General features: G+C 38.2%; 3 protein-coding genes across 4 annotated transcripts; 2 read left to right on the top strand and 1 right to left on the bottom strand.

Annotated features, from left to right (window-relative positions):
• The first annotated feature begins 22,791 nt into the window (after positions 1-22,791).
• mpp1 (MAGUK p55 scaffold protein 1) lies at positions 22,792-49,676 on the top strand. Its single transcript, XM_084387766.1, has 12 exons — positions 22,792-23,257; positions 36,061-36,189; positions 36,492-36,570; positions 39,954-40,039; positions 40,484-40,552; positions 41,616-41,812; positions 41,926-42,032; positions 42,511-42,591; positions 45,521-45,601; positions 47,388-47,590; positions 47,785-47,859; positions 48,961-49,676. Exons 1-12 carry the CDS (start codon positions 23,135-23,137, stop codon positions 49,135-49,137), a joined length of 1,407 nt encoding a protein of 468 aa, XP_084243892.1. The 5' UTR covers positions 22,792-23,134; the 3' UTR covers positions 49,138-49,676.
• A 5,885-nt stretch (positions 49,677-55,561) lies between these two features.
• LOC311277502 (uncharacterized protein) lies at positions 55,562-57,909 on the bottom strand. The gene is made up of 2 exons (XM_084387833.1): positions 57,614-57,909; positions 55,562-56,876 (listed from the first exon to the last, which is right to left on the bottom strand). The coding sequence occupies exons 1-2, from the start codon at positions 57,810-57,812 to the stop codon at positions 55,654-55,656; spliced, it is 1,422 nt and encodes a 473-aa protein (XP_084243959.1). The 5' UTR covers positions 57,813-57,909; the 3' UTR covers positions 55,562-55,653.
• A 1,028-nt stretch (positions 57,910-58,937) lies between these two features.
• On the top strand, positions 58,938-71,838 carry ndfip1l (Nedd4 family interacting protein 1, like). Of its 2 annotated transcripts, XM_084386262.1 has the most exons (8): positions 58,949-59,130; positions 61,605-61,692; positions 63,426-63,556; positions 63,692-63,742; positions 67,449-67,536; positions 69,675-69,799; positions 71,139-71,205; positions 71,449-71,778. In XM_084386262.1, exons 1-8 carry the CDS (start codon positions 59,101-59,103, stop codon positions 71,547-71,549), a joined length of 681 nt encoding a protein of 226 aa, XP_084242388.1. In that variant the 5' UTR covers positions 58,949-59,100; the 3' UTR covers positions 71,550-71,778. The 2 variants fall into 2 exon arrangements, with proteins under 2 accessions (XP_084242389.1, XP_084242388.1); XM_084386263.1 differs by lacking the exon at positions 63,692-63,742 and having other exon boundaries at positions 58,938-59,130; positions 71,449-71,838.
• The last annotated feature ends 251 nt before the right edge of the window (positions 71,839-72,089 follow it).

Raw genomic sequence — 72,089 nt, 5'->3', positions numbered from 1 at the left:
GCTGGCTACTGTATACAGGCCACCAGGGCACCATAAAGATTTTATCAAAGAATTTGCGGACTTTCTATCAGAATTGATATTGACTGCAGTGGCGGATACAGAACGTCATTAATGGGTGGGCCTGGTGAATATACGGAGGGGCCTCGGTTTTTTAAGCTTATATACACGAGTCCAGTGGCGTAACTTTGCGCGAGCCACACGAGAAAACACTGTATCCGCGCCACTGATCGCAGCGGCAACGAGCACTTTGATCACTTGATTTAAAAAAACACATTTCAGCGCTAGATCGTCTCTTATTTAAAAAACGAACGAAATGAATGCTCTGCCAGTTAACTGGAGATGTTTTATTTATTTGTAGAATTGGTACATTCGTGCTGCGAGATGTTTTAAAAAGTGGTGGGGACAATATCGACCCTGGCAAATTACGCCTGTACACGCCTGATAAATATGTCAACTATAGAAGCAGATCGGTGCTTCGGTAGTGAATTTAAATAGGCCTATGCCTTGTACTCATGTCAGTCAGCCCCCGGCTGCTTTAAACCTCATCTGTCTGTTACGCGACTCGCATGTAGACTATCACAACGTTAAATCAATGCGCGCACGGAGAGCGGTGTTGCGTGATAGCATCACTGGACTGACAGGTGATATGCCGACATAATATTTTTCTTTTGTAGCTATTTTTCGTAGCTACTGTACATAAATGTCCTCAGAAAAACCATTGAAATGAAATTATTTATTAATTAATTATTATTATTAAAATTAAAAATGTAATTTGTTTTTATTAATCTGATTGGGTGGGCCACCGGTCAATCTGGGTGGGCACGTGCCCACGTGCCCACGTATCACATGGAATAGATGTTGATGCCGTTGAAATTCTGCAGCAGAGCAATGACATCTCAGATCATTATCTAGTCTCATGTAAATTACATTTAGCCAAGGCTGCAAAGCCGACTCCGTTTTATAAATATGTTAGACCTATCACTTCTGCCACTAAAGATTGCTTTATCAATAATCGTCCTAATCAGTTTCATCATCTCAGCATCCCAGATAGCTTAGAAGAACTTGATATTGCAACAGAAACTTTTAACTCTCTCTTTTCCAGCACTTTAGACACAGTTGCTCCGTTGCGCTTAAAGAAGATTAAAGAAAATAGTCCAATGCCGTGGTACAATGAGCACACTTAAAAGAGCAGCCAGAAAAATGGAGCGCAACTGGAAGAAAACAAAATTAGAGGTATTTCGGATTTCATGGAAGGAGAGCTCGATTACTTACAGAGAGGCTTTAAAAGCTGCTAGATCTGCTTATTTGTCAACCCTATTAGAAGAAAATAAACATAGTACATAATAAACATAATCCTAGGTATTTATTTGAAACAGTGGCTAAACTAACTAAAAAGAAAGCTTCAAGCCCAGAAGTTTCCAAGCAACACAGCAGTAATGACTTTATGAACTTCTTCACTTATAAGATTGATAATATCAGGGACAAAATTATAACTATGCAACCGTCTACTACAGTATCGCATCAGGCAGTGCATTTTAGTCTCCCTGAGGAAATTTTTTATTTATTTATTGCTATAGGAGAGGAAGAATTTTGCAAACTCTTAATTCATCTAAATTCGACAACATGTATGTTAGACCCTATACCGACTAAGCTACTGAAAGAGATGCTCCCAGAGGTCATAGATCCTCTTCTTACTATCATTAATTCGTCTTTGTCTCTAGGATACGTACCAAAACCTTTAAGCTGGCTATGATTAAACCGCTTGTTAAAAAAACGCAACTTGATCCTACAGAATTAGTCAATTACAGGCCGATCTCGAATCTGCCTTTTCTGTCAAAGATATTAGAAAAAATAGTATCCTCACAACTGTGTTCTTTTCTTGAAAGAAATTATATCTGCGAGGATTTTCTGTCTGGATTTAGACCATACCATTAGCTCTTGTTAGAGTCACAAATGATTTGCTCTTATCATCCGATCGTGGTTGTATCTCTCTATTAGTGTTACTCGATCTTAGTGCTGCATTTGACACCATTGACCACAACATTTTTTTAAATAGACTCGAACATTATGTTGGCATTAGTGGAATTGCATTAGCATGGTTTAAATCATACTTATCTGACCATTATCAGTTTGTAGCAGTAAATGAAGAGATGTCTTATCGATCACAAGTTCAGTATGGTGTACCACAAGGCTCAGTACTAGGACCGTTGCTGTTCACTCTGTACATGTTACCCTTAGGAGATATCATTAGGAAACATGGAATTAGCTTCCACTGTTATGCTGACGATACTCAGCTGTATATTTCTTCAAAACCTAACGAAACTTACCAATTCACAAAATTAACGAAATGCATAGCTGATATAAAAAATTGGATGACTAGTAATTTACTACTTCTAAATTCTGAAAAAACAGAGATTCTAATTATTGGACAAAAAACGTCCTCACGTAATAACCTAGAATACTGTCTAACACTTGATGGCTGCTCTGTTAAGTCTTCATCGTCGGGTAGGATCCTGGGTGTGCTCTTTGATACCAATCTTTCATTTGAAAGTCACGTGTCTAGTATCTGTAAAACCGCATTTTTCCATCTTAAATATATATATAAATTACGCCATATGCTCTCATTGACAAATGCGGAACAATTAGTTCATGCGTTTATGACATCAAGGCTAGATTATTGTAATGCTATTATGGGTGGTTGCCCTGCACGCTTAACAAACAAACTACAGCTAGTTCAAAAGCAGCAGCTCGAGTTCTTACCAGAACCAGGAAGTATGACCATATTAGCCCGATTCTGTTAACACTGCACTGGCTCCCTATTAAACATTGTATAAATTTTAAAATATTGCTGCTTACTTACAAAGCACTTAATGGTTTAGCTCCGCAGTACTTGAGCGATCTCTTAACGCATTATAGTCCTTCACATCTATTGCGATCTCAAAATTCCGGCCAGTTGATAATACCTAGAATATCAAAATCGACTGCTGGCAGTAGATCCTTTTCCTATTTAGCACCAAAACTTTGGAAAAGTCTTCCTACCATTGTCTGGGAAGCAGACACACTCTGTCAGTTCAAAGCTAGATTAAAGACGCATCTCTTTGACCTAGAATTCACATAATACATTATAGATTTCTATAATTCAATGTTAAGGGCCCTACACACCGGGACGAATATCGGCACGCGTTATTCGCCAGCGTTTTTCAACGCGTTTTTTGTGTTCACACCCAAGCGATTTTCGCTGACGATGTGCCGAGTGAACATGCAAATTCATTCCCTGACATTAGATGGCGCTTAATGTAAAACAGAAACCACTCCATAACAGTTCTCTTTTATCAAGATTTTTGTAGTCGCTGCTAGTAGTCGCCGAGACCAGCAGCTCTACATTCATCTTGCCTTGCATCTTCCTCGTCTTATTTCTTCCCGGCAGTGTAGACGCTACTTGGTGTATATCTTCTTCGCCGTTACGTATGTGTGCTCGGCAAGACCGTTTTGTGTTTGAGCACCCTCAAGTTGTGTTTTACTGTAACTTCAGAAGCTCCAGACACGTGAACAAAAGTGCCAATCTCATTGGTCAGATAGTTTTTGACGCGGCGCGTCAAACCAAAAAAACGAACCCGAGGCGTTTTTAAAAAAATGACGCTTTTACGCGTGCCGTTTTTCGCGCCGGTGTGCACACTCACATTGGCGCCCTTTGTTTAGTCACGAGACGTTAAACGTCGGCGAATATCGCACGCGAAATTCGTCCCGGTGTGAACAGGCCTTTAGGCTGCATAGATTAGGTCAGCCGGAACCGGGAACACTTCCCATAAATCCTGATGTACTCGTTACATCATAAGAAGAATGGCATCTACGCTAATTTTAGTGTCTTTGTTTATCCCGAGGTTTTCCCGCAGCCTAATAAAAACCGCTATAAAGCCAAAACAATCTCTGTTACCTTAAATTATACGCTTATCTCTGTAAAGCTGCTGTGAAACAACCTACATTGTTAAAAGCGCTATATGAAGATGACTTGACTTGACTTGACTTTTTGACAGCACGTATATATGTGAGCAAACCTTTTCACGCATGAAACTGATGAAAAATCAAGACTCACTGATAAACATTTGCATCATTCTTTGAGACTGGCTGTGACAGAAATGGAACCTGACATTGGACTTCTCACCAGCCAGAAACAAGCCCACAGTTCACACTGATCAGCATAAAACGCATAAGTACTGTAAGTAAATGTTTTGATTTCAATTGCAATGAATATGAAAAAAATGTCATTACGATAGTAATAATGCAATTTTAATAGGCTATATATCCCTTGATATGTACGGATGTAGGGTGAGTAACAAAATTATAAACTAATCTAGCATTAGGGGGCATAATAAATACATTTAAAATCATAATAAAATATCCACAATAATAAGTCACTCTGGCCCATGTAATTTTCTGTTACAGACTGACCCGACCTGACCCGACCCCCCATTATAGAAAGGAAAAATTATGTAGCCCTCACAAAAAAAAAAAGTTTGAGGACTCCTGTGTTTTTTTTATTTTATAAAAATGTATTAACTGTGTTTTTATTATTTATTTGATTCCAAATGTATTCACAAAATCTTTTTTTTAATTCCTTACCCTCTTAAAACAACTCAAAGACATTAAAAGAGATGACAAGCAGTAATAATTTGTGTATATGATGTTTAAGATAGGGTAAAGGCAACTATGTGATAAATTCCTCACCATCACATTGCAAGCCTAGATGAACAAATAGCAAAATAGCAAACTGATATGAAAAATCTTGTGAGATGTAAAGTGGTTTGACCTGGATAGTGCTATTCACTTTCTGTACAAAAGTAAAAACATTGTTTATAGTGTTTATAATGTTTATAATGTACTATAATTCAACTTATTTTTGGAGTATTTTGTCCTGTCCAGACATTTAATTTATTCATAAACCATGAGAAACAACTCAATTCTTATACATTTACTGTACTGCTGCACAAGCTCATAACTGCTATCATTGCTCTCACAGGAAGTGACAAAAGAGCCAGTATCAAAACTCATGCATGCCAGACAAACCACAAACACAGCTATAAGAAGCCTTGAACTTTCTAACTGTTAAATCTGCTGGTTAGTGCAGAAAATGATGAACAGGTCACCAAAACATTTCCAACCCACGCTGCAAAAACTCCCCCAGTTTCACTTACGACATCAGAAGGAAAGTCATTCTGGTAACACACATCAAATGTAGTGTTACACATAACCTAGGAATTTCATTTTCTACTCTGAATATTTTAAAATTCAAATATCCACATACAGCAAACCATTAGATTGAGTAAATAATTAATACTTATTTAATCAATCTAAAATTAATATGTTGAAGTACAACATCTCAAATTGTGATATTTTTCTGTGTTTGGGATCTTCGAATTAGGACAGCCTTCGCCGCACCGCGGTGACGCAATCGGCTAAACCCCTTTAAATGAGTCTCAGTACGTCCTTCGAGGGCTGCGTCGGCCGCACACTTCGAAGGATGCTGCCTTCAAAGGATGCAGCCCCTGAATTGGGATACAGCTAGAGTGACAAGGGTGCTGTTTACACCTGGCCACTTCATGTGTTTTCTCAGATCGGATAGCTATCTGATTTATCAAAACAATTCCATTTACACCTGGTCACATAATTGTGTTTTTGCAAAACGGATATAAATCCAATCTTCAATTCCTGCACTATATGCAGATTTAATGGAGTGCACGTCACCGAAAGCAACAGATATGAGCTGCATTTTATTGATCATCAGCTAAAATTTCTAAATCAAAGACCGCAATAAGAGAAAGCGGCAACAGCCCTGGTAAGATCATTTCGTTTCTTTACTTTTAATGAAGATGATTGTGTTTTAAGCGTCTGCAACTTACTTTCACTTTGATTGAAAACAAAGTGACTTTTCACTTTGAAAACTTTCACTAGTTTGCACGTTGGCTTGATGAATAGATGCTCAGATGCTCAGCTGCTCACCTGCGGTGATGCGTGTTGCAGCAGCATCGTCATATCTGGCTATAACATGACATATAGCGGGTGACTTCCGGTTTGGGTGAGCATGTGAAAGCAGCGTTGTCTCAGGCTCCCGCAACGGTAACTTTGAAAACTTACTTTATCCTCAAAACCCCAACCAACTGAGAGTGGAAGAATTAGCATTAGAACCTTGAACACCCTAGAGAATTGTCAAAAGCATCAAAAGCATCTAAAAAGACTGAAGCAGACGCCTCTCCTACGGGCAGCAGCACAGCGCTAGCTAGCATAGCTAGAAGACCACAGAGCTAGTATTGCAGCCGACTTCAAAGCAACATTCGCTGCTCTGGAATTGAGACTCGACAAAATGCAGACAACGATAACAGAACATGGTCAGCGAATGGACTTATTGGAATCCCACGCTGAGCTGCAAGCCCAACGAATTCAAGCACTGGAGGAGAGGTGTGTCGCATTAGCAGATAACAACGCTAAGCTAACAGTGAAGACTATCGATCTTGAGAGCCGCAGCCGCAGAAATAATATTAGAATAATCGGCCTCCCAGAATCAATCGAGGGACCCAGGCCCACAAGCTTCTTCGCCGAACTCTTGGCTGAAGTACTGGGCGACCAGATCCTTCAGTCTCCTCCTTAATTGGACCGAGCGCATAGAATGCTCACCGCTAAACCACAACCCGGCTCATGGCCCAGACCGGTTATACTTCGCCTTCATCGCTATCAGACCAAGGAGCTGATCATTCGTGAGGCTCGTAAGAGACGTGGGAAACTTCAGTACCACGGGACACCAATCCAGATCTTTGAGGATTACACACCAGAAGTCGCGGGGGAATGAGCTAAATATCGAGCGGTGATGGCCGATCTTTACAACCTCACTCTTCGGCCAGCGCTTCTCTTCCCGGCCCGTTTACAGATTACTCTGGAGAGCGGAGCGAAGATTCTCATCTCCCGAGGAAGCCACCACCTTCGCGGCCAAATATCAACAGGCCCCGATGCCCGACTAGCTTGACTGCTATTTTACCCGCGGCTAATGTGGACCATGCTAACCTATCTGGCTCCCTTACGGTAGGAGCTGTTTTCGTATTGGTAAGTCTTAAGATTAAAGCGAGACACGGCAGGCAAAAACATCGATTTTCATGCAGTGGTCAGTTTTGAGATTTTGGGCTAGTTTACTCCTTACGTGTTCTTTCAAGCTGCTATAAAGAAAACATTGAAAATATGCATTAAGTTGTTTATTTTATTACATTTTGTTTACTTGCGGCAGTAAGTTTCTCCCGAATTTACCAGGAAGTTAGCATTCCAACGCGACACGCCGAGATCCGTCTGTTTACTGAAGTCTGTCATGACCGGTATCGCTGTAAAGCTCTGAGTCTCCTGCACAACGCTTTGTAACCCAAATATGGGCATTTCCTTTCTATCAGTAACCAATCGTGAATGTCCAAAGGGGGGTTTAAAGCTAACAACAATTTCTCATTTAGAGCTATTTAAATCTTTAACTGCTGTTTTCTCAAAATGAGTTTTTTGTCATTCTCCAGTACAAACAACTCAGCCTATGTAGTACCTATGTACACCAAACTTTCCAGTTATACACTTAGCAGTATTCTGAAGATATTTTCAGAGGGATTTGTTAATAAATCATTCCTGGCCTGATTTATGTGACATTTTAATCAAAAAAATATGGCGAAAATCTATTTTTTTATGGCTATGGACAGTATATTTGGATTCCCTAGGTAATGAAACATATATCCTTAAATCCCTATGAGTTTTTATTTTCATCTTGTGTGTAAACAAAATGAAAAAATAATTTTACACCTGGCTTTATCATATGTTCAGATCTATCTACCGAAAATATATGCAAAATTGTGCATATTTAATGAGATATTGCCTAATTTGCATAATTAAACATACAAATTTCTAAAACTTGTAATATATTTTTTATATATATACTTGTGTAAGTAATCAACTGAGGAAGTTTCATGGTGATATCTATTATTTTAAAATTTTACCCTATTCACCTGTAGTGTCTCGCCTTAAGACGGGAACCTGCTGAGCCTTAGCGCCCATCATTTTTACAAGGATGATATACTAAGTGAGTTATTGTGTTTATCTCAAAGAGATTTAAGGGCTGGTTGGACTCTGTGGGGCCTAAGCTTGATGTTTACCATTTAACTGCTATGCTGGACTAGCCCTGTATCTAGTTCAGCGGGTTCAGAAGCTGGTGTTGTGTATTACACTCCACTTAATTCTAATTTGAAGTTAATTAAAGAAAATAATAGCTTGTATTATTTTATTTCATATTTAAGTTAGAAGGTTGTCAAGCTAATATAGGGTTATGAACGATTATTATGATGGAAGTTGAACTAAATCTGCAGTTAACTCGATGTTTAATCCTAAGTGATTAATACCCTGTATTTTATTTTTACTCTACATTTACCTTTACCTTTACCTTTTTTTTTTCACTTTGTTACTTCTGAATCACTTTTTGGTATTCAGCGGGCTTAGAAGCTGGTGTTGTGTATTACACTCCATTTAATTCTAATTTGAAGTTAATTAAAGAAAATAATAGCTTGTATTATTTTGTTTCATATTTAAGTTAGAAGGTTGTCAAGCTAATATATGGTTATAAATGATTATTATGATGGAAGGAGTACTAAATCTGCAGTTCACTCGATTTTTAATCTTAAGTGATTAATACCCTGTATTTTATTTTTACTCTACATTTACCTTTACCTTTAAAAACAATTTTTTTATCACTTTGTTACTTCTGAATCACTTTTTGGTATTCAGACTATCTTGATATCTACTCACACTATATAAGCGTTATGAAAAATGTGTTTAAGATTCACGTTCATTACTTTAGGGTTTGGACAACTGGCTCTTTAAAGCTGCAGGAGCTGGGACAAATAAAGGAAAAGAGGAAAGACGACGCAGAAAGGGAAGTATGACTACTTGGGTTTAGTTTTGATGAATGGGACAGGGGAGAAGGGATGGGGAAGGATGTATTCACTTGACTTTGTTTATTTTGAGTTCTGTGCTATGTGTGTATTCATTTTACATTGGGCTGTTTCTGTACAGAAGATCCCACTCGCTGTTCATGTCGTGAGGCCTGAAGTAAAATATGAGGAGGACTCAAATGCAGTGAGGAGAAGTGAAAAGTTTATTAGAAAACTTTGTGAACAATATAATAAATTCCGTGACACAGTGAGTAATCGTGAAGCCTCCCCGATCTGCGGTTCCAGAGAGAACAGGCCGCAATCCTGCGGACATGAAGAGAAGCAGAGACCAACGTCAGACAGAGAGAACCCAGGAATGTCCAGCAATAGACGAGGACAAGAACCAGCAGGTGAACTGCCCTGCACCAATCTTCACGTCTAGGAATCCTGAACACAGATCACTGGTAAGTAGCACAGTTAACACCAACAGACCAGAAGCACACACGTGACATAAAACAATCCACTGACAAACACTGGTAGACACAGCTGGGGATATAAATGGTAGAGGAAACGAGCGACAGGTGGGGAAGATCAGCTCGTGATTGTGCTAATTGCCACCCTCACGAGCTGCAGAAATGACAGGACCAAAACAAACAACAGAGAGGGACCGGTGACACACCCTGACCCGTGACAGTTCGCTGCTTACTCCTTGAGACTGACCTGACAATCTTACCACGGGACGCTGAACCATGGCTAGTGTAACCAAGGGGGGTGCCGCTGGCGGATGGGCTGTGAGGATCAGCTCACTAAACACTGGTGGGCTAAACGCTGCAATCAAACGCATAAAAGTTATGACACATATCAAAAACCTAAATGTGGACATAATGTTTCTTCAGGAGATGCATTTATGCAACTCTGACCATAGAAAATTAAATAGACCTTGGATTGACCAAACTTTTCACTCACAATTCAATGTAAAAACAAGGGGCACGGCTATATTAATCCGGAAAAATTTCCATTTCACCTCAGATAAAGTAATGACAGATTCAAACGGTTGCTATGTTATTGTTACCGGTATGTTATATGACAAGCAGGTAATCCTGGTATCCGTCTATGCTCCCAATTGGGACGACCATAACTTTGTTAGTTCATTGTTTGCTACCATTCCAAATTTTGATTAGCACCTTCTGATAATGGGAGGAGACATGAACTGTGTGATCGATGCAACATTGGACAGGTCTAGTCTACGATCAACCACGGCCATGAAAATGTCCCAGGCTTTTTCCACGTTTATGAGTCAATATGGATTGGTGGACCCATGGTGATTTTCACATCCTTCTGTAAGACAATACTCCTTTTTTTTCCCCATGCACATCGTTCATTCTCGCGCACAGACTATTTCTTGATAGATAAAAAGCTTATTCCAGCGATCGTCCCCACCCAGTACTTACCCATAACAGTGATCATGCCACGGTGGTCTTGGACCTTCACTTTAGTATGAAGCCAAAGAGATTAAGACATTGGAGGCTAGACCCTCTCTCGCTGGCAGATGCCAACTTTTGCAAACATATTTCTGAATTGATCACTTTCTTCTGTGAAACTAATAAGAATGATGAAACCTCCCCGTCCACATTATGGGACACTCTCAAAGCCTACATAAGGGGTAAAATGATCTCTTTCATGTCACATATGAATAAATTGTGCAGATCTCGGCAGAAGGAGCTGGAGGAAGCTATTGCAGATCTAGATAACTCACTCTCGTCCGCAAATTCACCGGATTTATATAAAGAAAGAATAAGACTCCAAACGGAACTTGATCTCCTTCTCGCTTCTGAGACTGAACAGCTTCTCCTTCGCTCTCGGGGGTTGGTGTACGAACATGGTGACAAAGCTGGATGCCTTTTGGCTCATCAGCTGAACGACAAAAGCAGCATCAAATCAAATTACTCAGATAACCGATGAGTCAGACTCAATAACCTCTAACCCGGACAGAATAAATGACACTTTTAGATCATTCTTTTCCCAACTAATGCACCAGAGTCCCTCACAGATGAACCAACTAAATAACTTTTTTGAAAAATTGTTCTTACCTAAAGTGTCACCCGAGGACAATCTGAGACTAGACGCCGCTCTCACTCTCTCAAAAATTAAAGAAGCGATACAGTCAATGAACAGTGGCAAATCCCCAGGCCCCGACGGATACCCGGTCGAGGTCTATAAAAAAAAGATGCTTCCATCTCCCTTATTTATAAGGAAGGGTAAGGACCCACTGAGCTGCGCTTCTTATCGGCCAATATCACTCCTCCCTGTAGATGTTAAAATACTCGAAAAATCTTAGCTCAGCGATTGGAATCTGTCATGCCCAAGATCATTTCAGAGGACCAGATGGGATTTATAGGGGGAAGACACTCATACTCCATCATAAGACGGCTTCTCGCCGTCATCCTCTCTCCATCTTCCTCTAACGTCCCAGAGGTAATAATATCTCTTGATGCCGAGAAGGCCTTCGACAGGGTGGAGTGGGCCTATCTCCTCTTTTCCCTGAGACAGTTTGGTTTTAATACTAACTTAATTTCATGGGTCAGATTACTCTACTCCTTGCGCCTCAGTGTGCACAAACAACCAACGTTCTACTCCGTTTCCACTCTGCCCGCTATCCCCGTTATTATTTGCACTATGCGATTGAACCATTATCAGCTGCTCTAAAAATGGAGGAGGGACTTGGGGGGATTGAAAGATGGGGCATAAAACATCAAGTTTTGTTATATGCAGATGATCTGCTTCTCTATGTAAGTGACCCTTTGGCAAGCATCCCACGTATCCTGATTTTGTTGAATTCTTTCGGTCATCTGTCGGGATATAAGCTAAATATCTCTAAAAGCAAATACTTCCCAATAGCCAATTAGCTGTAGCCATTTCGCCATCAACTATACCCTTTAAAATAGCCAACACAGGATTTAAATACCTTGGCATTACATTTACACGATCCTTGCGAACAATGCGAGATCAAAATCTTACTTCATTAACAACGACGGTCAAGTCCGATTTACAGAGATGGAAATACCTTCCGTTGTCCTTGGCCGGTTGGATACAAATTATAAAAATGAATGTGTTACCAAGATACTTGTATGTTTTTCAATGTCTGCCCATCTTCCTTCCCAAATCCTTTTTCACAGCTATAAATGACATTATTTTATCATTCATCTGGGCCGGTAAACGGCCAAGGGCAAGTCATACACTGCTTTGTAGGGATAGATCGGCTGGGGGACTGGGTCTACCCAATCTAATTGGCTACTACTGGGCAGCCAACGTGCATACGATAATATCTTGGTTTACTTCCCCTCAATCCAGTTGGTGCCAGAGTGACTCAGCCTCCTGCTCCTCGTCACTGCTAGCTTTAACATGTAGCACCTTGCCCTTCTCTCCGTCAAGCTTTTCCAATCCGGTTGTTGTTGGAACTCTAAAAATTTGGAAGCAAATAAGACGCCACTTCGGATGGCTCACCCCCCCTCTAGCAACTCCTATTTGCAACAATCACCTGTTCATTCCAGCAAAGACTGACTCACGATTCTCAGTTTTAGAAAACAAAGGGCTGCGTAGTTTGGGAGACCTGTACATTGATGGTATATTTGCAAGCTTCAACCAATTAATTTCTACCTTCAATCTACATAAATCAGACTTTTTCCGGTACTTCCAGTTGCGGGACTTTGCGAAAACACATGCCACGTCATTCCCACAGAAACCAACACCCAGCGGGATGGACCTGGCTCTTAAGGCTAAAACCCAGTCAAAGGGCCATATCTCCTTTTATTATAATTTATTGTCCTCAGCCAGTGAATCTATTTTACATAAGATCAAGATGAACTGGGAGTCAGAACTCCAATTGAATCTCTCTGAAAACTTCTGGGAGGGAGCCATGGGGGTTGTTAACTTGTCATCCAGCTGCGCTAGACGGTCACTAATACAATTTAAAGTCTTCCACAGGTTACACTATAGTAAGGACAAACTATCAAAGCTCTATCCAGACAAATTTGATGAGAATTGTAGTAGTTGCTCGCAGGCTCCATGCAATCTTACCCACATGTTTTGGGCATGCCCCAAGTTGTCTGAATTCTGGCGACTATTCTTTAAAACAATTTCAGATATATTAGGCATAACTTTAACTCCAACCCCACATATCGCTATTTTCGGCAAGCCCCCAGATGGCCTCAGTACCACAACCATTCAAAATAACGTAATTGGCTTCGCCTCTCTTATTGCTCGCAAGAGAATTTTGTTATTGGGGAAGTTATCCTCAACCACCATTAATCAAAGTCTGGCTACACGACATTTTAGGTCTTCCGAAACTGGAGAAGATCAAATTCTCACTTAGGGGGTCATCTGGCAGGTTCTATACTCAGTGGAGACCACTACTTAACTATCTAGATAAGCTGCCAGCTCGGGAAGTCTCTTTGTAGAGTCCCACTGTATGGTTATATATGTACTATTCCCTCTGATCCGGTCCGATAGCGCAGATTTATGTCTGTCTCTTGCACTTGATAAATAAAAGTTATAAAAAAATTTAACGAATCTTAGCTCAAATGATATAGGGAATCAATAAGAATGAATCAGAGGTATGATTCATTTATCGCATATACAGTTACATTAAATTATCGAAGCTGAAAATAGATCGATTGTATATATGAATAATCAATCACAACGAATTATAATTCATCATTCATATATCAATAGTCCTATTACAGATCGATTATATGAGATAACCCTTAATGGAATTAATTTAGTTATCAAACAGACTGTTTGTCCCACAAACTGGCCGTAAGATCCCATTATCAATTCTCAGGAAAAGTTATCCTTTTATAGACTCTCACGAAGAGGCTATTTTTCTGGCCACGAAAAATAACTTCTCTGTTCTATAAAAACTAATTAAATTATCAACAAAGGTAAAGCTTGTAGCTTAGATCTAACATTTAAGGGACTTCGCAATGTGAGCAGCAGACAGAAGCAATCATGAGTATAATGGGTTTTAATACATGAAACTACAAATACATAGGATTACAGTTAAACCCGGAATATATATATCTATATATATATACAACAGAAATAATGGCAGTAAACTATGAAAGAGAATGAGAATGAGAGAGTGAGAGGAATAGGGAGAGATCACAGAATGATCACAGTATGGCAAAATCACAGACAAGGTAACCTTTGAGAGACAACAAGAAATCAAATTACATTAGAAACTCGATAAAGCATATGGTTCTCTTTGTATTGCTGAGGAAAGGCGGCACGCTTGTGTTTGTCCTTCGGCGCTAGGCGTGTTCTCTCATGTCTTCTGGGGCGAGCAGACTCGCAGGGAGTTTAAGGGTTCATCGAACGTGAAGTTCCCAAAGAAACAAAGTTCATTTCACTCTTAGGTGGAAATGAACAAAGGAGAATATGAAAAACAAAGACAAAAGACTAAAACTAAAGCTAAAAAGAAAACCGAAGTGAAGAAAACTAAAGATGAAGAACTGAAGTGAAAACTGAAGTGGGGAGGAACTGGATGTCCCACTCTCTTAAGGAAATCCTCTTAAGGGCAAATCACCTTCAGAGATTTTCGAGCGGTAAGAAGTTCCTTTGTCCTGTCGGGACGGCTCATCTGCATAGTTTATGACGGCGTTTAGAATTCGTCATTTCTACTCCATAAAGATGGTACACACAGAATAATACATTTTACTGTAATCTCCTATATATGAGTAGCTCAGTCAGGCCTAGACGATTACAGAGACACCACAAATGACATTTTTGTGAGACAGTGACACAGAGATACACGATTATTCATGATTACAATCATTTAGAGTTTGATTAACACACGATAAAATTGTATGTACCCCAATATGACATGGGCATATAAAATGCAACACAGAAATATATCATATACATTTGGTAATGTCCAGGGCCGGACTGGGACACAATTTTAGGCCGGGAAATCCTATACCCACCCAGGCCATCCTATGCACCCAAATAAAATTTAGAAACACGGACAACCCTATTTTTTCCTAAATTACATTTATTGGTCTAAATCCTTAGGCTGGGGCCGTGCAAAATAATTAAAGGCTTTCTCTTGAACGGTATCCTCACTTCCCTTTTCCTTCTCTTCATTTGCCCTAATATCTCTCTGTCTCTCCCTTCCACCAGTACCTGAAGAAGAGACAGGTACAAGAAAAATACGCACACTTCATATATACATTGGAATTCTTTTGAAGCTCGCAAAGCCAGGAGAAGATCCTGTGTCGTGTTGTCTGTTAACACTCAAGGTGCCATAAAAGTTGTCACGAAGACCATCTAGTGTAGACTGGCTGGAACCTAACGCATAATTTGCATTCATGAGTTCAGAGGCTAAAAAGCTTTGGATTTCAAAAGGAATGTGCATTATTTGCTATAACGAACAAATCATGATTTCTTAGTCCATAGTCAATACGCTAAAAAAAAACATGACGTATAGCCTATAACACGCTCTTGCACGTTTATTTTTTTTTCATTTTTGGGGAGAGTAAAATTTACATATGTGGTTTTAACAACCAGATGCATTTACACTTCATCCAGTTTCATCTGGAATGTGTCCCAGACCACCTCCTGAAGTGGTTTGAGTGATCGGATTCAAATCCGTCTCGAATGCGTTTTGGAGGGCATTTACACCTGGTCTTTTCACGATCGCATAGCTATCCAATCACAGAAAATGCATGAAGTGGCCAGGTGTACACAGCCCCTATGTTATTACGTGCGGAGGTTTTTGAATAAACTGCTTTTGTGGGAAAAGAGCTCATCATTTCATGAATCGACAGCCTATCGGATATTCTTCAACATGTTTGCCATTAAGCATTAGTCTTGGATTGATTGATTGATTGTTAGAGTTTACACCCAAAAATTGCTGTTTTCTAAGAGAAGTCACGGACAATTTTACAACAGGTAGAATTCGATTTATGGCACTTCTCATCTGGTTCTATGGTATCTGTAAACAGTGATTGACAGTTACACAACTCTGAAAGAAATTCAATGACATCAAGGCTGTAATGTGATTGGTTATCAAGGCACAGATTATCCAAGTTGGCTGTTACGTTTTTTCCAATGGTAGAGCCACAGACCCTGGTATCTCTCAATTATAAGGCTGCCGGCAGGCGGTGAAGCCACCAGAAGTGTTCGATCGGCCATATTGCTATACCCAATCGACAGAAGGCATCACTGATTACAGCCAAAATATTGACCTAAAATCGTCAGATTTGCATTGTATTAGTGAGACAGGATTAGTTTTGACAGGATCCTCCACACAGGGTTACTTCAGGCAGTAGCGCGGGTGATTTGAGGATTACAGTGAGAATGCTTCCTTCGGGGAACCAGCCTCCTAGGAACCCTCACTCCTTGTGCATTCCACAGCCAGTGGAGCTGCCACAGGTACGTGCTGGGCCGTCTCGAGGCATTGTACCAGCCGTATCCTTTGAGCGAGACTTCTTCGTAGATGACGATTTTGGCTATGGTTGCGGTAAGGGATGCTGTGGTTTACACGGATGCCTGGGGGTTTGGAGGGGTCCCCACCTGCATTGGCACATCAACTGACTCAAGTTGCTTGCAGTACGTCTTGCTCTGAGCCATCTAAAGAGGCCACTAAAAGGAAAAGATGTGCTTGTCCGCACGGAGGTGGTCCACACTCCTGTCACATGTCGCCCGCCATCTCCTTCATCTGAAGTCAGAAGCATCTGAGGTCGCTTCAGGCCATTTATGTCCCAGGGCTGCTTAACCATGTGGCCGACGAGCTATCACGAGCTGCGCTCCCTAGAGTGTGTCGACTCCACCCCCATGTGGTCCAGCTGATCTGGCGTCGTTTCGGAGCCGCACAGGTTGACCTCTATTCCTATTCAGAAACCACACACTGCCAGTTGTTTTACTCCCTGACCGAGGTAACTCTAAGCACAGATGCACTGGCACACAGCTGGGTCTTCGCAAAAATGCCTTTTCCCGAGTGAGCCTACTTGCACAGACACTGTGCAAAGTCAGGGAGGATGAGGAGCAGATCTTGCTAGTTGCGCCCAACTGGCCCAACCAGAGCTGGTTCCCAGAACTCATGCTCCTTGCGACAGCCCCTCCCTGGCACATTCCTTGGCGCAAGGACCTTCTTTCTCAGAGACGGGGCACCCGCGCCCAGAACTCTGGAAACTCCATGAGCATGACCTGGTTATCAGGTTCCTACAGTTAAATCCTCCTCAACCTCCCTCCATACCCTCTTGGGACCTTATTCTGGTGTTTCGAGCACTTCAAAACATGCCCTTCATGCAATTGCAGTCAGCATGATAACATGACACGTAAATACTCCAGCGCCAATAGCTGGTTGACCTTCAGGTGGCAGTATTGCACCCGCTGACATCTATCAAACAAGAAGACAACGCAGTGTGTGCCCGCGCAGCTACTCTGAGAAGAACCATGTCGTGAAACCATGAAACCACGAACCATGAGTGAAACGCTCTGTCCACACCCGAAAAAAGTAAGCTCGCCAGTATGGGAGTTCTTCGGCTTCAAAGAAAACAGCATCTTAGACAGACCGATCTGCAGAATGTGTAGCCACCAACTCTTTTACCCATCTCCGTGTCCATCTCCCTGTGGATTACACCATTTTACAGAGAGTAAATTGTGATTATTTTGACTAGTCATGGAATGGGAATTGTGACATTAACCTGTTAACAGCTGGTTTGTGTGTTCATATATTTAATTAAAGGGTAATTATTAAGTACGCCTATTATTAAGTTTCTTTACTCGTCTTTTTTTTGTATTTGTATTTGCACTTGATTTTTTTGTTCAAATCTGCATGACTTTATTGGTGCCGGCGCAACAATAGGTTTGAGGTTTTCAGTTCTTCAGGAAACATTTAGACAGTGTTTCGCTCCAGTTTGAAACCAGATAAACTTAACATGCTTGTCTTCCTTCACAAAAATGTGCCATAGATTGAGAACACAAGAAGTAAAAATGCACTTGCCTTGTTTTTATCAGTATCATTATGTTTGTTGGGTAAAAAAGAAAAACTAAATAAACAAAGTAAAAAATTATTTTGACTGATAACTTTTTTCCCCCCAAGGTTTCTATAGATATCGCAATATAGCGATATCATGAATTATTTTGGCCACAATAACCGTGGTGTGAAAAATCTAACATTGTGACAGCCCTAGTAAGTACGGTAGTAATGTAATGTAGTAACATTTTACACTAAGGTCTCATTTGTTAACATTGTGTAATGTATTAACTAACATGAACTAACCATAAGGCTATACATTTGTTACTGTATTTGTTAATCATTGTTAACGTTAGTTAATAAAAATACAGCTCTTCGTTGTTTGTTCATGTTAGTTCACAGTGCATTAACTAATGTTTTTTTTATTTTTATTTAAATGAATGTATTAGTAAATGTTGAAATGAACATTATTAACAAAAATGTATAAATGCTGTTAAAGTGCAGTTCATTATTAGTTGATGTTAACTAACGTTGTTAATTAATGTTAACAATAATGCTTATTGTAGTGTTATCATTATCTTTAAGTTCCCTTTGTCTTTTAGATGTTATTGTTTGAATATAATCAATTTGAGACAAATTGTTTGTATAACTTAATTAGGCTACCTGCTTTTTTTTCAGAAAATGCTTTGAAGGATGATGCAAGGGTAAAACGGGCAACAGGACTTTGTAAGCAGCTGGTTGGCCATTTCTCACACAGCTGGAAAAAGAGTGAGGCACAAAAACGTTTGAATCTGCCATTACTCGCTGCAGTGTTCGTCACATAACACTCAACAACAGTGCCATCTAGTGGCTTTCTTGAGTAACAGGCACAATCAATAAATAGCATACAAGTCCAACCTAAAACTACACCAAAACCATTTGCTTTATGCCTCAACATATCATAAACATGGGTCACAAAATCTCCTCATTTCCACCCACAACACAACAATAATAATAACAATACATACTAGATTGCAGTAAAAATGTAATAGTGTTTACTCACACACTCAGGAGCAGCACTAACGACCAGTTCCAACCCAGTCAACAGGTCCATGTCCTCACTCTGCAAAGCTTGTTAGGGCCATCCAGCAACACCAACACCTTCTTTACAAAGTGTGCGATAAACAAACGCAGGCTGAGAAATTTCCCTCAAAAGCCCAATGTCCTCCATCCTCACCTCAGCACCATATGTCCGCTCTGCGTTGACCTCCGAAAGCAAAGAAACTATCTTCTTATAAGATGTAATGATCGCAGGGTGAAACATCAAAAAAATCTCTGACTGCTCTCTCTGCTGTCAAAGTGTTCACAACCACCAGGGGAAGCTGGTGGTTCATGCAATGAACATTATGGGATTTCTCGGCCAACTTTTTCTTGGAGTAGTTTCTGCACGCCGCCATTCTTTCCAACCATAACCGAAGCTCCATCATACACCTGACTTTTTTTTGAAGTGTTCAGTCTTGCTTTTGCCAGTTCTTCCACAATTTTGCTTGTCAACGTGTTGGCATCACCGGCATCCACTGTAGCTATTGTCGTTCTGTTGTTTCATTTAATACAGACACGAAGTGAATAACTATGGATATGTTCTCACATCCAGTGGTGTCCCGTGTTCCATCCACTTAAATAGTTTATACCACGAATCATCTACTTGTACAATGGCATTAGTCACAACGTTACTCATAATGGCTATCAGTTCATTTTGCATTGTCCTTGTGGAGCTTGCATTACGGGGGATATGTTTCATTATTTCAGACAATGTAGGGTCTTTCTTAAAAAAGACCACTACCATCCTCTGCCATGTCATTAAAAGCATCGCAGGCTCCCTCTGATACCCCTTTTCCACCAAGGCAGAGCTGGTGCTGGTTCGGAGCCAGAGCCTAGTTTCAAATCGGTTCTTTGTTTTTCCACTGCCAAAGCACCAGCTCCGAACCAGTAAAACTGGTTCTTAAGTAGCACCAAATCATTGCAGGGTCTAGAACGGAGCCAAGAAGGAACCGCTTGCGTCAGAGGCTGGGGGCGGGGTTACCGTGGCCAACAAGACTGAAGAAAAACTTGTGACCGCCATTTTCAAATAGCAGCTAATCGAGCTAACAGCAGCTAAACACGATGGACGCGATCTAAAATATAAATCTAAGGCTAAAGTCGGCATCTTATTGTTAAAAATAAATGTTATGTACATGCCGTTACTCTCGCTTGTAATCTCCGTCTGTACAAATAATGGCGAGCCGCGGGAACACGTTGGATCCCCCGTGTTAGGATGCCGATGTAGGTCCGCAAAGCCATGAACATCAATAGCAAAGCAACGTGCGCCATTGTTGATGATGTGTTTGTGTTTGGCGCCGCCGCGCTAACGTTGCTGAGAAAGATGAGACGTAGCTGTGACGTAAGACCTGGCTCTGCGTTGGCTCTTTTAGCCTGTGGAAAAGCAAACCGGTTCTTTGGAGGCTCGTCAGTCGAACCAACTCCGAACCGGCACTAGCTCTAGCTCCGAACCAGCACCTGGTTCTTGTTGGTGGAAAAGGGGTATGAAAGGTAACTGATTTTCAGCGAGAAATCCCACAACATCAATGAGAGCAGACACGTAATAACGATTTCAGAATTAAAGAGTGCCAACGGGCCAAAGGGCCTAGCTCGACAGGAACTTGCCTGGGCAGCGGAGGGCACAGCCACCCTTCCTGGACAAACCGCAGTTGCTGCAACTGTCCTGTTGGTTTCGGCTCTCCGATCCATCGCCACTCCACCTCCATTCGACGCTGTACGAGCCTCTGCTGCTCAGACTCAACGACTCTCTACAGAACCACCGCTCGACATTGACCTCAGAGAGGGACAAAGCTGATGATGACATGATGCCCGGAGAAGAATCTGTGCAGTTCTCCAGGATCTGGAGCGGCCTGAGGCTGGAATATTTCCGACATGACATTGTTAGTAATGTTTCAATAATAATTAATAATCAATGGCAGTGGTCAATTACAACTTGTTACTATAGTTACTCAAATTTAAAAGTTTATTTCATATGCAATAAATCTAATTCTCTTGTGATCACTTAGCTGGGAAAATTGGGGGATCAAATGGGTTACCTCGCACAAATAAATTCTCATTCATTTAGTCAATCATTGTACAACGTCATAACACACCGTAAACAAATGAAACACTAGAGCATCCTCTTTCAAACTGCAAAAAAAAAAGAATAAAATGTAACTCTCCTCAGAAATACTTTTCCCAAAAATGTTGTAATAAAATAATAATAAACTTCAAACTACTTATAAAATAAGAAAAGAACATTAAAAATAAAAGTGTCCTCAGAAATAATATAAACTTTTTATTTCAATCTCACCTGTTGAGCTCTTGTTTACAGAAGAATCCTACATGGCAATTGATGACTTACGTGTGTGGGACGCAAGGGGGCGTTCATGGTCTTAAATTTGATTTTACTCAAGCTTATGTCTGAATTTCACACATCGACATTGACTGAATACGGAAAGGAAAAGTTAATTTGCATTGCTATTATAAGAGACATGAGGATTAGTTTTCCTTTAAATTGATTTTATTTTATTTTGATTTTATTATTATTCATATATAGGCTATAAGGTGACCACCCGTCCCGCTTAATTTGCATTGTAGGCTACCGCACAGCATTTTCACCCCTTAAATGTCCCGCACGTCGCATATTGAGAAAATGTCCCGCATTTTCATCAGTCTATTGTTTTTTTTTTTTATCATTATTATCATATTAAAAAAAACGTGCATGCGTCATTTTGCCTTTAAACATAAATAAATAAATAAAAATTATTATTGCGGCGTAGTTTTTCACCTATATTTAACAGCACTTCGTCAGAAGTACAATTGCAACAGCCGTTTTTAAAACCTATCCAATAGTTGAAAAGAAAGGAGTAACCACGGTCACTAGTAGTGACAGCTGTCAATCAAAATGTGGACCGGTGATTCGTTCCATGAGTTTCCTGTCAGAAAACAAATGGATAATTCGTTTATATACAAACGGATATTTATTTAATAGAAAATGTATCAACTTGTTGTCTGCTGTGGTTGTTTTAATTCACATCCTTTCTAAAAAAATATGAGTTTTTGGTTTAATATATTCTTACTATATAAGTCTGTCAATGATTTCATGTTGTTTTATATTTTATTTGTTCATTGTTTATTTTGTTGGATTTTAGTTGGACTTGGTCAGAATTAACTGTTTCAAAAATAGTTATCTGCGTGATGCCTGCTGCATTTGGGCTCAGTGATGTTGAATTTAAATGACATGTAAAATAAAGACGTGATGTTACATTGTGATGTAATGGTGTTTTCTGAAAGGGGACTAAAGAACAAATCACTTTTATCAGCTGAAAGGGAAAGGCACAATACAAATGCGTTTATTAAGATAGATACACATTATATAACAGTTTCAGGTTATGTTTTAGTGTTGGTAACATGTCCCACATTGTCCCACACAAACTTATAATCGTCCCACATTTGGTTTGTTTGATGGTGGTCACCCTAGCCCACTAGGAAGCACCACCGAACAACAAGCTGACAATTCGTTGACTTGTTTATGACATTTTCAGTTCCACAGCGAAACACAACAACTCCAATCAGCAATAAATGGTAAACACAAAACTGTATTTCGAAATACCGTCAGCTAATTTTAAAATCCTATTACGGAGAAGGCTTTGCTTATTAATATTTCTCGAACCGTCATGGAGAATCCAGTCACATTACCTACTTAATATTCATGATCCACGGCTTCAATAACAGGATTCGCCAGAGAACTGGCGTACGCCCACTGACGCTGTCTTTCAGCCAATTAATTTGGACCATTCGCGTTACGTAATTAATATTCATAATTGTATTCTTCGCCATAGTAGAAATCGCGTGCGGTTCCCCGCTACGTTCTATCAGGGTCGGAGACAGTAACTACGCAAGTGCGCACTCTAAAGGGAAGCTGCAGTGTTCCAGCCCCCTCCTCATACTACTGTTTATGTGCTTTTTCGGCTGTGTCTTGCCTCTTGCGCAAACTCCGGACTTCGAGCCTGAATCTCAAGCTTTATCAACTATCTCAAGCTTTCTTATCACGTCGTGTCGCTCTACTGACCCACCCCTTTCGGACCTTGAGCAGACCCAACGCGGTCCACACTATTTTCCCTTTTTTTTCTACCTCCACCCCCTCAAACTGTGAAACATGACATTAAATTCCAATAAAAACGAACCTGCTGTCACTCTGGAGCGTGTGAACAGCGCGCGAACGGCTCTCTCCGATCTCTATCTGGAACAGCTGCTGCAGAATAAACCCAAGTCTGACAAGGTAAGAGGATTCGCATTAAACAGCACGATCTAGAACGCGACTCATTTCATTATTTCAGCATTTCCATTTGACAATCGGATGTTGACCGTGTCTGTCGATAGTTTGTTATCAGTGTCACAGATATACGAGTTTCTTCTTGTGTACATGAGGGATGAAGATGTGCTGGTTTAGACTGGTCTGGTGCAGCCCGGTTTGACATCATACACCGCTGCTCAGAACAACTTTCCTCTTCATACCATTAGATGTTTTGACCGTTAGATGTTTTGACGATTTCAGCCTTGAAATAGTTAGCAAATTTTACATGACTCACATATACAGGCTTTGAATACATTATAGAATATTATTTTGCATGACGCATCGTGACGTCACGTTAATAGTGCCTGGTAAGTCCGATTCAATTCTGCGAATCGGTTCGTTCGAACACTTTTAACCGATCTTTAAAAAAAAGTTACGGTGATTATTGTCAATGCCATGACGGTTTTCCAATACGTTTACATGTTTAATTTGTTTTTGTTCCGGAGAATCGCTCAGACAGTCTGCTTTGTGAACAAATCTTTCATAACGTTTAGTGAACCGGTTCACCAATTCATTGAAAAGAAACGATTCATTTACGCAATAGCTACTGGCAGCTGTGTGCGCGTCGTTTCTCTCTGGAACAAATACATTAATTGATATAAGTATGTAATTTAATGCTGGTGGGCATTTTTCTTCTCTGTGTCTGGAAACATATTCTTATGCTCTCAGATAATTTAAGACAGGCGGCCTACTGTTTCTACTTTTTGTTGATGTCATATACTCGAATCACCGGTCATATCAAATGACTAGTTTGCAAATAAATAAGGTATTTGTATGGCTTATTGCTCTTTTATAGCTCAATACACCTAGTAGAGTTCAGTTAGTTTATGTATGAACTTTTTTTTTTTCTGACACAAGTCTGTCAATTGTGGATATATTAAGAGTATAAGAGTTTTAATATTTAATGTAGATATAATATAAAATAAAAAATCCTGAGCAGTGGGTCTGGGGTCTTTTTTAAGGAGTAACGTTAAATAACTCTGACACTTCAGGTAAAGTCTTAATTTAATGTTGTTCCTTTCTAGGTTAAACAATAGAGACAACAAAAGTGATCTCATTAATTATTCCTATGGGCTAGCAAAGATTATAATCACACCATATAACATTTATCTTAAAACACAATCATACTTTGACTGATAATTTAATCACTCATCATTGTAATGTCTCAGATTCACAAGTCAACTCATCATTACAGTCTCTCTTTACTTTTATGAGTTAACATCATTAACTGGTTTTCCTTTCATTATCAGCAGTGCTGGTGATTGTTCAAAAGAAGTTCATAGACTTGGGATTAGGGATGATCAGATTATGATTTTTCTTGTCCGATTTCATTTCCTTTTTTGATATATATATATATATATGAAGAGTTCAGATGCAAAAGCCTCTAAGTGCCATCTGAAATTTTCTTCTTGTCATTTAAGTGAAATTACTGAACTTAAATATACGAGCTTGATAAAAATGATCATTCTAGAAGAAAATTTCAGATGGCACTTAGAGGCTTTTGCATCTGAACTCTTCATATATATTTATATACATATATTACAACCAAATAAGCTGATTCCAATACTAATTGCAGATTTTTTTCTTTCTTTAAGCAACAGGCAAGAACGATTGCAAATGGTACATGAACATGAATTTGAAATTCAATTACAAATGAATTTATATTTTATTATTGAGCAAAAAACAGAATGGTCTGACGTTATAGTAGCTTTGTAAAATTACATAAAACCAAAATAAAATAATTAAAAACATTATTAAATGCAATTAAAAGATGTCAATGTGATTTTAAGATAAAATTAAATTGCAATCATACACAGATTAGCATATATTGCCTTTATTCGTGGCTTTTCTTTCAACAGCTTATGTAAGGTTTTTTTCTTTTTTTCTTTGTTTACAAAAACAAGCATTTCAACTTTGTCTCAAGCTAGACTTTTTCATTTCTTGTCCACCACGAGCCGAGCTGAACCAACATTCATGGGCTTGTGCTGGGTGCACACAGTTATGTGCAGCAATTGACCAACTCTAGTTCGCTTCTTGGTATCTGTGTATGTTTAGCATCATCAACACATTTAAAATACTCATCGTGTTCTTCTGGATGATGGACCTCCAAATGTCAGATCAAATTTGTCGTGCCGAATTTCTTCACTGTAATTCTTCTGCGATTAACTTTTTGTCCCTTTGCAGACATTACACCTTGCAATCGTAACATCCTGTTCACAGACTTTGTAATATGACTTTTTGGGAAATATTACATATTTATATTGGGAAAGACACATTCCCGTTTATACCTGGGGCCAATTGCATAAACATAGCCATTGTGTTAAGACTGTGACAGGTTTATTGGCAAAATCTACAGACTTTCAGCTGTATGCAATGAACAAATTAAACAAAAGTAATTGAAATAGCTCAACACAACAAAAGTGGTTTCCCCAAATTCAAATGAAAATGCAAAATTATTCAACACCCTGAATAGAATCCCTCACAACAACACACATCTGCAAAACAGGTGTTGTCTCAAGGACACCTGATGCAACTAATCAAGGGCTTCATTAGTAGCACCAGGTGTGCTTGAGCTAGAACACATGAAATATCTAAACTGGCTAAGTTTGTTGAGTGTCACGCAGTGTTAATTTTGACAGCAAATTTTTATTTAGTTTTAGTCATAGTCTTTTGACTAAAATGCCATTTAGTTTTAGTCATATTTTAGTCATCTGAATTGTTTTAGTTTTAGTCTAGTTTTAGTCGACGAAATACAATAAGATTTTAGTCGACTAAATCTACTGTAGAATAAAATAAAATGGGTTTCAATTTAAATGCATTTATTTAGAATTTCTCTAAAATTTCCAAACCCATATACTCCCGGAGAAAACATATATTAACCTGCTAATATGAATGATTTTAAAGTTTGAACGTGCAATACAGATACAGATTTAACTACTGTAACTTAAAAAATATCTTAAAATTAAATAAAACCACTTTAGAAGACTGTCTTTTTTACAATGAATGATATAGGCTACTGTATGAATTCTTTACTTGCATACATCATTCTCTATTCTTTCAAGCATACATATTTATTTGTATGAATTAAATATAATGAATCCTTATTAAAGCTATTAACGAGCAGTGAATGCTTTTCTCTTTTTCTTTTGTTGCTTGATCAATATTAAGGACACAGACCGCATTAGGTTTATTACCCACTGTCACTTTAAGACATCGGATCATGTCCAATGACATGCGGATCCAATGCACTGATGCACATCCGATACACTCACAACTGTTTAAGACATAACCGACATAATTTATGTGAATACTCTCCAAAACGGACATTTAGACATAATAATTGTGTGTATTTGTCCATTCAGACACGAAAGAGAGCTCAATTCTGTACTCGCGCGCTGTATAGGCTAGGTGTCTATGTGAATGGCTGCATGCTTCGGGTCGGGTGTGTGCGCACAGAAAACCGTACCGAATATAGCTCTTTTTTTGCGTCGTCACTCTTATTCAGATCTTCATGTCTGCTCTACTCATTCTCCCAGACGTTTACATGTTTTAACGTTTTATGAGACATGCAGCGCATGCCAACTCGTGTGCCGCTGGGTAGATCACGTCACAGTACAATTGTGCGCATCTACCACAAATTCAGGACATCAGACTGGATCGCTTCCCAAATCGTCACTATCTAACATTTTCGTCTAGTTTTTATTCATTGACGAAAATGTCAATAGATTTTCGTCATAGGTTTTGCCATTCAAAACTAGTTTTTATTTAGTTATCGTCTCGTTTTCGTCTGTGAAAAAATGTCGTTGACGAAAATAATGACGAAAATTATTCGTCAACGAAATTATCACTGGTGTCACGTTTGACTGCATGGTAGAAATATGGCTAAGTCAAAAGAATGGTCCGAAAAGTTAAGAGAAGATACCATCGCCCTTTACAAACAAGGAACTCTGGGGCTGCTTTGCATCCTCTGGCACTGGAAACCTGCAGTGTTTGGAAGGCAAGATGGATTCATTTTTGTATATCAGGAAATTCTAGTAGAACATGTCATGCTGTCAGTGAGGAAGCTGAAGCTTTGGCGTCATTGGACCTTCCAACAGGACAATGATCCCAAGCATACCTCAAATTCCACCAATGCTTGGTTTCAGAAGAAGTCCTGGAAGATTCTACAGTGGCCTCACATTCACCTGACTTGAACCCATAGTAAATCTCTGGTGGGATTTGAAGAAGGTGGTTACAGCACGCAAACCCAAGAATATTACTGAACTGGAGGCCATTGCGCATGTGATTCCTCAGAAACGCTGCCAGAAGCGGTCATAACAGCAAAAGCCTGTTCTACTAAAGCTTGAAGTACTAAAGATGCTTGCCATGAAGGGGTTGAATAATTTTGAGACTGCATAAGACATTAAAAGTTGCATTTTCAGTTGAATTTGGGGAAACCACTTGTTGTGTTGAGCTATTGCAATTACTTTTGTTTCATTTGTTCATTGCAAACAGCTAAAAGTCTGTAGATTTTGCCAATAAATCTGATCAATAAATATAAATAAATAACCTAATAAATAAATAAAATGTATATTTATGGGCTTTTTCAGTTATTTCTATGCAAATGGATTAAATAAGTTCACAGAACTTTAATTTGCTTGCATAATGACACAACAGAAAAAGATGAGGAGAGCAGCCACATTTGTTTATGCAATAATAGCCGCAAGACCCCGTTGAAAGCTGTGGGTTCACGCTAGAAGTCAGGACTGGTGGAAGAACATTGTGCTCGGTATGATGTCCATCCACGAGGATGCAATGATTCTTTTTCATGTTTCAAAAAAAAACCTTTTGCCCCGGCAAAATCTAAAACCCACCTGACCAGTGCGCTTCCCAACAACGCGTCCCACAATGATAACGCTTTAGGTCATTAGACGGAGAGTTGGCAGTCATTTTCGACTGTTCGAAAACATTCGGCCACATGAGTTTATACTACAAAAGCAATCCGGTCAAATGTGTTTAAGACTAACTCTGAAAGTGGTTGAAAGTAGGCAAGCTCGAAATGTTTTAGACCCCGTTTACACCTGTATTTAGCGTCGTAAAAAAAAAAGGTTCTTTAAAAATCTGCTTTAAACAAGTTGACAAATACTCTCCCTTGTTTTTGAGATATATTGGTGTAGCGATAGATAGCCAGTAAATATTTTAATGTAATAATCAGTATACAAAAATCTAATGCTTACGATAAAGCCAGACGGTGTAATTTTATGTTAAATCCTAAATTGAAATCAAAACAATTTATTTTACGGTACAAAGATGGAAACCTTAAAATATATTCTGATGCTGACTAATATTGGCCAATAACATTATGGCACCAGTATACTGTGAATTGTCATCAGAATATCACTTGTAAGTGGATCTTTTGACTGAACATGTAAGCTACCCTAGCAAATACCACATAGAAACACTTTAACTCTTTTGAAATGAGAATCATGGAGATAATAAACAAAACAGTTTGTTGCAAATCTACTCACCAACATCTCATCAGAATAGCAAACCTGTACAGTGGTATTGCTGACAGGGGTGTCTGTTGGACTCTGAGCATTGTGGGTGCTGGCTTGCTGGCACAGCACCTTCTAGTCATAGATCTACAATGCTTCACTTCACTAGTCAAACTGAAGAAGCACACACTTTCTATAAATAGAAGCCATAACTTTCTCTGCTGATAAAAGGGGGGAAGTCTGGAGAACAGTTTGTAGCTGCTTGTGTAAAACACAGTGTCCCCGTATTGTGTTTGCTTTAGATAAAAGCAAAAGACATGTAGCTTCCCTGTTCACACATGGGTGATTGTAAGTGCTGAGACTCTAGTACATCTATGAGTAGCTGGTCTACTGTGGAAATGGATATTCCCCATGTAAACGTTTTGCAAAATCTTGCCAAAATGTGAGCACACCTTATATATAAATATAAATATAAATATAAATTAGCTGGACCATTTTTTTTTTTAGGTTAGTGTTGGTGTGATGAGTTTATGGAAACTTTATATGTAAAGGATTCTTATGCAAATACATCTGGTTATTCGGGCCAGAAACGTAGCTACACTTTATTCCTCTTAAATTGTTACACTGATCGAGCCATATTAAAAATCAAAGTACAAATTACCATATGGGGAGAAAGAGAAAATCTGGCTGCTCGGCACTGGCACCATCATGTTAGGGGTGGGCAATATGACCAAATTCTTAGTTCACGATATGAGAAATGTTATTTCATGATAACGATATATAACAACATAGTTATTTTGTGTTATTTTATCTCATTTATGTTATTAGAAATAAGAAAAAGGAATCAAATTACAAACAATAGGACAGAAACAATATAACAAAAATATGAATTAAATTGGTGTTTTTTCAGGTACAATAGGTTTATTTAACATGTTAGAATTAGTACAACATTTAATAATCAAATGTAAAAAATAAAATATTGCAGTGTAGAATTCACTGTATGAATTAAATATACATGTATTCTTGTTAAAGCAAAACAAAATAATCAGTCAAGAACAGTAATTTATTTTCTCTTTTGTTTGATTCACATTAATCACACAGAGCAGAAGCCAGGTATATTAGGCTGCTGTCACTTTAAGATCAAACTCACAGATCCATCATACTGATACACATCCGGTTTACACCAAACTGTATACCTTTACTTGAGACATAACCGGCTATGATTACATAAATACTCTGATAACAGATCACTCTAAATTGTAATGTGAACTCATGCATTTTCTGTAAAGCTGCTTTGAAACGATGTGTATTGTGAACAGCGCTATACAAATACATGTGAATTGAACTGAATTGAATAAGACGTGAAAGAGAACTGAAATTGCTATTAATAGGCTTTCCGTGCACGTGCTTACGTTGTGTCAGTCAGTATGCACCGCATTGAGTTCTTTTTCACTGCTTATTGTGCTTAATAACACTTTTTAACATCCCAAATTCGTGATCGCCTTCTGAGAGACAGCTTTCTGTGCGTGCACTTTGGCAGTGTACCAGTCAGCAGGAGCACCGTACCGAGGTTCTTTCAGGAAATATTGTGCTCATAACTCTTTTTAACATCAAACATGTCCTGCTCTTTATATTCTCATTCATGCATTTCATCACTCTGAAGTGTCAATAGTGCTATACATTTACAAGCCACGATATAGCAAAATCTCTTATGATAGACATGTATACTTTGGTAACGATACTCATACCACCCAGCCCTAGTAGGTGTTATATTTATATTGTGAATAAAATATTGTATTTATATGCGTTCTGTGGAGACCCATTACAATTTTTTAATCAGATAGCAGTCTAATCGAACAAGATTTATGAAGTGACCCTTTCAGGCAGGTTGGTCTACATGGTTTGGAGGATGACACAGCTAAATCTCAGTAGTGTTCTTTTAGCTTGTGTTCGCTCATGCAGTCGTCATAGATCAGCTTTGTCCCCCAGGGCTCAAGACTGGAGAGTCAACACACTGCAGATATCAGCAGAGACACCCGGTCTATCACACTGGTTTTGGTGAAGTGCACTGCAGTGCGTATCTCCAGAGCGTTTGTTTGCTTGCTTTAGATGGAGAATAAAAGACTGCAGAGTTTCAGAATGAGGTGTTTGAAGTGATTATTTACATGATAAATGATTTCCAATTTTTAGGAGTGTCTTGGTTATAACGTCTCAAGCCATGCGATGACACTGCCTTGAAAGCAGATGGGTTTTTCTTTGTCTATTGAGTCACATGACAGTCCTGACACAGTGAAACTCTAAAGTAGGAAGTGTAGCGAGCTGAATAAGGACATCATGTCGCAGACCATTATTTTGACATTGGGAATGAGGATGTGTTCGGGCCTGCCACAGATTTTCATCTTCCTCAAATCCACCACAATTTTTTGGGAGTGTACAAATAAAGTGCCCAATTAGCATTACAGTCAATGGTTGGATGTGGGATTTGCTTCCAGAGAATATGACCTCTGGCTGCTGTAAACTGCAATATCTGTAGTTATGCCAACACTGAATTCTACTTGAAGTGTTGATTTCACAAGACCTGAGTCAACAAGTTTCTTTGCATGGACACGCATTAGTAGGTTCTCTTTAGCTGACTCATGCATTGATGTTTTATCAGCCAAATCATGGCATGCAAACTTTGCTCAGGATGTTTGGCGGTTTCCTATGAACATGTGACTTCCCTCTAATGACGACAGCTGTGTCAGCAGTATGAAGCGAGTTTACAGGAGGCTTTACTAGGAATGGGTACCAAACTATACTTTCAAGGGCACCGAGCGAATTACGTCGGTACTACCGAGTACCGATTCACATTAAATCAATCGGTGCCAAATTTACCTGAGAGAACGCATCTGGGCACGAGAGTATTTAAATACGAATCCTGCATGTTCTGCGTGTCTCTGTGTGAATGAATGCCGTCGATACGTGGTTTCATTTACCACACACTCACACATTGTGGAAAACAAAACATTTCATAGAAATGAAATAAAATAAAATAAAAATGTAAAGGTTGTTTTTATGAATTAAATTAAGTAGCTGGGAGCCTACTATTTACAGGTAAATATACAAACATCACAGACAAGCAGTGTGCACTGACAATTGTCATCTTGTGTGTTTAAGGGCATTGAGACGTGATATTAAACTTGCACCTCTGCCTCTGGTCTTAATGTGTCCTGGCAGATGCTATATTTATACTGAATTGAATTAAGTGTAAACGTATATGAGTAAGCACGCGTTTCAGGATTGTCATACGTGTGTGTTACGTGTGTAAATGGGTTTCTGCAGAGAATCCATACGATCAGGAAACACTAGAGCCCTGATTTGATTTGCCTAGTTTAGTCTCCCAGACTTGGGGCTCCTCTTCTGTCCTGTTATCTCACACTAATGGACCCGGTCATAATACCTTTCACTGCCACTATCCTGTTTAGGCAGAGAAATAAATGCAGAGCATTATCCAACATGCTTTTATTCAATTACTGACTTCAAGTTTTCTTATGGAGGTTTAGACAAAAGCATCTTTTGATAGTTGATTATGACCTAAAATGTCATAGGCCTATAATGTGTCAAGTCAATTTTATTTGTATTGCGCTTTTCACAATACACGTTGTTTGTTTCAAAGTAGCTTTACAGAAAATCATGATGTTAATATTTAAAACATCTTAATATCCGTATGCTAATAGACGATGTATCGCAGTCTAGTCAAATGTATTTGTTCCATGTGTTAAACAGGTTATTGCCAAAACTTATGTGTCATGGATCATGGATTTCAAAGAATGTTTTTACACTGCTGTTTTTCATTTAAACTTTAGGTGTGTCATGTTCAAACTGAAAAGATTCATGGCTAGACCATGACAAGCGAGATTTGTGTCATTCTTTGCTTTCAAAAACAACCTCTTTCAACAGACATGTTAAAGATGTTAAAGGCTGCAGTAATCTAATGAGTTTGTTCATATGAGTCTAATCCTCTGTTTCTAATAATTGCCCTGGTCCAATGGAAGGGGCCAGCTATAATACATGTTGATGAATTGCCAATTAATAAAACCATGAACCAAACTCTCCTGTATCAGCTACAACTAATGTTTGAGGACGGGTCAAAGTAGGCGTAGCTCACTGGCAGCCAATGAAGACATGCTGGTATTTTGCAAATTTGTTACAAACCTACATAAGTTCAAGCAGGAAGTAAGACTGTGATTACTGATGAAGAAAAGGGACACTTTAATTAAGTGTTTTAGTTCTGCTCTTTTCTCCTTGCCTTTTTTGTCCATAAAATGGATGTCAATTGGCACAAATACTTTGTGGCTACCAACAACATTCTTCAGAATATTTTAATAATAACTTTTGCTTTCCACAGAAAAAAGAAAGTCATTAAGTTTTGGGATGACATGAGCGGGGATGATATCATATTTAAATTATGGGGTGAACTTTGCCTTTAAGGAAAAGGTATCACATCTTATCCCACTGCCGCTCATGTGGAAACCCCATAAAAACATAGTGGATTTCACAATGTGGGAAAACATCATACTTCATCACAATATCTAGCTGACACCGGATTATGCTGGTTATCAAAACCTGACATCAGCCAATCGTCAGTCATCATGTCTTAAAAGCTGAGTTCCAAAGTCCTGATCGTGTAATACTAATGTGGTGTAAACTTTGCCCTGAGCTCGGGTCATTGATACACTGTTGATATTCAGCATGTAAGAGCTTTTCTTATATCACTGCTTGAAGGGTTGTAAAATGAAGACATGGCATTTTTATGCATGTCTTCATAGAATGATTAAAATGACTGACTGCTGCCCCCTAGATCCACTGCTGTGTCTGTGAAAGCGGATGATTGACTAACTGAGCATCTCTGTGAGATCATTTTGCTCAAAAATAGGCCAATGCATGAGGGCAGGTTACCAGAAATGGTTGTACCATAGTCCTGAACAATAAATAATTACAGAAGTTGACCTGAAAAGTAAACTGTCCATAAAAGAAAAAAAATGACTGAGAATGCAACATACTAATAAGCTTGTTATGAATTGCATCTGTGCAACAACACATAAAATCATGCTTTTGTAACTAAAAGCGTTTGTGTTAATGTGCTTGAGTAAAAAAAATGTTTAAGCCTAAAGCTTCGGTCACACTATACTTTGAGCACTTCTGACACTGAAATGAATAAGATATGATGTCACGCTCTGTGCTGTCTTTTGTAAAAGCATAAATTCAACAACAAAAAATTAATTAATACAAGATGTAAAAACACACAATCTACTCCACTTTCCTGCAATGTAGAAACATTCTAATTCAGCTAACACCGCGTTTGCACCAGACTCAAGCGGCACGACGTGGCAAAAGCAAATAGAACCCATTATAATCAGTGATGCTGTCTACACTGGATCTGGCGCGACACAACAAATACCCGACGCTAAACTGATGCCCCATTCTATTTCGGATGTACTTTAAGCGCTCGCTCGCGCTACTTTTGACACAAAATTGATTTGCAATGGCTGCTTTGTCTCGTCCAGTGTAGACAGCCTCAAGCTGACTCAACAACTGTTGTGTCCTGTGTAGACATGTTGTTAGAGATCACGCTGAGATGTCTTGTTCTTCTTTTGGTCACACATCTTCATGCAGGTCAGAGTTCACCAAACTGCACAATGCAGCATGTTGGTACACGATCCGTTCCACCTGCACGATCCGTTTCACGCATGCGCGTAATTACGTACGTTAAATAACAAACGGGTTATTATGGACGTATTTTGTTATTCAGACAGAAATATTATGTCGGTGCCTGTAACAGTTTTATACACTGCTGTCACGTTATTTGAGCTGTTTCTGGATGAAGGTAGACTGCTGACAGTGAGTCGTGTTGACAGAGTTCAGGGAAAACTTCCTAATGTCAAGTTTAAAATTAATACGCGCTTAAGGTGCGTGACAAAAACACACGCGCACTTCAGTTAGTGCGATTCAAGTGTTTACATGGTTAAAAACGGCGTACGCCACCTGTTTTAATATGATTATAGTTGATGCGATTATGAGCTTATCACATTATTAAGTATTGTGTTTACATGAGGTAAAGCATAATCGCAATATTGCTAAAATCCCATTATACGCATGCGTAGAACGGATCGTGCAGGTGGAACGGATCGTGTACCGACACGGCAAAATGCACAATGTTTCGCACAAGAGTGCATTTCCAGTCTCTTGCATTCACATGGGCATTCGTCCCTGTGCGGTATTTTATTTAGCAGGTTTAGGTGTCTAGTTTGTAATAAATGTGTTTATTCAAAATTAAGTCATTCATTTTATTTTAAATTAAATTAATTAATCCTTTTCTAATAGTCACATTCAATTGGAACTTAAATGGATCTGGTTTGTGATTTCATTGACTTGAGTAACTTGATCTCAAAGTTAGGTAATGAACTGGCAGTTACCTGAAAACAGGCTAGTTTGTTAAGAACCTCACTCTCCAGCATAAAGGTAAATACAGAGATGATTTTAGTCATGTAATGTATGAACAAAATTAACGAAGATTTGCAACTTTATTCTTATGTGAATAAAAATAAATAAAGATGGGAGTGTTTCTATCAGAATGAAAATACATTTTGAACCACTAATGAAAAGTTGGATATAAAAATAAAAATAAAAGAAACTTGCTCTATTTAATATATTAATAATAGAGCACTATAGAAGGTACCATTATTAAGTTGTGATGAAGTTTGTTTAGTCATGCTAGTCAAGCCCCCTCATCAGACAACATAACCATGCCAACCTGTTCCCAGCATTGCAGGATTTAATGAAGTGTTAAAATGTGGCCGTTTAATCGTTAACCCAGGACAGATGTCCACAATGACTCCTTAATTCTCCTCCTCCATCATACCACTTTATTTTATGCCAAGACAAAGTTCTTATATGTTTGGTTACACTATATTTTAAGGTGTCCTTTTTACAGTATAATTATACATTTAAGTATCGAGTAATATTAATTAACAACGTACTCACTATAGGGTTAGGATTAGGGATAGTTGCATATAATTATGCATCATTTGCTGTTATTACAATAGTAAGTACATGTAACATTTATAACAAATGTTATAAATGTGAATGTTATGTTCCTTCCTAATATCTCGTCACAGATACATGGATTCAGCAAAGACAAAGCTAATTATTAGGATCTCAAAGGTTTGGTTTCTGTAATACAGAGCTTAATGTGCTCCCTGTTTGCATTCCCAGGCCGCCATGCAGACATATGACAACAAAGGACAGGAAGTCTTCACCAACGGCAGCGCGGGCCACATGAACGGCAAAGACGTAACCAAGATGAGAGAAGTGGCCTTTGAGAAGAACGCCTCTGAGCCACTGGTATTAAACCTTTTATTTTTATGTGTAAAAAAATGTGTTCTTTTGTATTTACAAAATTAAACTCATTGAACTCATAATTTGAATTGTCTTTAAAGGAATAATTCACAGATTCATTCTGTTATTATTTACTCGTGTTGTTTCATACTTGTATGCTGTTATTTCTTCAATGGAACAAAAAAAGGAGTATTTTAAGAAGATCTTATCCAGTTCATAGTGACCATGTCTACTGAGCTCCGAAATGAAAAGAAGTTTTGAAGTCTCCAAACAGCAGAAGTGTAATATTGTGTTGTGTGTCTATTCAGGGTGTAACTCTTAAGCTGAATGAAAAGCAGAGGTGTACAGTGGCCAGAATATTGCATGGAGGGATGATACACAGACAAGGTACAGTGTATTCTTGGTTTGTTTGTGAACAATTATGTAGTTTCCATAAGGGATGTCCCGAGCCGGTCTCAAGGATCGGTATTGCTCGGATTAAGCTTTTTTTACTGATCGGTATCGACTATCCAATCCCACACTGTGCGATTTATAATAGCCCTTTGTGATTGTTGCTTGTCAGACTGTACGAACATGATCACTGCCGTAATCCATGTCACACTGTATGATCTCAGTTGTCATTAATGTCAGACTGTACGACAGTCAAGACGCGTTAAAAACGGACACACGCAAGAAAACTTGTCCAGAGTTTTACATGATCAATCAATGACACGCACGTTCACAGTGAGCTGCATTACACGCGGGATTGAAATGGTGGCTACAAAGAAATCTTTAACGTTAATTTTGGTCACTGCTTGTCTTGTAAAACGAAGACAATTTGACGGTTGTCGTTAGAGAAGTCACACTGCAGGACTGCGAGTCAAATCTTCTGACACTGCCAGAATTTCATTTCATTCAAATTTTATCGCAACGGTCATTAATTGGCGGTGAACATGTCAAACTAACAATGAAAGACTTTAGGTTTTAGCCTAGGATCAGAGGATTCTTTTAGGATTTGCAAAATTTGTCTCAGATGGCCAAATCGCAGCCAAAATCGCACTGTGTGCACCGGCTTAAGCCTGATCCTTTATTTTATGTCAGCTATTACGCAGGTGTCGTGCAGTAGGTGGCGGTATGCACGTTCAAGTGAATTTTAATTTACTTCACTTTTCCAACCACCGTTAAAAGGAAAAGAAGCAGCTCAACTGAACCAATGAGGTCTGTTCTAGCGCGTCAGAAACTTAGCAACGCTTTCCCGCGACGTTTAGCACTAAAATAGCTTCGCTACTGAATCACTAGGTTATATTTCTCAGCAAAAAGGGGGTAACATCGCTGGTTTTGAAGTAATTAAACTCACAGCTTCATTGTTTATAGAGAGAGATGCTGAACCAGTGGCAGAACTAGAGTTTTATACAGGGGGTGACCAGTGGGTGGCCACTGCTACTTTCGGGGGTACACACACACACACACACACACACACACACACACACACACACAGACACACACACACAGACACATACACACAGTGGAAGGAATTGGGTCACTCTGTTTGTGTCTATAAGTGTTGAAAAATGCCTACAGGCAAAACAATAAGCTGAATCTTGACTTACAGAATATTCGAGCCTTGAATTGTCCTTATACCAGGAGGTGTTGAAAGCCCTTTTCCTAGTACCACGCTGAGTTCTGGGAAATGTTTTCAAACATGGCTGTACAGGACCCTCTTCTCTGGATCTAGAGATGTCTGAAATGCAAAATAAATAATATTATAATAACATAATGTTAAATAATGTGTCACATCTCTATGGAAATGTATAATTAAGGGATCCACAAGATTAGATACTAACATCTGCTAACTAAACTGTAGTTTAAAGTAAAGGTCTGGCCTACCACTGGGTCCTTTTGGAACAGCAAATCTGGTGCTTGATGCAGTTGGGAGGGGCTCCATGACATCTCCTGGCAGCTCTGGCTCACTGTCTTGCTCAGAACCAGAGGTATCTGTGTCCTCCCTTGATACATCTATTTATAACACAAGACCAATAGTGTATAATCACAATATAACTGCCACAGCCATCAACAACAAGAATACACATGAACCAACATTTTAAAGGTCCAAACCTGTATGACCTTCTTCTACGGAACACAAAAGAAGATATTGGTAACCACACAGTTTTGGTTCCCATCAACATCCATAGTATAGAAAGAAAAATACAATGGAATGGAAGTCAACGGGAACCCAAAACTATTTGGATACCAACATGCTTTAAAATATCTTCTTTTGGTGTTCATTTTTGTGTGAACTATCCTTTTAATCTGACAAAATCATCTCAACTTAAATTCCTGAATTCGGTATGTGCTTGACCGTCTGTGTCTGGTAGATGTTCCTGAAGTCTGACCACACCGACTCTGAGGTAGGGAGCTGCTCTGGGGTCCAGTGATGATGCAAGGGATGGGGTCTCCCTGTTTGTGCTTCTTTAAAAATAACTCTGATATCTCTCCCTTTCTATTCATGTTTAATTGGTCCTGTGCAAAAATATGGCAACCTGTGGTTACATCTAATCATCCAATTACCAACATTTTTATCTTAACTCTTTCCCGCCAGCATAAAAAAAAAAAAAGTTGTCAGCCACCGCCAGCGTTTTTGTTCATTTTCACAATTTCATGGCACCCCAGAATATTTTGATATATGAATATCTGAACATGCAATATACCAAAAGAAAGAACAGACCCTCTGCTTTAAAAAACAAACAAATCAGTTTTATTCTAGCTTCGTGCATCCTTTTTTATCAACACTTGAATGTTGGTAAGTTTCATAAAAAAGCAAAAAGCTGAGAAAATCACATTTTTATCCAAGGCTACATCCAGATCAGATTCAGAATGATGATCAAAACACAGATGAGTAGATCGAGTCCATCAACACCCTACACCTCCAAAGCTTCACAGTCCTATAGTGATCGCATTATGATATCGCTTGTTTCTGCTTCTTCTTTGCCTGCGTTTTGATCTGGAGGTACTCGATCAGGAGATGCGTAATAGAGCAAACAACCCTGATGCTAAACCTTAAAAACTTACTTCAAATATGATGTTTTCTTATTCTTTGGTGTCTTGCAACCACATTCTCTTATCCTCTGCTCGTCCGTTTGAAAACTGTGCGCTGCCGGCAAAAAAAAAAAAAAAAAAAAAAATTTTCTGCATCAGCAACTGCCATTAGCGAATACAATTTTGGGGTGGCATCCCGGACACCCCTCTGGCTCCGCCACTGAACAGACGCAGGTAATTCACACACGCATCTGTCAACTCTTTCTCTATCTTGATAATGAATTCAAATAAATGCTAAGATTCATTCATTTAAATAAATGTAATCTTACTCACTACTTAATCTCTGTGTCTGATTTAAAGTGGCAGAATGCTAGACCTAACAAGCCGTAACTAACTAAAATATCTGCAATTTTTACCCTTCTGGTCAAATATTGTGCAGCAAACATCAATAACAGCTTTAACTTGTCAACGTTGGCAAACGACAATGGTATAAGCAGCATAATCCACGTATAATAGCTGCCAAATAGCTGTGCATTAAATTATTTGAATTCACTCAGCTTCGCGTCGTGCACTAAAATTGTTTAATGCACAGCTATAACATTAGGAAAATATAAGAATCGGATCGGTATCGGCAGATACTCAATATGCAATGACTCGGATCAGAAAATAACTTGATCGGGACATCCCTAGTTTCCATAGAGCTCAATGGATAACTGCTTAACTCTTTTTTTTTTTTCTTCTTTTTTTTTTAACAGGTTCTTTACATGAAGGCGATGAAATCGCAGAGATCAATGGGAAAAGTGTTGCTAATGAAAGTGTAGACCAACTGCAGAAGATTCTGGTGGGTTGTTGTGTCTGCACACTGAAAAAGAAGTACACTTTAACATTAACTTTTAGAAAGTGTGATTATTACAGAAATAACACTTTAAAAAAAAGTGGAAACTGAATGTAATGTCTTCATACACTTGATCGCATGTTATTGTAACTTTAAAGAAAAATGTAATTTGATATAAAAATACAGATACGTTTTTTGCATTACACTAATTCGAATTTGCTGTGAAACTGAGCAAAGAAAGCGTCAGTGTAATCTGTTTGTAACTTTTTGTGTAAATACTTTATTAAAAAATTGTGATTTGCTTGTTGCTTGTCTAACTACAGTTTCAAAGCAGCTTCCCCAACACTGGCACATTTTGAGCAGTTTTTAAGAGGAATTGACACTCAGAGATGATATTTGTGATTATGTTACTCTTTATTGTATGTTGTTGGATGCTTTTTAACATTACAGAAAGACACAAACGGTGTAGTCACATTGAAAATCATCCCCAATCAGCAAAGTCGCCATATGGCATGTGAGGTGAGTAAAACAGCAGCAGAATCAATCTCACATCATACCTTTTTCTTGCTTCATTTTATTATTATTTTTTATGATCACAATCAACTCATCTCGCTTTACCCTTTGATCTGTAAATATGCGCTCAAATGTGATTTGATCACTTCTTTCTTTGTCTATTCTGTATCCTTGATTAAATTAAGGTGTGGGGTTTATCATGGGAATGGGAAACCAATGAAAGACACAGGTGACTATTTAAGCATCAATAGCAGATAACTGTACACTTACTTTTCTCATTAGATGAAGTAACTTCAAACCCTCTTCTGCCATCTTCTGGTCACACAGCATCAAACTGCACTGCAGTTGATTGTGAAACATTGTTTGAGGTTGTGATGAGCTATGGCAGTTTTCTAAATCCTCTTTCACCATATACCATGTGGTAACCATTGTGCTACGTTTAAGTCAGAACATCTAGTTCCATCTAGAGTTTTGCTTATCTGTTTTAGACTGTATTTGCACTAGCTGTAGATATTGTCACTAAAATCATTCTATCTATCTATCTATCTATCTGTCTGCTTTCTGTCTATCTGTCTGCTTTCTGTCTATCTGTATCTGTATCTTATAAATAAAATCAGCATATTAGAATGATTTTTGAAGGATCATGTGACAATGAAGACTGGAGTAAATCACAGGCATAAATTATTTGTTTTTGATCAAATAAATGCAGCCTTGATGAGCATTTAAAAAAAAAAATCTTAATTATTTCTTTAAATCTTTAATGACAATTAAATTAAAAGAATTGTTAAACCAAAAATGAATGCATTACATAAGGGGAAACTTATCTATTTATTTATTTATTTATTTTGAAGATGCTAGCTAGCTTCAACTTAAATTGAACTGAATTATACAACAGGATGATGTTTATATACACAACATGATTTACTCAAGTAGGACATGTTCCTGGATTCGTTGACCCTGGAGAAACCGACCACTAAAATTGGAAGGCACTGATTGGCTAAATCATCGTTATGAAGCACTTGTGATGGTTTTATGAGAGAGTAATGTTTTCCGGATAATGTTTTTGCAGATGTATATGAGAGCACAGTTTGACTATGACCCTGCCAAAGATGACCTGATCCCATGCAAAGAAGCTGGCCTGAAATTCCAAACGGGCGACATTATTCATATCATCAATAAGAAAGATCCAAACTGGTGGCAAGGAAAGGTGGACAGCTCCTCCACAGACTTTGCAGGACTCATCCCATCTCCAGAACTTCAGGAATGGTGCGTTCTGACCTGCATTTGATGACTGTTCAACATTCGCAAGTAATTAGTGATGTACGTTTAAGATCTCCCTCTCTTTCACACAAGCATAAACATTTCCGATGTTTCTTCAGGCGAGTAGCAAGCAAAAGCAAAGCGACACGGGAAGCCGGACAGTCCTGCAGTCCTTTTGGCAAGAAGAAGAAATGCAAAGACAAATACCTGGCCAAACACAGCTCAAGTTAGTGAAGCTCACCATTTCTTAAGCCTGTGAAAAATAAGGCTTTTATAAAGCAATATAAAATTCTAGCGCAAACTACTTACCCATTACTTGAAAATGCACTTTCTGTGCTGCACTAAATGCAGGTGATTTAATATGTTGATAATCTGCACTTAAATATGTGTTCCATTCCATGTAGATTCATTTTCTTTTTGGATATAAAGGTGACAGACACCCCTACTAATGTAAATTTGATTTCACAATGATGAGTTATTCTCCAATGCCAGCTCCCAATAACCATTTTATGGCTGTAATTAAAAAAAAATACTCAATGTGGTAACACAGAAATCATTGTGTTTTCTGTATAGAGCTTCAGCTCTGTTACGCAGCTCAGATGGTGTCTTGAGTTAAAGCAACAACATGAGTCTGGTCCTGTAAAAAAAGGCCTTAGACAGATACACTTGTCAAGCATTAACTGATGAATTTTTTTCTTCCTTAGTCTTTGACCAGCTTGATGTAATATCCTATGAAGAAGTGGTGAGACTTCCTGCATTCATCCGAAAAACTCTGGTTCTGATCGGTAAGCATTATCATCCCCTATTAACTTTAAATATTGTGCCTCCGTCACCTTTGACACAGCTTAGACCAGCAGGGAATTCTTGGGAATGGAGGATTTATGTGTCACATCGTGGTTTCAGCAGGGTAGAATAAAACTTTTTTTTATTTTCCAAAACACTGAAAACTCTAGATCAAAAACATTAACTGAACAACCAACTAACTAAGATGAAATCGGACAATGAACAGAACTAGCACAGGGCTTAAATACACAGGTAGATAATCAAAGAAACTCAGAACAGGTGCGTAACTAAATCAGTAACCGTGACAACCAACTCAAAGCACTGAGACAGGCAAAAACAAAACTAGAGCACAAAGCAAACAGACGTTATGGGAGTACATATCATCGTGGGCTCTTTTCACAGTCGCTTTTGGACTGTGATGACCTGTCTGCACAGTTATTAACATCGTAAATCTAGCTCAAAGTATAGTGTTATAAATATACATAAAAAAACAACAAAAAAAAACTAAATTGTGTTACATTAAATTTAACATTTAATTTAATATTCAACGATAATATTGATCTGCCTGCATTGACACCATTATATGCGAACTGAACTGAGCTGGATGATGACATCATGGTTTTCTCCAGAGCGGCTATATATATAAAATTAACTAAATTAATAACTTTTTTACAACAAAACTGAAACATCACTGAATTTACTTAAGCTGGACTGTGACCCTATTTTCATCTGGAAACAAACTTTGTTGCATTATATTCCTGTTATCTCTGTAAAGCTGCTTTGAAACAATATGTATTGTAAAAAGCGCTATATAAATAAATGTGACTTGACTTGACCTTGGCATTTAATTCCAGAACAAATAGTTAACACTGCTATGTGAGTGCTTCCAATACAACTGCTTGATGGCTAATTTGGAGTGATGGCTAATTAAAGAGGGAGTGATGGCTAATTTGTCATGTTCTCTCTTCTGACCAGGCTATTGATATGGTTTCCTTTTTTTTTTTTTGGAAAGGCATCGAAGTGCTATGGGTTTTTTTTATTATTTTTTTGGCTGTTTGAGGAAATGGGAATACAGAAATATAATGCTGAATTTTCATTCAACACTAATTGAAGCTTATCAAATTATGACGATTTCAGCTTCTGAACCCCCCGGAAATGTTAAAAAGAATATACCCTATATATATATATATATATATATATATATATATATATATATATATATATATATATATATATATCTATCTATCTATCTATCTATCTATCTATCTATCTATCTATCTATCTATCTATCTATCTATCTATCTATCTATCTATCTATCTATCTATCTATCTATCTATCTATCTATCTATCTATCTATATATATATATATATACATACCCTGTAATATACCCTAGTGAAAAAATGATATACCCAAATGTATTTGAAATACATTTATTTTATGCCAAGTATACTACAAATATGTTTACATATTTATGTACTTAATAAAATACCCTGCAATTGTACTTTTGGTATACTAAATTGGTATACTTAAAGTCCGCTAAATTGGAACAACTAATTTTGTTCTTAATGCACTTTAGTTAAACAGAAATGCTGCTGAAGTTCAACTAAAGATATACTTACAGTATGTATATTTGATTGTGCGGTGCACTTTATCTTGCATTTAAAGACTGATGTTATACAGAGATCATACTACTAATAGTGATATTAAACACATTTTAGGCTCAATATTTAGAAATGTGCATTGTGCAATAAAGAGGTAGGGTACAATGGGACTAAAGCACCGGGGTAAAAGGCACCTTTGATTTTATTTTCCTCTAAACCACTAGATGGCACAAAAACTGGCACATGTTGTAGATTTAAGTAGCAAATGAGAATCACTAAAATTATTTAATATATTTTGAGACAAAGGCCTTCTTGATGATTTTCAGTTTTGTTCAAGGTAATTAAAGCAACAGCTTTTCAATAATGGAAGAATATGTAAAAGTATGGTATTTGGGGTAAAAGGCGCCCCTGCTGTTGGGGTTAAAGGCACGATAATTAACATGATACTGACTTGAAATATTAACAATATTTATGATAATAAATATCTGGCTGACTTTTCCATTTGTTGACGTGACATGGTTAGATTAAGATGGTAAATATCATATATTAAGTTGGGTGTCCACCTTAGAGATAATCACCATATTTATAATAAAGCCATCATTCTTAAAAAATATGACATTAATCATATCATATAATAAAATATTATTTATTGTTACTACTGTACATATATTTAATAGTTATAGGATCTCCTTCAATGCTTTCAAAATCTTTACTTAAAAAAAAAAATTGTTTCTGTATTTATTAAAATGAACATTTAATGAACAAAAATCTATTATTTTATCAAAATAAACCAAAAATAGTACAAACTTTGCTGAAGTGATTGTTTTGAAAAAGTATTAGCTTTGGCTAAAATAATATGTTTTTAATAATGTCTAAGTATTTGTATCAATACTGTGAAGCTCCACCTCGCCACCGCATACACATCAGATTTTTAAACAAAATAAACCACTTTTATGGTTTATTTTCACACAAAATCTGTTGGTCCGTCAATGTTCAATAAATTTTTTTTTTTTTTTTGCAATCATACACTATGGGAGAAGTGAAAAGCTCATTTTTCTTAAGATGTGCATTTAGCCCCTTTCAAATAAAGTTTAATTATAATATTTAAATCAGGAAGTCTCAAGTGATACGTCAGTAAATATGTTAATGGTTTTGTAGTATACTTATTATAAATATAATACATATATAAATACATTTTGGTATAGTTATTTTTTTTCCATTAAGGTAAATTACCATGTAGATCCACAAAAAGGAGCTTAATATTTGAAAATGTGCAGCTAAGTTTACAGGCTAAAATTTTATATTCAATGTTTTGCTCTTGTTTAAAGGTGCACCTGGAGTTGGAAGGAGCCATATTAAAAATGCACTGCTGACCAAATATCCTGAGAAGTTTGCCTACCCAGCACCACGTATGTACAATCCAGCTGCATAACTCCAAATGCATTTAGGAATTGTTGACGTATTGCCTGTATTTGTTATCGACAACACGTCGTACATGCCTGTATTTAGGAATTTTAAACAGTGTTTAGGAATGTTTAAACAGAGCAAAACAATGATATACGGTCGCAAATCCATGTATGGATACGCTGCTGAAAAATCCAGTATTGCTGTTCACCAGCATAAGGTATGTTTGCATGCTTGGACCAGCATGAGATGCTGGTTTCTGGTTTGCTGATCCCTTGCATGGGAAGCAGGTGTGCTGGTGGACCAGCAAATTTTTTTTTTTTGCTTGATAACAGCTTGACTATGCTGGTTCACCAGCTAGACCAGCATTATACCAACTCGTAAAAAGCCCGGACCAACATGGATTTCACGAATGGTTTATTTAGGAATTTTTCAGCACAGTAGTTCACCTAAAAATGTGTCATTCATTACTCACCTTCATTAGCAATGTCAAGTTGACATGCCACACCATTTTTATTGTTTATGTACTTCAAGCGAAATCGCAAAACAAATGGATACGAGGTCATTTTGAACAAAATCTAGCCAAAACAAAGCCATGACTATTTGCATAATAAGGTAGGTTTACTCCTGGCCCCAGCAATCTTTTCAGGTTCCTTTCTTGACTCAATCAATGTCTTCATCAAGGTCAAACACGAGTAAAAATGAACACACTGGAGTGCTACTTTATAGTTGAAATTCAATTCAAGTTGTTAGTCAATGGCTACCACCAATTTTCTTGTTACCAACATTCTTCAAAAAATCTTCTTTTCCCTCTTTTTGTCAATTTTGTCATTATTTAATAACCCTCATGTTGTTCCAAACATGTATGAGTTTCTTTCTTCTGTTGAGCACAAAAGAAGATATTTCTAAGAATGTTGGAAACCAGACAGTTGACATTAGCCATTGACTTCCATAGTACCTAAACAAAAAATATATATATACTACGGAAGTCAATGGGTGTCGTCAACTGTCTGTTTTTCTATGTAAGCATACCCTGGAAATCCAGAGTTCTCGCGAGAGCACAATTTGAATTTGCTTAGCGAGTTACTCTGGCATTGAGTAATGATGCTCATTAACTATGCATCTGATATAGCCAGAGGCCAGCTAAACAGATGACGACAGCGCTAGTAACAGCGCAATCTCGACAGTGATTGGTCGTAGTGTTATCCAATTGCGTGCAGTGAGATTTTCAAATTCATGCTTGGTGCCGCCCTCGAGCTGGGCGATTTTCATTACTCGATGCCAGACCCTTAATCTTTCAGATTTGGGTCTGGATTTCCAGGCTAATGTAAGCATGCGCTAGATGGACATCTTTGTTTGTTTCTTTTAATGCAGCATTCATGTTAAAAAAAAAGTTCAACTTTTAAAAAATGTGTCACTAGACCTTGCACCTTTTAAAAATGTTAATTTTCAATTTTTAAAATGCAAAAACATGTTTAAAACACTTAAGGCTGTTTTGACAACTTTTTGCTGGCAAATTATTTTCTTAATTTATAGTTTTATTTAGTTTTCCAGTATCCTATCATCCTTAAACCAAGATCAATTTTACTTGAGAAACAAAACTATATAAGACTATAAGATCTATATAAGACTATAAGATTATATATATTTCATAGATTTAAAGATTCATATACATTTATTATGTATTCTCTGTAAACAAGTTATACGGAGTTTTGCTTCTTAAATAAAAAACATTTGTTCACTGGAAAACATGACAAAATAATGAATCAGAAATATAATTTTTCTTTGCAGACACCACTAGACCACCAAAGAAGGACGAGGAGAATGGCAAAGAATATTACTTTATTTCCAATGATGAAATGACCAAATGTATCGTCGGGAATCAGCTACTTGAATATGGCAGTCACCAGGGACACATGTTTGGTACTAAGATCGAAACTGTTGACAAGATTCACGCACAGGGGAAAATTGCTCTGCTGGATGTGGAACCACAGGTAATGCCACACTGTTGACTCAGCTATTAAATAACCATAGCATTTGATCCCTAGCATTGTGCTGTCAAGTTTTGCACAGAAAACACCATTCACATTTTCTTAAAAAACTAGTTTGTTTTTATTTTGATGAACCGTCACTATTTCTACTCTTGTCAGTCAATTACTTTCTGAACTCTTTTTGTTTTGTTTTCCAGACGCTGAAAGTGCTCAGAACGGCAGAGTTTGCTCCTCTTGTGATGTTCATTGCTCCTACTAACACTGGCAATCAGGTTAGAAACTGATTCATTCTGGCTTCAAGCCCCAGGGGCCAGATTCACAAAACTTGCTTAAGAATAAAATTGTTTTTGTATTTCCAATAAAAAAAAATAAAAAAAAGTATTTCCAAAAATACTTCTTAAGAATGTTCTTAACATTGTTCTTAAGACAAAACTTGAAAAGAAATCAAATTCGTGAAAATAAAAAAGAGCTTTCAATAATGATTATTTTGGTACTAGAGTAATTGGTCGATTATTTTGATGATTAATCGACTAATCGGATATTTTTTTGTGGTAATAATAATAGACTAAGTGAACAATAGCCAATAAAATGAATTAAAATACATATATAATAACAATGAGGCAATAATAGTTGGTTCAAATAATGTATCAAAAACAAGTGATCATATGGTTTTGTTGAACAACACTGTTACTGTGAATACAAAATGTAATATACATAATATAAACAATCAACTTATGCGCCACTTCTGGTATTTTGCCAGTCAATCGACATGGGTAAATTGCAATCAAGGATTTTTTTTAAATCAAGTACTCAAATTTAATCAAGGAATCATGGCAGGCCTATTAAAAACCATCGTAAATAACTGTTCAAAGTTAGGATAACCTCCAACTTGTCTTAAATCCTCAAAGGTAATATCTTTTATGCTTTTATTAGGTTGTTTCAAATTCATTTTTGCACTTAAGCATTACAACATAACACTAGCTTACATGTATTGCATATTACTGCTAATACTATAGGTTGTGCATGTTTCCTTTGAAGTTACACCAATGTAAACAATGATTGATCCTGATTATGCGTGACACAACCGTTTGCTGAAATTGAAATTCAAGAACAATCAATTCAGCACAAATGAGAGAGCTCGTTCACCAGGACTCAAAACTACTACTCCAGGGAGAGCCAAAATACAGCATTTAAGAAAATATTTGAGAACATTTTATCTCAAGTAATCATTTCACAAGAAGATTTTTGTGAATCTGGTCCAATAAGCCCATCCTTATGGCCCACCTATCCATGCTTACGACCTGAAGTTTATAATAAAGAAATGTTTCCTTTGTACACTGACGAGTTGTAATCTATGCTTTTCTACTTTTCAGTCAGAGGCAGTGCAGAACATCCAGAAAGAATCCGATGGCATCCTCAGTTCATACCGCCACTTCTTCGATGAAATTCTCGTCAACAATGATGTAGATGAGAGCGTTAAGGGTGTAGAGGAGGCCATCGAGAGAGCCTCCTCGACCCCACAGTGGGTGCCAATCTCATGGGTGTACTAAAAACCCCAGTCCCTTTCCCTAATCTCCTCTCCAAATATACCATAAGAGTAAACCACACTGACACGGTCATCAAGACAGTTTGCACATGAATAAGTGGTTTATAGAATGTTTTAAAAAAGCAATAAGTTTGTTCTTTTTGTTTAATATGTGAATGATTTTTAAATGCCAGAGTGCTATAACCATACCAGTACAGTATACAGTATATATATATATATATATATATAGCAGTAAGCGATGACATTGTTAGCGATGCAAAAAGGACCTCTACTGTGATTCAAAATACCACTCAGTTCATTTCTGATCTTCCCTGGAGTTTCAGTGTATTTTTTATACCATGTACCATGGTGTTCTTCTTAAATATAATTACGTTAAAAAAAAAAAAAAAACATGTTAAAAACACAGGGAAATTATATCAATCTATATTTGAAAGCAGGTTTGTCTTGTCCTGAAATGTTTCTCATTATGATATATGGATTTACCTCAAGTCATAATGTAAGGCACTTTTAAAAGAACTGAATAAACGTCTCCCCACACTTCAATTGTGACTCTCTGTGTTAAAGAATGGAAAACGTTTCGGTTACTAATGTAACCTTAGTTCCCTGAGATGATGGGAATGAGCATTGCGTCAGTTGCTGATGCTTATGGGGAAAACTCTGTTTTTCTCCGAATACTGAAGACAAATGGCATTTCAGCCCACCAAAACCGGCAGGGCCGACTGCCTATTTAAGTCGTGCTGATTGCCAATTTCGTCCGAATTTTTCGACTGAGGAGCAGGAGCTTCGACAAGCTACGTAATGCTCGTTCCTGTTAGGAAACCAAAGTTATGGACCCATGGGGTATGACACCACTAGGAAAAACCCTGCGTTTGGGGACTGGTTAAGCAGATAATATCTGTGCCTGAAGAGTAGGGCCTTCCAAGTAAATGTAAAAACAAGTCAAGTCACATTTTTTACATACAGCCGCTCTTGAGAAAACCATGATGTCGTCATCCAGCTCAGTTCAGTTCTCATAAAATGGTGTCAATGCAGGCTAATCAATATTATCGTTGAATATTAAATCAAATGTTAAATTTAATGTCCCCAACTAAGCAAGCCAAAAGCCAATGGCAACAAAGGTGAAAAAGGTGATAGTGGCAAGGAACCAAAACTCCATCAGGGCAGAATGGAGAAAAAAACCTTGGGAGAAACCAGGCTCAGTCGGGGGGACAGTTCTCCTCTGGCCAATGAACGAACAGTGTATGATTATGATTCAGGCAGCATTATAGATCAGAAGTCAGATTGGATTTGACAATCAGAATATTATCCAGTTCCAACAAGGTGGACGGCGAGGACCAGTCGGCCGCTGTACAGATATCCTCGAGGAGGGCATACCCCTGGTGGAGTGGGCCCTCACCCCTATAGGGCACTGCAAGTTCAAGGACTTGTAAGCTAGTGCTATTGCATCCACTATCCAATGAGAGAGTCTCTGCTTTGTAACTGGCAGTCCCTTAGATCGGCCTCCAAAGCACACAAATATCTGCTCTGACTGCCAGAACTGACTCGAGCGTTCAATGTACTCCCTAAAGGGGAGGACAACTCAGTCAACTTTATGGCCAGCAATATTATGTTTAAGGACATTATGAAACTAAGATAATGTCTTACCATGTTATGATTGTACTGTACAATTAAATACAATCGTTGCTATGGGGTGTAACGTTACCCATGTAGACTTGAAAATCATGCTTTCCCCCGTTATGGTTGAATCACGGAAGCTACACCAGTTACTTTGCCAAGAGATTTCTTATTTCTTATGTTATACATGCATCAGACAGAGAGAAACAAGCATATCAGAATAAGGCTACATGAGAGGTGGTCTTCATTCCAGATTTCTCTGTTCCCCATTTCTCTATCCTCTCATCCCATCATGCCAGCTGTAATGGTTTCTTGGTGTTTCTCCTTCCTCACCCCCTCATCTCTCAGTTTCTCCTTCCTCTCACCCCATCATGCCTCTATGTTTCTCTGGGGTGGTACAGTAAGATTGAACATATATACACCACAGAGAGAGAGAGAGAGAGAGAGAGAGAGAGATATAAATAGAAAGCATGTTGCTTCTCTAGTATACACAGAGAGTGGTAAAATGACCGAAAGTAATTGTATAGCAAAACATTATCTTCGGGTATTTGAAGAGAAAATCAGAAACAAGCTAAGCCTTTGAACAGAAATTTCTGGTGTTAATGTGGGTTTAAAAGTAGATCATTGTTTAACGTTATAAAATTTTAGTTTTTGTATGAAAAAAAAAAAGAAAGAGAGAGAGAGAGAGAGAGAAAAATAAATAAGATCATAAGATTAAAGTTAAGGAATTACTTTGAGGAAAGATCTATGATAATAGTTTTATAGTAATTGACAAGTACAAGCTGATGTCAATTATAGTTGACTCCAAAAGAATGAGAGTTGAAAAATATATAAGGAAAAAAGACAAATAGAAACAAAGGTGTTTATTTGAAGAAAGAAAAAAAACATGTCACTTCTGACTAAGTCAGAGTAAAAAGTGAGTAGAATGAAATTATAAAAGTTATGAAGATGCAGAATTACTCTGAGGCAGTCTGGACTTTCTCTCAGAGTCTTTCATTCAAAGTCAGTTAGATTCTGCTATTTGAGCCTGTGTCATAAATAACAAGCTATTTATAGTAAAGCACAGTGTCTCAGTTGGAAATTATAGACAGATTTTAAAAGAAATGATACATGCAATTGGTAGTTAAATGTTTCAAGAAATAATAATATACAGTTGGTACGGAAAGTATTCAGACCCCCTTAAATGTTTCACTCTTTGTTATATTGCAGCCATTTGCTAAATCATTTAAGTTAATTTTTTTTCCTCATTATTGTACACACAGCACCCCATATTGACAGAAAAACACAGAATTGTTGACATTTTTGCACATTTATTAAAAAAGAAAACCTGAAATATCACATGGTCCTAAGTATTCAGACCCTTTGCTCAGTATTTAGTAGAAGCACCCTTTTGATCTAATACAGCCATGAGTCTTTTTGGGAAAGATGCAACAAGTTTTTCACACCTGGATTTGGGTATCCTCTGCCATTCCTCCTTGCAGATCCTCTCCAGTTCTGTCAGGTTGGATGGTAAACGTTGGTGGACAGCCATTTTCAGGTCTCTCCAGAGATGCTCAATTGGGTTTAAGTCAGGGCTCTGGCTGGGCCATTCAAGAACAGTCACGGAGTTGTTGTGAAGCCACTCCTTCGTTATTTTAGCTGTGTGCTTAGGGTCATTGTCTTGTTGGAAGGTGAACCTTCGGCCCAGTCTGAGGTCCAGAGCACTCTGGAGAAGGTTTTCATCCAGGATATCCCTGTACTTGGCCGCATTCATCTTTCCCTCGATTGCAACCAGTCGTCCTGTCCCTGCAGCTGAAAAACACCCCCACAGCATGATGCTGCCACCACCATGCTTCACTGTTGAGACTGTATTGGACAGGTGATGAGCAGTGTCTGGTTTTCTCCACACATACCGCTTAGAATTAAGGCCAAAAAGTTCTATCTTGGTCTCATCAGACCAGAGAATCTTATTTATCACCATCTTGGAGTCCTTCAGGTGTGCTTTCATGTGTCTTGCACTGAGGAGAGGCTTCCGTCGGGCCACTCTGCCATAAAGCCCCGACTGGTGGATGGCGGCAGTGATGGTTGACTTACTACAACTTTCTCCCATCTCCCGACTGCATCTCTGGAGCTCAGCCACAGTGATCTTTGGGTTCTTCTTTACCTCTCTCACCAAGGCTCTTCTCCCCCGATAGCTCAGTTTGGCCGGATGGCCAGCTCTAGGAAGGGTTCTGGTCGTCCCAAACGTATTCCATTTAATGATTATGGAGGCCACTGTGCTCTTAGGAACCTTAAGTGCAGCAGAAATTTTTTGTAACCTTGGCCAGATCTGTGCCTTGCCACAATTCTGTCTCTGAGCTCTTCAGGCAGTTCCTTTGACCTCATGATTCTCATTTGCTCTGACATGCACTGTGAGCTGTAACGGCCCATTCACACCGGACGCCGAAGCAGCGCGGAACGGAGGCCGCTTCCTTTCGGCGCCCATGTTAACCGATGGTGTCGTTCACACCCGCACCGTGAAGCGCCAGTTTCGGCGTCTGGTCTATTTTTTGCGCGAGCCGCGAGTGATTCGCGTCCATTCCGGCAGGAAGTCACACCAAGAAACACGAGACGTCCGGTCAATAGGGGTTATGCGGAACATACTTCGGGGTTCTACAAAACGGGTATAACTACTTCCGGTCGTCAGCTACTGAGGTGTAAACAGCGTAGGAATGGCGACCTTTTATAGCCGGTGTTTACAGGAGCTACCCATTCTATCCATTCCAGATGTACATCGTATTGCCAAACGGACGTCCAGAGCCCCGAGTACTTCGGTAGATAAAGGATTTAAGTTTTTACGCCTCCTCATTTATTCATGATTATGAAGGTATGTAAGTTAGTATATGTAGCTTTTGCTAATGGCACCCGATGTAGAGTTAACTAACTATCAGTAAGTTAGTTTAGACTTGTATGCTATCATAGTAGTTTAACCTTTTATATTTGCTTGCAGACGATTAAAACAATAAAATGAAGACTGCATTTTATTTTTTTTATAAAATTTTATTTTCTGATACTTAAGCATTTGTGACATTTTTATTAAAACAGAAATAAGAATTGTATTCTAAAAAAAGCGCGAAATGAGTTACCTCAGAGATAACCTACCGCTGCAGATGCGTACGGTAATGCAAACCGGAAATGTTTATACCCGATATCCGGTTCGAACGTTGGGCGTTCCGCATAACCCCTATTGTCAAAATATAAGCAATTTTTAAATTAAAATACCGCGAGTATTAACAAAAAGTATTGATACAAGAAGTGTACAAACTTCTTGGTTACAGAAACATGGTGTATTCATTTTATGAGGTTATTTACTTACCCATGATGTAAAAAAATAGCTCTGAATAAACAACAACTGAGCAGAAGCGCTTGTCGACCGCCGCGGAGAATACGCGTCTAGTGTGAACAGGCAGGCGCCAGACCACGCGTGATTTTCCGTTCCACGACGCTTCCGCATCCGGCGTGATCCAGGCGTAAGGTCTTATATAGACAGGTGTGTGGCTTTCCTAATCAAGTCCAATCAGTATAATCAAACACAGCTGGACTCAAATGAAGGTGTAGAACCATCTCAAGGATGATCAGAAGAAATGGACAGCACCTGAGTTAAATATATGAGTGTCACAGCAAAGGGTCTGAATACTTAGGACCATGTGATATTTCAGTTTTTCTTTTTTAATAAATGTGCAAAAAATGTCAACAATTCTATGTTTTTCTGTCAATGTGGGGTGCTGTGTGTACAATAATGAGGAAAAAAAATGAACTTAAATGATTTAGCAAATGGCTGCAATAAAACAAAGAGTGAAACATTTAAGGGGGTCTGAATACTACTGAATAAAATAGGTTTTACACATACTACACTACTTACAAAACACAACCTCACAAACAATGAACACCCGCTTACTGATTTACAACCCTAAGAGATAAGATCCTTTACCATCGACGTTTGTTTTAGTTTGTTGTTTTGGCCAAGAACTGGAGGAGTTAATTATTTAACGAGTTCAGGCACTGGTAGAAGAAATTATTCGTTTTTCTTTTCTTGGATGACTGGGGTTTATTTTAAACGCATACACATAGACGTTAAATGACACATAGTATGTGGGGACATAACATGGGTTGGGGTTCTTTGTTTTGTTTTCCTTTCTGTTTCTATTCTCCTGTCCATTATGTCTATTCCTTTGGTCTGCTGTTTCTCCTCAATTTCAATAGGGTCGCAACCTGGGAATGATGGTGTGGAACTGACTGTCGTAGTTCTTAATATGGAAAGTGGATTGTACCATGTGTAAGCATGACATATATATACATACATCTTTGTCATTTGGACAACAGAGGACTGCCAGTTCTCTGAAGAGTACTGGGCTCAGATCAGACCAGAACTGCATCTCTTCTACAGACAGCACATTCTCACAGGAATTTGCACACACAAACTGAGGAAACAATTTCTGATCGCAGAGACTTCCTGTTTGTCTAAAAGTAGGTCTAAAACACGTGTCACACAGTGCTCTGTCACAATGGAGTTTCATCTGAAATGTGTAGGCTTAAAAAGGTCCTGGTGAGCAATGGTTTTGTTCAGTGTGTTCTTCATAATCCAAATAAATGTGAAATCATACACAGCCTTTTAAGTAATCTGTTCAAATTGTTCATTTTGTTGTGAAATACATTCAATCAATTGCAGAACAACAAATGTTCTCATTAACAATCAAATGTTTAATAATTGTAGATAGTTAGAACAAAATAAAATAAAGATCAAACATAAATCTATATACAAAGGATATACACAGTGCAACATTTCATGTGTTAAATCTGCCACCAATGTTAATTCTGTACATTCAATAATGAAATAAAAGGTTTCCAACCACTTGTCAGTGTCTACTGTCTAATGTATTTTTTTTTTTTACTTGATTAATGACTTGTCCAAATTAGACAATGCAGAACAAACCAATAGAATTTTATCAACAGTTGCCACTGTGTCTTTTGATCTCCGCTTCACCAAGTTCATGGGGAGTGTTTGTCGCAAAATGCAGTACTTTTTAATGTGACCAATAGCTCTTTCCACATGACCCCTCAACCTTGACATGTGACGTGACACAGACACTTCCTGTCCTGAAAGCGGTGTCTTTCCACGGGTTGAAGCTGGTATGAGTAGCTGGACTCCTTTCGCAGCAAAATACTCCGGGAAACTGAACCCTCTGTTAGCCATGACAATGTCTCCCTCTTCCAAAAGATCAATTAAACCAGATGATTTGGTGATCGTTTCGTCACTGGACCTCCCACCCCAAGACTTGGAGAGGAATGTGATTGACCCTGTTGGACTGGTGCCAACCAGGAATTTGATGGTGTTGTGGGACTTATAGTTGGAGGATGTCATTGTTCTTTCACTGAGTGATGTTGGTTGGTCAATAAAGATCTCGCTGCAGTCTATGATACATCTCACTGAATTGAAAGGGGGGCTTTTGAACAGGGCAGGAAGATTCTTCCTAATCTCTTCCCTAGAAGGCCAATGAATTAGAGAGCTGAAGCGCTGTGTCATTACGTTCAACCAGTCATGAAATATTGCATTGATTGTTGCACAAGTGCAATGGAACCTGAAGGCAAGATCTTCATGAGTGAGGCCAAGTCTCAGTTTCATTAAGACTAAGTAAAACTGGAGAGGTGTTGGAGGACTCCGTGTTCTCGGGCTCCAAGAAGTGGTGAGATATGTCAGTAGGGTGAAAAACACTTTGGATGAGCGAAGGCCAGTGTAGAAGTGAATGATTTGATCATCATTTAAATCCACATCAAATTTCAGTTGTTTCCACTCACAGGTGAGAGTTTGTACCTTTGACTCTAGGCTTCTCACTTGCTCTTTGTAAAATGTGTTCAGTTTCTGCTTATCTTCAATATCACTCGTAGCGAGATCTTTTCTAACACACATATCATTGTAGGACTTAACTTCTGTTACATTCATGTCCGTGTCCTCTACTTCCTCAGTAGGCTGAACTCCAATGCTTATCTCAGAGACCTCTGATGCTCGTCCCAGAGACCTCTGATATCGGTCCTTTTTCCTGGAGGTTTCAGGTCTGTGAGGAAGCTTTGATGGTGTGTAATCTGGATTTAGAGGGTCATTTGATGGCTTTCCTAAAGACAAAAGTAGAAAAACATTATTGGGATAAGTTATAGCTTTCACACATCACTGGTTGAAGATAGATGATGACAAAAGGCCAAGACTATTTTTAATAATGTAATCTAGCAATAAACTAGCTAGCTAGCTTTCAGTATGATCACTGCATACTGCACTTATTTGTAATAAAATAATATCTCTTTAATATTTAATTAATTAAGTTGATTTGACTGCTTTTATTGCTCTCTTCGTTTGTAAGTCGCTTTGGATAATGTAGTTATATTTAACTTAACCAGGTTAATGAGCAATTAAGAAAAAAATAAGAATACTGTTATTGTTTAATGCATTAGTGCATGTTGGAATTAACATTAAACATTAATAAGTGATGTAAAAATGCTGTTTATCGTTATCTTTTCTGAAATAATGCAGTTAAGTTGTACACAATGTACAAGTATAAGTAACGTTACACAATGAAACATTATTATAAAGTATTATACACTGCATCTGTCAGCTGAATAGATAGCTAGACAACTAATGTACGGCTACTTTCCTAATTACAGCATTTAGAATTAGCATTCAGCTTTTTCACTGCAAACGTATCAAAACACAAGCTATTTAACGTTACATGCTAGGCCTATATACATTTGAAAACAATGACGGAGCCACACAATAGCTCAAATAATGATGCATCATACTTAACTAGTGAACGTATAGAAATAGAAATAATTCAGTGACAAAAATGTCGTTTACTTACCAGAGATAAAATGTGTGCTACATATCCTAGAGTTGCTAGTTGGTATCCAGCCTTCTCTCTTCACTGCCGCAATCCAGGCGTCACATTGTTTCTTGTTTCTCGGAAATCTAAACGCTTTGATTTCCGAAAGCAAGTTAGTTCCGGCCCTGAGAGAACATCCAGCCACCGAACAACATGGCCCTAATTTTAATTTTGACATGTTTTATTCGTATGAAGAAGTAAATTATGAAGTAAATAAAGCGCCACCAGAGTCTGCCGATGTTTCGAATGTGCGCGCTAAATAACCGGAAACGTCTGAGGGCCAATGACGTCACTTCCTTACATCTACAATAGCCGTTGAATAATAATAAAAGACATAATAAATACATATTTCAATGACTTCCTGCTTAGCTTCAATGGGTAACCAACCAGTCTTGGGCTACAGGTGATATTGGACAGTGGACAGGTTCCAGGATGGGGCCGTGCGAGGGGGCGAGGAAAAAGTGTTAGCATGTTGCTAAATTCATTATCTTTGTAAATTATCACACATATCTTAATACAGTTTAGTAATAACAGCCTTGCATTCTGCTTTTGTTAAACTGAACATTTCAGACCACTAGATGTCAGTATAGGATCGTGTTTAAATTGATAGAGAATAATTAGTGAGTGAACTATATAACTTAGTGCACTTGTTGACTTCAGATATGCTTATTAGCATACAGCTTCTTAAATTTTCTGCCATATAAAGATAAGGTAAAACTTGTAAAGTATGTATACAAGTAGTATGCTAGCACACGTCCTAGTCAGAACAAAGTTCTGGCCTGAGTTTGGTGGATGTCTAGGAGGATTCTTTAAAAAAAAAAAATTTAGTCTCAGAATAATTATAATAATCTAATAATCTTAAATAGAGGAACAGAATATTGGTTTTCTCAAGCCAACACAATAAAGCAGCTCTACAGAAGACAATACACATAGTGTAGTTAAGCAGGCTGGTTGCATAAACTGCTAAGACTAGTCTTAATTTTTCTTTTTTCTTTAAGACTGTTCAGAACTGTTTTAAGTCAGTTATATAAAATGTAGATATTGGTCTAATTTTGTACTGAAGTAATACTCGACTACCCCTTGATTAAGTTGGTCATACTAGTAGTAGCCTACTAAATTGTCTTAACATAAAGCTGTTTAATACAACTGGCCCAGGTCTTTTTTTTTTCTTTTTTTTTTTACATCTTTTTTTTTTCATTCGATAGTGTCAGTAGGCTACAGTCAGCTCGATGGTATATGAATATTATTAATAATTTGGGGTGTTTTGTTCTCGTTTTGTCCTGTGATGGCGCTAAAGATCACAGCCGTCTGACTGAGATCACAGGAAGCTCTAAGGCAAATCTGATCTGATGAGGGCTGTGGCTTCTGGCTTTGCCATTAACTTGTTAAAAAAATTCATTTAGACAGTTTGTTGCTTGAATTGTGTCTTTACGGGAATTTTCGTTATCTTCTCAAGCTCGCTGAGGATGGCTGAGCCAAGTGGGAGATATCAGCAGGTGAGTGAGTCCTTATTTTTAAAGCAGACCAGCGGCAAGCGCGTCCACGTCGGAAAGCATTTTCGTGAAACACCGAGGCTCTGACAGGATGCAGGCCGCAGTATTTTGAAATGAATAACACGACCATTTAATGATTGTGGCATGACAACACGTAGACTGCATTTGTGAATGTATTGTGTTTAACCAGTTTGTTATTTTAAAATAGTTGGTAATACTATAGCCTAGTTTCTTGCTTACGTCAAAGTTTTCATTCATGCAACATAATCCTCGTATCTCATTTACCATGCAAGCAAATAAAATGAATGCAGGGAGGGTTAACGTTACTGCAAATTGGCTGATATTTATGTAGTAGGAACCAGCCTTGACAAGTTGACAACATATCTGGTTAGATTACTAATAACTTGTAGAGACCAATGTAATATAATATTCCACTACAGCAGACACGTTTGATCATATATATATATTATTTTTTGATTAAGAAACAAACAAACTACTCAATGACATCTTTTTTCAAGGTTATTACAATGGCCTTTATGTGGTACTATGTTGCAGTTCTGATATCAGATGGTAATACCTTGGTAACGTTACTTTGATACTAGAATGATTATCATATTCATACATTGTCCAAGCTTCTTCAAAAACTATATGTGCATCATGGTAAAAAAAAAAAAAAACATGATTCTGGACATTTAACATGTCTCAAAAACCATGGCATTCCCATGAGACATGACCGCAAAACACTGTATTACCATGATGTTACTATGGTACATGTCTGGAATACAGTGTAACTATTATAATACCTTAGTACATTTACCCCCGGTTTCACAGACGAGGCGTCAGCCTAGTTCCAGGCTGACTAAAATGCATGTGCTGTTTTACTGAAGGCAAATTTTCTTGCACTGTCATGTCTTAAAATATGTCAGTGCCAGTAAAGTGTTTTTTTTTTTCTTTTTTTTTTTTCTAAAGCATATTTATACAAGTTAATTAAATTTCCGAATTGATCTTAGGAGTAATCCTTGCTTAATCTAAGCCTTGTCTGTGAAACCGGGCCTTAACCATGTAGCTAAAGCCTGGAAATAGTCAACATAAATTTATAATAAACTTAATTTGAACACTTTATTGAACCTTTATACAAAATATATGATATAACATCTAAAGCTCAAAAAAATTATGGTAATGAAAATCAGTCAAATCGACGGCACCCATTCACTTCCATAGTGGTTTTTTTTCCCCCCCTCTACTATGGAAGTCAATGGGTGCCGTCGACTGTGTGGTTTCCAATATTCTTCAAAATATCTTCTTTTGTGGTCAATGGAAGAGACTCATAAAGGTTTGGAACAATTTGAGGTTGTGTAAGAAATTACAACATTTTCATTTTTCGGTGAAATATCCCATTTAAGATATTTAGGCCTAAATACAAAAGTCCTGTCTGTGAAACTAGGCCTATGTATGGATGGATGATCAAGTAAACCTAAGTTTCTTAAATGTACATCTTGAAATATTACTAACAATGTAAAGGTTATTCCTACATTACTTTATAAAAAACATAAAAAATGTCACAGCAAAAAGACATGTGAACCACAGCCTGAACCATTTTTGGAATTATGCTGAAAGGCCTTTTACACATTACTTTATAAAAAACATTCAAATGTCACAGCAAAAAGACTTGTGAACCACAGCCTGAACCATTTTTGGAATTATGCTAAAAGGCCTTTCACACTTTACTTTATAAAAAACATTAAAATGTCACAGCAAAAAGACATGTGAACCACAGCCTGAACCATTTTTAGAATTATGCTAAAAGGCCTTTTACTTAATAAAAAGTTGACCACCAATCAAATGACAGAAGGCAATATGATAGATTTTGTTCAACAGTTTTTTCTGCCGTTTTGATTATGTTGATAATGTAAAATTAATGTATCAAATTTGATACAGTATTGTAATACAGGCTTGTATACAGGCTTTTTAGGGTTAATATTGTTATTACTGTTTCTACAAAAATGGTGTAATTTTATTCTGATGTGTTTTTTTATTATGGGACTGTTTATTTACTTAGTGAATACAAATAAATAAAGTTTTGCATTGTCCAGATTCTTTGAATGTTGTTTTATGTAATGAATATTTCTTGTCATCATTAATGAAAGGAGGCTTGGTAGCCCAACCTTTACTTTATTTATGAAAGGCTGAAGGTGAACTCTTTCTTGGAACACATGTGAGTGTTAAGTTTATGGAAAGTCATGTGAGTTTCAGCTTCGGGTTACATTTGTCATGGTCTTTTATGGTTTCAGGAAATACTACAGAATAGTATACAGAACCCATTCATTTAGGCTTGACTTGAACCAAAAACAATGATCTCATATTTTCAACTGCCTTCACACCAGGATCGTGTTTACAGTGCAACCATATCACAATGAAACCGGGCAGGCAAAGTTTAGGATTTGTTGCAGCCAATGAACTGTCTCTTGTGTCTCCAGCTGCCCAATGAGGAGGATCCGGAGGAGGGGCCTCAGCTGGCCAGTGATGCTCCGCCCCCTTACAGCAGTATTGCAGCTGACAATGCAGGTATGAAACACTTATAAGGCTCTATGAAATCTGTTTTATTTTGTCCCAAATTCAGTTTTATTTATTTTTCCAAAATGCGTGTTTTCTGTTTTAAGTTTTCTGGATTTCGTTTTAATGGTTGATTAAACTGATCGCTATTGAAATTAGTAAAAATTGGGGGGTGGAGACTAGAGGCGCCATTGTGTCAATGTGTCAAAATGGAGGTCCACTGACTTTGACTTTGAAAACCCCTGAATTAGATGATGACTTCAAAACTCCTGAAGTGTTTCACATTTTGTGTGCCCTATGCATTGGACGTTCAGCCAACGGTCCATGACGTCTGGTCTGAGGCTGAGACTAGTTAACGTTTAACCATCAAAAAGGATGTCTAATCAGTTGAACTAAAAAAATGCTAACAATTTAATCATTTATTAACATTTTAGCAATATTATTTCCCTATGAATATTTTTCACAAATTCTGTATTGTGTGTATTCTATGTACACAAAATGCTTATTTCTCTCAAATATTGTTCACAAATCTGTCTAAATCTGTGTTAGTGAGCACTTCTCCTTTGCTGAGATAATCCATCAACCTCACAGGTTTGGCATATCAAGATGCTGATTAGACAGCATGATTATTGCACAGGTGTGCCTTAGGCTGGCCACAGTAAAAGGCCACTCTAAAATGTGCAGTTTTACTGTATTGGGAGGGTCTGGTATAAAGACGTGTGAGGTAAAAAGCATGTTATTTTAACCAAAGTATGTTACAAACTTTACATGAAGACCCTAAAGAATCATACCAACTTGTGGAAAATGGGCATCCGATGACCCTTTAAAGGCTGGCTTTTACGGTTTTTAGCTTGTTTGGTGTACACCCAGCTTTTAGGCATTGTTCTGTATTTTGTTAAAGCAAGAAATGACAAGGAGGCAGCTTCACACAATACAAAGTCAATGGAGAGGGTTGGATTGCCCCCCCCCCCCCCCCCCCCCCATGTGGGCGTGGCTTAAATGTTCTCTGTCTCGATAGCTGAGACCGATCAGATAAAAAAATCGCCCAATACTGATTCTTGAGATAGGTTCAGGACATCCCTACAAATGTATTATCTACAACAATGAAAATCAAATGAATGCATAACATTTTTATTTTTTGGCAAACAGGTTTACTGTTTAAATTAAAATTATTGTAGTTGTTGTTACATTGTAGTTGTTGTTACATTGAAACATTCTGCTTCTAAACACAATAGTAATATTTCTTCATGTTAAACCAATTTTATTTTATTATTTTCTTTTTTTTGGAAGACCTTTGAGTTTCTGTGTGTATCTTAAGATAGTTTAATCAAATGTAATTGTGATCTGCTTGTAAAGTGAACTCTCAGAGCAGCTCTGGAGATGAAGCTTGTGTGTAGTGTTCTCATACAGTGAGATGGAAGATGCTGGAAACACCAGAAGCGTCACGCTTGCTTGAGTGTGTGGTAAAAGAAACTGCTCTGTTCATTCACACAGAGACTTGTGATAGATTTTAGATTAGCAGTCTTTTTGAAGTTTAATATCCACAGACACTAGTCCGTATCGTGATTTGATTAAGTGTACAGCCCTTCATTTAAAAAAAAAAAATTCATACAAAAAATCTACATTGTGGAAATCATAGTGCCCTAATTAAAGGAGCCCTATAAACTTGCAGCATGATTTTTCATCACATTATGCAATAGCATATGTGTAAGTAATCACTATTCATATTCTTTCCCTCTCCTCAGCATATTTTGATTACAAAGACGATGCATCATTTCCCAAGCCCCCATCTTACAATGTAGCCACCTCACTTCCATCGTACGATGAGGCTGAGAGATCCAAAGCAGAGGTTACCGTCCCACTGGTGTCAGGTCGAGTAAGTACCACAAATCTCACTCACGAATCCAACAAACGTCCTTAACAACATCAACCACAGGAAATACTATTTTAATGTGATGTGGTTTCCCCTGTTCACTGCTCTGTTTCTCTGCCACACACTGCTTGCGTACAGCACAGGGAACGTCTGGACACACTCGATGATGTAACTCGCTGTGCGCTGGAGGTACAGTAACAGAGTGTGTGAGATTGTAAAGTGTGATGGTGCAGGTGAGGTCCATGGAAGACCCCAGGGCTTGAACCTCGCTGCATGTCTTGACTAGAGAGAGGCATACAACATTTTTTTGGAATGAAATATATAATTTGCTGTGCAGAAGAATAATTTGATCAAATTATTAGCATTAGGAGAACAGCACTGTTTTGGTGCTTTTCAGGCCATGAAACGTTGCCCCTTTTGGAGTGTTAGATTTTAGACGCAATGATTTCTATAGTGTAAGTGCTATAGAGTATTTTAAACATTTATTTCTAGAGGTATTTTACTATTTGAATTTATAATTCTGCTAAAATGTTTTGTAATTAGCACAATCACCTTCAAAAACGTGCATGTATGACATTCAGTTTTTTGTTTTTGCCTGAACAAGTCTGTCTCTTTCTGTCTGTCTGTCTGTCTGTCTCTCTTTCTGTCTGTCTGTCTCTGTCTATCTTTCTGTCTGTCTGTCTCTGTCTATCTTTTTGTCTGTCTGTGTCTGTCTTTCTGTCTGTCTGTCTTTCTTTCTGTCTGTCTGTCTGTCTGTCTGTCTGTCTATCTTTCTGTCTGTCTGTCTCTGTCTATCTTTTTGTCTGTCTGTCTGTCTATCTTTCTGTCTGTCTGTCTGTCTGTCTGTCTGTGTCTATCTTTCTGTCTGTCTGTCTATCTTTCTGTCTGCCTGTCTCTGTCTATCTTTCTGTCTGTCTGTCTCTGTCTTTCTGTCTGTCTGTCTGTCTGTCTGTCTATCTTTCTGTCTGTCTGTCTGTCTCTGTCTATCTTTCTGTCTGTCTGTCTGTCTGTCTGTCTGTCTGTCTGTCTGTCTGTCTGTCTATCTTTCTGTCTGTCTGTCTGTCTGTCTCTGTCTATCTTTCTGTCTGTCTGTCTCTGTCTTTCTTTCTGTCTGTGTCTTTCTTTCTGTCTTTCTGTCTGTCTGTCTGTGTCTATCTTTTTGTCTGTCTGTCTGTCTATCTTTCTGTCTGTCTGTCTGTCTGTCTGTGTCTATCTTTCTGTCTGTCTGTCTCTGTCTATCTTTTTGTCTGTCTGTCTCTGTCTATCTTTTTGTCTGTCTGTCTGTCTGTCTATCTTTCTGTCTGTCTGTCTGTCTGTCTGTGTCTATCTTTCTGTCTGTCTGTCTATCTTTCTGTCTGCCTGTCTCTGTCTATCTTTCTGTCTGTCTGTCTCTGTCTTTCTGTCTGTCTGTCTGTCTGTCTGTCTGTCTGTCTGTCTGTCTATCTTTCTGTCTGTCTGTCTGTCTCTGTCTATCTTTCTGTCTGTCTGTCTGTCTGTCTATCTTTCTGTCTGTCTGTCTGTCTCTGTCTATCTTTCTGTCTGTCTGTCTCTGTCTTTCTTTCTGTCTGTGTCTTTCTTTCTGTCTTTCTGTCTGTCTGTGTCTATCTTTCTGTCTGTCTGTCTGTCTGTCTGTCTGTCTCTGTCTGTCTGTCTGTCTGTCTATCTTTCTGTCTGTCTGTCTGTCTGTCTGTCTTTCTGTCTGTCTGTCTGTCTGTCTCTGTCTGTCTGTCTGTCTCTGTCTGTCTGTCTGTCTCTGTCTGTCTGTCTGTCTGTCTATCTTTCTGTCTGTCTGTCTCTGTCTGTCTGTCTGTCTGTCTATCTTTCTGTCTGTCTGTCTCTGTCTGTCTATCTTTCTGTCTGTCTCTGTCTATATTTCTGTCTGTCTGTCTGTCTATCTTTCTGGCTGTCTGTCTCTGTCTATCTTTCTGTCTGTCTGTCTGTCTGTGTCTATCTTTCTGTCTGTCTGTCTGTCTGTCTGTCTCTGTCTATCTTTCTGTCTGTCTGTCTATCTTTCTGTCTGTCTGTCTGTCTGTCTGTCTGTCTGTCTGTCTGTCTGTCTGTCTGTCTGTCTGTCTGTCTATCTTTCTGTCTGTCTGTCTCTGTCTGTCTATCTTTCTGTCTGTCTCTGTCTATATGTCTGTCTGTCTGTCTGTCTGTCTGTCTGTCTGTCTATCTTTCTGGCTGTCTGTCTCTGTCTATCTTTCTGTCTGTCTGTCTATCTTTCTGTCTGTCTTTCTTTTTGTCTGTCTCTGTCTATCTGTCTGTCTGTCTGTCTGTGTCTATCTTTCTGTCTCGCTGACATGGCATTAAATAAAACAATCTGTCTGTCTCTGAAAATGTCTCCATTACCCCAAATGAATCCTACATATATTTTAAGAATTCATTGTGCAATTAAAACATACTATAACTATGAAAACATATTACCTTGTTTAGTTAGATAATGTGTTGAAGCATTGCTTGAATTAACAAGCCCAGTGCTTCTTATGCTTTAGCTCTTAGCGAGCCATCACAGTCACACTGACCTTTGTACGGTCAAACTGTCATCTCGGTCATGATCTGGAATTTCCCATGAGGGTCGCATGCTCACTCCTCATCCTCTGCTATTTTTGCTGATGCGTTTTGTTCATAGACGTGTTATTTGTTGCTGTAAAGTGAGGTGACTGGCGGTTGTTTTCTGTGTATATTGCGCAGATGGTATTATTCAATAATCAAGTTTGTTGTTTTTTACTTTCATTATCAAATAATTTCTATCTATTAGTTTTTGCGGCCCTAGATTTTGAAACGTAGGTTTTAAAACCAAAGTACAAAAGTGAGGTGAGCGAACACTACATTTTGCTGCCTTCTGCGTACCCATTATCTCGCATCGGGAGCAAACGGAGCGCTTTGATGCAAACGTGCCACTGACCCATTAAATACAGTGTGAACAGAATCCATATGAGGAAGGAGTGAGCAGTCAAACTCTGGTTTTGATCAAGCAATCAAACAAGTTTGAAAGCACCATTAAGGCCCTGATATACTTTTCGCTTGGGGTACAAAAAGTTTGCAGTATACTGTTAGCGATCATCCTGACGCTGCTTGGAGTAGCATATGAATGAATTTGTAAATGTTTGCTGCTCACTTATCTCTTGATGATAAAATAAACAGAACAAAAATAACATCAGAGAAAACATCAGATAAGAAAGCATCTGATCATAGCGATGTGGATATGTTTGCATGAGCTCTGCAATTTGGCTTGTTTGGCTCGACAAAAAGTAATTTATACCACTTTATACAATATTGCTTTAACGCACACAGCTTTACAGTATTAAACATGAAAAAACTGTATTTCTTTGTATTAAAAATTTTAACTTCAATTTCTACTATAAAGCAGCGTCTGGTGTGTCCACGTTTTTACTCGTGGACGTCTGACTTTGACGGACTGAACCAAAAATGTCAGAGAAGGCCGAGCCTCAGAGCTACACCAACCTATTTCGTAATCGCCATGGACCAATGGTAGTACGAAGGTGTTTACAAGCAGCCGGACCGAACTTTTCCAGCAAGTTCGTTTTGGCAAGCTGTTTTGAATTCTTGAACCAAACTCCAATTGAACTTCGTTTTGGCCTGATTTTTGTTCAAACAGATCGTTACTCAGTTTCGCTTGAAGTATGTCCCGGCCTTTAAGCTACATTTCCACCACGTTCGCTCTTAAAATGTTGCTTTAGGCGTCACTTATATGTATGTGTGTCTGTGGTTTTTGTTTCTGTGAATTTTTATGCACTGCATCCAGTCACGTTTCTTTTCTGACATTATGAAATTCTTTAACATTTAAACGATCACATGATTTTTCCCAGTGTGTTGTTTTAGTCTTGTTTCCTTCTCTGTTGATATACATCTATGTCTCTGTGTTTTCCTCCAGGATGATGACTTTGTGGCCAGAGATGACTTTGAGGATGCTGACCAGCTGCGGATAGGCAACGACGGCATTTTCATGTTGACGTTTTTCAGTAAGTGTTTTCAGCGACAGAAACAGTTTTTGCACTTTCTCTTTGTTCTTTTATCTCCTTATGATCAAGGAGTTTCCATACATAAGTTAAAGGAATAGTTCACTTCAAAATGAAAATTCTGTCATCATTTACTCACCCTCAAGTTGTTTCAAACCTGTATGAATTTCTTTCTTCTGCTGAACACAAAGGAAGACATTTTGAAGAATGTTGGTAATTAAACAGTTGATGTAACCCATTGACTTCCATAGTAGGAAAAAAAATACTATGGAAGTCAATGGGGTCCATCAACTGTCTGGTTAGGGACTGTTCGTTTTTTATTTAAGGGGCTACCGGAGGAATTTTGAGATCTATAGTCAAAATAGACTTGACCCTCACTTCGTCAGCAATACTTTTTTCTATGATCCTCCAAAATGATTGTGAAAAAAGGCATGATCCTCCCCGATAATTTATAGATTACTTCTGTACTGGTTTGCGCTTGGCAAAGATGTTCAGATAACCATTGTTTTTGTACAACCATGACAAACGTCTTACGCCCGTTTCACACGTACTCCGTCTGCAGTGCGTATACAGCAGTGCAGCGATCGTTTCCACACGAGTCTATTTCTGCTGTGCTGCACGCGCTGAATTAAAGTGACAGCGCATGGTTCGTGGTCAAAATGAACACAGATTGACATGAAAATATAATTATCTCACCATAAATGCATTTAATTAAATAAAATGTAGTAATCTCACCATAAATGTATTTAATTAAATACTACTATTTTTCACTTTTTGTCGTCTTTTTACTTTAAGACCGGGGTAAAGCAAGGACAACTACAATTTACCTCAACAAGGCGACATAATGAACAACACTCGTCTCATTCGTGGAGGTGGAAAAACAAGTTCTTTGTGACATGCAAGATTTATTGTATTAAAATTTAAATGCAAAAGAAAAGGCACGAGAGTCGGCTGTTTTTGTCAATTTTAAGTTTTAATTTAAAATGTTTGCGATTTTAATATAAGTACATGGTTAAATATTTTACCACTTGCTCGGGCAACTTAATATATAAATCTATATAGAAGTAGCTTAATGCATTGAATAATACGCTGTTTAAATTGTGTTTAAACGTGAATACGTCTATTAAAGAGTGTGTATGTGTACAAAGAGAATCGCAAGTTGCTGATAACTTCTGGATTTGAAATTAAAATAGTGAGTGTGTTTGTGGTACAGTCGTGGATCAGTTACGCACTGCAAACACAGTATGTGTGAAACGGGCGTTAACCTCTGCTTTCTCATCTTACACATCACACTCCACTGTTATGGTGGCCATTTCAGTATATTTACTCACTAACACTGTTGTGGAAACACAATAAGAATGGAAACTAAAATATGGTAGTATCGTGCTACAGCGCACATTCTATCAGCTGCAGTTCTGGCGCCTCAGTCCCAATACTGTAAAACTCGACGTACATTCACATCACATGTTAATGCAGCGGTAGTGTTACACTCACAGGACACTGCACTTATTCGCAATCACAAAAGTTCATTATTTGCTGGTGCTTTAAAGCTTTGCCGGGTAAACATTTCATAGGCGTTCTGTTCTGACATGATGCACTTGTTCTGAGCGCGTACGTCCGAAGAGCGTGCGCACTGTCAAACAGCGTCAAACTGGATTTTTCTTGGGTCAGACCCATCTGCTAGCGATGGGGGACGAGACTGAGAGAGCTACATGGAAAAATATGCACCAAACAAGCCGCTCTGTTTTCATGAATACAAAAGTTGGGTGACCCTCCCCTCAACAAAGAATAAAAAGACATGACCCTCCCCTATTTTCCTCCGGTGGTCCATTCCATAAATACCGAACGGTCCCTTACCGACATTGTTCAAAATATCTTCCTTTTTGTTCAGCAGAAGAAAGAAATTCATACAGGTTTGAAACAACTTGAGGGTTGAGTAAATGATGACAGAACTTTCATTTTTAAGGCATGAATGTTGACAACCAAATAAAGAAACAAAAAGTAAATTATGGTAATGAGAGTCATGTTTAAAAAAAATTCTGGGAATGTGATGATGGTACAGGAAAGATTCCTAGAATAAACAAAAAAGAAAAGAAAACAAATCTGATGTAATTGAATATATATATATTATTTTTCCTCAGTGGCTTTCCTCTTCAACTGGATTGGCTTCTTTCTATCATTCTGCCTTACAACCTCAGCAGCCGGGCGTTATGGTGCCATATCTGGGTTTGGGCTGTCACTCATCAAATGGATCCTCATCGTACGGGTATGCCACCACCTAGACAACTGCTGCTAATTTTACACATTTCGTTTAATTTAGTGTACCTATTGGTTAACCATTTTGGCTTGGCTGGGTTTGCCGAGAACTAGAGATGCACCGATTGATCGGCTGGTGACCGGAATTGGCCGATTTTCACGTGATCGGCCATGACCGGCGACCGGCCGGTCAGTCTGACAAATGCCGATTTTATGCCGGTCAAATGCACTCGGGCGCCGCATGATTAACCTTTTGAGCGGTACGGTCTCATATATGGGATTTGTATGTCTGTGCCCATGAGAGTACGGTGCGGTGCCACATTTAGATGTTCAGTGACGTCGCATAACTGCCAGATTCAAACTGTGCTTTCGCGCGTTGGCTGCCTGGCGCTGAGCCAGAGACGGACGCGTTCAGCGCTGTTATGGCACAACTAAGCAGTGTTTTCAACCTCAAAATGTTTATTTTAGGTTTCAGATATTTAAATACACATAAGCACGATTAAAACAATACATTTGGAGTTTGTAAAATACACACTGATGTCTGTGGAAGCAGCAATAACAATCTATTCAAATATAATTTGCCGACATGTGTGTTATTCATATCAGACAAACATAGGGGAAGTAACTATAAAGTTTACTCTATTCTTCTCAGTTCACCGGCCACTTTCTTGCATTTATTTCGGAGAAACTGATGAATTCACGTGCTGTAAATCCGACTGACAGGACAACATTGCGGCGCCCATCTCATTATAGATCAAGATTAAAGGTTTTTAAACGACCACTCACTTACACGTATTTGAGAATCGGAATATCAGATAGGCTAGTTGATGACATGGTAAGCAAGTTTGTGAATATTTTGAATAAAAAAGGAAAAGTGAAATAAAAGCGACACATCTGTCATACAGTTTAATTGTGGCTGCGGTGTATCGCGTGACGCGTCGCCATGGAAACATTAAAGGGAACGTTCGCGAAAAAACTCACTCGGGGGGTGGGGGTGTCAGTTAGAATATTTTAAACTTACGCGTGAAAGGGTTAAAGAAAAGATGGAAAATAAATATTTGTGTGTGCTGTAAAGTGGTTAGAAAAAAATTAAATCGGAATCGGCTAAAATCGGTATCGGCAGGTCAAACTCAGTGAAAAATCGGAAATCGGAATCGGCCTAGAAAATTGTAATCGGTGCATCTCTACCGAGAACATCACAGAAGCATATTACAGCACATTATGATCTGACTGAATGAGTTAAAGGCTGTGATTTATTGTAATGTGTTTTCTTGACATTACAAGCCTGAACATGATAGGTGTTTTGTTCTTGCTTCTGATTCTCACTCTTCCGCTCTCTGCATTCTCAGTTTTCCACTTATTTCCCTGGTTACTTTGATGGCCAGTACTGGCTGTGGTGGGTGTTTCTGGTGCTTGGTAAGTATAAGGGCACTAAACACAACTACGTTTTTGCTGCTTTCCAGTCGAAAGACATCGAATGATATCATTTGATTTTCTTATTGATCTAAAATGGTTTGGTTGTAAAATAGGCTTAAGTTGTGTTTCAATAAATACCAAAACGTAGTTCGAGTTAAGAAATTGTACATTGTTGGGCTAATTAAAAGGCTGTTAAAGGGAGCGAGAGGCGCAAGCGCTGATGTGAGTTTCCATGACCTACAGGCTTCCTGCTCTTCCTCAGAGGCTTTATCAACTACGCAAAGATCCGAAAAATGTCAGACTCCTTTTCTACTCTTCCACGGACCAGAATTCTCTTCATCTAGGTTCATTTTTGTCAGCCTGTTTTATGAAGGCAACTTGTCTTAATTGTCTTGGGATTTACCTTCAGTTGTTCACTCTGGTTATTATTGTGTAATTACATTTTAAAGACATGAAATCAAAATGTATGCCCTTTTTTGATCCTGGTCTTATTGTGTCAAATATGACCACCGTGTGTGTGTGTGAGATATTAAAAAATGTATACAATATTAAATTAAAAGCCCTTTTTCCTATACTTTTATGAACAACACCCTTTTTTCAGGATCTAATGAATCCCTGATTATTTTTTCCCCCATATATAATAATAATAATAATTGTGTTTTTGTATATATATATATATATATATATATATTAGTGCTGTCAAATTGTCACATCTAACATAAGGTTTTTTTTTTTGCATATGTGTGTGTGTGTGTGTGTGTGTGTATATATATATATATATATATACACACACACACATATACTACACATATACACACATTATGTAAACAAAAACAAAATCAGGATTAATCAATTGATTTGACAGCACAAATATATATATATAT

The sequence above is a fragment of the Rutilus rutilus genome (assembly GCF_951802725.1).
Source record: "Rutilus rutilus genome assembly, chromosome: 18".
NCBI lineage: Eukaryota > Metazoa > Chordata > Actinopteri > Cypriniformes > Leuciscidae > Rutilus > Rutilus rutilus.
The sequence above is the reverse complement of the archived record's forward strand: the minus strand, read 5'-3'. Positions and strand labels throughout refer to the sequence as shown.

What these genes read in the sequence shown, in the direction of transcription:
- mpp1 (XM_084387766.1), top strand. Translation starts at nt 23,135, where the DNA reads ATGACATTAAATTCCAATAAAAACGAACCTGCTGTCACTCTGGAGCGT. An exon ending in CCTGGCCAAACACAGCTCAA is followed by an intron (nt 42,033 to 42,510) that starts GTTAGTGAAGCT and finishes TTTCTTCCTTAG; the next exon opens with TCTTTGACCAGCTTGATGTA. An exon ending in AAAAACTCTGGTTCTGATCG is followed by an intron (nt 42,592 to 45,520) that starts GTAAGCATTATC and finishes TCTTGTTTAAAG; the next exon opens with GTGCACCTGGAGTTGGAAGG.
- ndfip1l (XM_084386262.1), top strand. Translation starts at nt 59,101, where the DNA reads ATGGCTGAGCCAAGTGGGAGATATCAGCAG. An exon ending in TATTGCAGCTGACAATGCAG is followed by an intron (nt 61,693 to 63,425) that starts GTATGAAACACT and finishes CCCTCTCCTCAG; the next exon opens with CATATTTTGATTACAAAGAC. An exon ending in TCCCACTGGTGTCAGGTCGA is followed by an intron (nt 63,557 to 63,691) that starts GTAAGTACCACA and finishes GCTTGCGTACAG; the next exon opens with CACAGGGAACGTCTGGACAC.
- LOC311277502 (XM_084387833.1), bottom strand. Translation starts at nt 57,812, where the DNA reads ATGTCAAAATTAAAATTAGGGCCATGTTGTTCGGTGGCTGGATGTTCT. An exon ending in TAGCACACATTTTATCTCTG is followed by an intron (nt 56,877 to 57,613) that starts GTAAGTAAACGA and finishes TTTTGTCTTTAG; the next exon opens with GAAAGCCATCAAATGACCCT.